The 72,089-nt window shown below is 40.6% G+C and overlaps 3 protein-coding genes across 3 annotated transcripts in view; 1 reads left to right on the top strand and 2 right to left on the bottom strand.

The window, feature by feature from the left end:
- Positions 1-12,399: 12,399 nt before the first annotated feature.
- LOC119738099 (spliceosome-associated protein CWC27 homolog) lies at positions 12,400-39,411 on the bottom strand. Its single transcript, XM_038212831.1, has 11 exons — positions 39,283-39,411; positions 36,345-36,554; positions 34,251-34,394; positions 32,906-33,004; positions 32,003-32,097; positions 31,204-31,359; positions 30,352-30,528; positions 29,502-29,644; positions 26,142-26,257; positions 14,048-14,184; positions 12,400-13,507 (listed from the first exon to the last, which is right to left on the bottom strand). The coding sequence occupies exons 1-11, from the start codon at positions 39,322-39,324 to the stop codon at positions 13,354-13,356; spliced, it is 1,473 nt and encodes a 490-aa protein (XP_038068759.1). The 5' UTR covers positions 39,325-39,411; the 3' UTR covers positions 12,400-13,353.
- Positions 39,412-56,970: 17,559 nt separating this feature from the next.
- Positions 56,971-60,941, bottom strand: LOC119736655 (G2/M phase-specific E3 ubiquitin-protein ligase-like). Its single transcript, XM_038210670.1, has 3 exons — positions 60,934-60,941; positions 57,698-57,921; positions 56,971-57,215 (listed from the first exon to the last, which is right to left on the bottom strand). The coding sequence occupies exons 1-3, from the start codon at positions 60,939-60,941 to the stop codon at positions 56,974-56,976; spliced, it is 474 nt and encodes a 157-aa protein (XP_038066598.1). The 3' UTR covers positions 56,971-56,973.
- A 5,501-nt stretch (positions 60,942-66,442) lies between these two features.
- Positions 66,443-72,089, top strand: part of LOC119736654 — a 9,929-nt gene continuing 4,282 nt past the window's right edge. Inside the window, exon 1 of the mRNA XM_038210669.1 lies at positions 66,443-66,939. Coding sequence (XP_038066597.1) covers positions 66,919-66,939 — 21 coding nt within the window. The 5' untranslated portion in view covers positions 66,443-66,918. The remainder of the gene's footprint in view (positions 66,940-72,089) is intronic.

Below are 72,089 nucleotides of genomic sequence, written 5' to 3'. Positions count from 1 at the left end.
CAGTGTCGATTTGGCTGGCACAGTGTCCTTTGGCTTGACACTGCCTGGTTGGCGGGCATGGGGTCGGTTTTGTCGGCAATTTGCCAGATTTGCCAGCAAAATGCCAATATTGTCGGCATAGTGCCATTTCGGCCGACTGGGTGTTGATTGAGAGTTGACAGTTCAGGGAGCAGTGTCAATCTGTAAGACTTTCCCGCACGGTGCCATTTTAGCCTCGAAGGACTACTTTTTAATAGATACGCAATACATGTAATGTGTTTGTTTGAAGAGTGTAAAAGCCCAGGTCAATACAGTCAGCAGCCTGCTTGGGGAGCTAAATTACTGTTCATATTCCCCTAAAGCTTGAAACTTTTATTCAGTTCTAATTGGATTTGCAAGGATTTTCCAATAAATGAGAATTATCAAAGCCCAATATAAAAGCCTAAGCATTCTATATTTACCATACCCTCCTAACGCAAAGTTCACGAAATGTGTGCACTCTCTGCGGGCCCAGGAGGGTCCGCATTATAACTAGCGGTGCCAGTAATTTAGAACGAGCTTAAACGGCTTACGGGGACGTCACGAGGCATTTCCGCGCGGGGGATCATCCACGTCTGCTGTATTTTGCGGGTGGACGTGAGAGCAAATGACACGTGTACGGAGGGGCGTTCCACGCGTACGTCGTCGGCCGAACGGGAAGCTCAGTGACTGCTTGTAACTTGTTATTCAATTAACTCAAATTTACGCCGGATTAAATCATTGGGGGGAAAACCCAGCATCTGCGGTGGTTTGTTTCAGCCAATTTGATTGCGAGGCGCCTCTCCTCGCTACAGAGGGGAAATTGGTTGGAAAATCTGCACCATGTTAGAAAATGTCGTCAGATGCTATATGTGCCATTGCGTTTGATTTACGAAGCTTATAATTAAGGGCAATTGGTACATAATCCTCATTCATTTACAGAATACATCGCACTAACCATCTGCAATGCTTTCAATTCATAATGGTTGCAAGGCTTCCCGAATCTCCTTAAACGTATCAAATAGGGGAAGTTCATTAACTGTTTCTTCTCAGAACGTAAAAAAAGGGAGGTGTGAAACAAACATGTTAATTATCCATAGAAGTATTTTGGGTTTTTTCTCCAAGAATCACATTCACGCCATATGCCTGAGGAGTGTAGACCAATCCGGGGACGCTTTCACTTCTATCACAGAGGCCCCCTTCAATGGCGAAAGCATTGTGCTAGCTATTGTTCAGATAATACGTCACTGGGAACTTGCTTTGTACAATAGCGTGCACAATGATGCGTCCATTGAAGGGGGCCTCGAGATCATGTGATCACGAGCCCCAGATTCGTCTTTAATACTGACAAGGCTGGGATATTTCTTTAATAATGTATGTTCAATACTTTGGTGTTCTCGGGATAATTTATGTGAAAACAAGTGAACGGAAATTGGTCCAAAACCACAAAGACAACTTCGTCCTTTTCGAGGTGCAGGTGGACACAGACTTGTTTACCAGTCGCTTATTATCCATACATTGTGGTTTTCCTCCCTCTTGTCTACTCGGGTGTCATTCGTTTCTTGTCTCATATTTTTTGTCTTCGTCGAGATGAAGTCTTTAAGGAGCGTGATATTCTCGCCCTAGGTCATGAGTCTCTAGCCTTACGGTGCGGGGCAGCACACCTAAGGCGTTACCCTTTCCTGTAGGCAGTCTGGCATGAAGGTAGAACCCGGCACAGGCGCCAGTCAGACTAGGGGTGCAACACCCCAATCCCCCCCCCCTTCTCCGGATTTTGTCCTGATCCCCAGAAACCTGGAGGAAGGGATTTGCTTGAGTCTCGTAGGAATTAGGAGACCAGCAGGTGCAGTTCAAGAGAACCATTTTGGAGGCGGGGCTTGAGGGTGGATGTGTTGGGTCAATAATACTTATATCGAGATGTCTGGGGCGCTATACGCATGTCTTAAGCACTATGTTTGGGCAGCTTACCTTTTGTAATATTTTAATCCTGAAAATGAATAAAATTGCTGTAAACTGCTTACTAACTGGAGTGACCTAAAAATTATACCAAAAAAAAAATAAAAATTAGACGGTCCAATGTTTCTTTCCAAGAAGAATCTTTGTCAAAATTATGCAAAATGACAAATTTGTATAGGCCCTACTCCAAAAAGTTCTTTACGAAGTGTGTGTGTGTGTGTACTGACAGCTTTAAATTTAATAAGGGTGATTTGTTCAATTACTGAAACAAATACCAGATGCAATATTTGTTCTCTTTCGGGGCAATTCGAAATACCAACTTTGATCAAACAGAACGATGCAACGGTTATCGGAGCGTGCGCCCTTGACCGATGTCTGCGGGGGCTTAAGCTCCGTTAAGCCCCGTGTCAAGCCATCCATCGCGCGCTGGGATCTCGCAATACGCAGAGCCGGCCTCTTGGGACGTAGACACTTATCCAAGTTTTAAGAGTCAAAATAAGTGATGAAACCTAGTAGTAATTACAGAGATTATGAATCATTGTTTGTTGCTGCTAAAAGAAGAGCAAGGTTGTTTTCCTCATTACATGTTCTCTTCCCTCCTTATTCTGAGAAAGGATGGAAGGTTTTCGTTCCTTTCGGTCTTAATATAACTAGAGTTTCTTTGAGTTGAAAAACAAGGAAAAAAGAACGTGAAGTTAGCAATGTTAATCGACATAGAAAAAAAAGAGCTACATTATGTTGTTAAGCTAGTCCGGATAACCGAGGGTCAAGAGGATTAAAATGACGGAATGTTACTGTTACCTGAAAACGAATAACCTTTTTTTTTTGGGGGGGGATGATGCTCTGAAAATTGAGCAGAATTCAACTTTAAGAACTCCCAATTCAGGTAGAGTTAGTTACTTCGGGAGATTCGGCCCGTCTTTGGTTTTGGAGAAGATAATATATAACAGTGTTATAGAGTGCATCGACATCAAACCAAACGGTCAAACGTTCAATAGTCTGTTCAATTTTGCAAATGTTTAGCCTACATTGAGCAGTTTTCCTCGAGAATTCATACAAATCTGCGAAAAAAATCCTTCTAATTCCAAGCGTTCTGATAAACACGCGAGGCAGCAACTTTTTGGGGGGGGGGGGTGGTTGGGGTTCAATTTGCATAGATTGCGGATAATACGGGGTCTCAAACAGGAGGGCCACATGGGTCATGTATGCCTTCCCCAAAATTATGAGTGGGGTGGGGGTGGGGGGGGGGGAAGGGGGGGGGGGCAGACCTCAAGCGGGGGCCCGTGTCCTCATGCTGGCCCCCTCTCCTAATTAGGCCACTGGTTTTGAGTCTCGTCATTCGCGAAGTCACCGTGCGGTGTGTTTTCGTCCATCAACATAAATTTGTTAAGTCAAATTTGTCAGTTGCGGTACTTGGTAAGCCCACACCTGCTAAATGCTTGATGGCTAGAGCCACCAGCCACGTCACAGAGAGATTGGTGCTCATTTATTTCCGAGCTGTGATATTAAGGTCCTTGTGTCTTGGATTTAAGCCAGCACAGACAACGCAGATGCTCCTCGTTCGACGGTAAATACAAGCTGTCGGCCGTCATAACTTATCCGCGCAAGTTGCTTGAAATAATGCAGGCCTACTTAAACTCTTGCACTCGCGAGAGGGAACAAGGTTTGGAAGTCTTGGTTCCAATACCTTCGTGATTTTATCTTTTATCAGTTTAAATCGATCTTAGCCCTCCATTGATTCGATTTTTAGTGCTTTGTTTTACTCAATTCCCAGCTCTGATAAAACTCGATTCTTTCAATCGATTTGATCAAGAAGTCGCCTAGTAAATACGCCCTCTGTCGATGGCAATACCAAACATTACAGCACTCAAAAATGAATTTGGTATAAGAAATAACAGAGATCGAGTAACGTCTTAGAAAAAGACCAATGCTCGAAAATACGTTCCAAACCCAGAACTACATAATAATATCTACGAATAAAAAGAATCTTGAAAAATTGGCCTGCCAAAAATTCCAGGAAATTCACAGTAGGACTACCCAATACCGAATTATCATTATTTTCTTCCACGGTCAACCTAAACTCTTAATCCGTGATCTTTATCACAAGCTTTGTAACAATCCGACATTAATTGTCCTGGCTCCAGCCACAGGGTCAACATATGAACTTCATTAAAAACCTGGAAATGGAGATGCTCCCCCAGTGTTGAATCATTGTCTGATCTCTCCTGAGACAGATTCAGAGCCCGTGGCAAAATAAATCAAAATGAATCCATATTCCGACTAAATTGGATGATCCTATTATCGTTTCTATCTTAACAAGAACCAGGATGTCAGTGAGTCCTCGACAGTGCTATGATAAGACACAAAAACATACTTGTTACTTATTATAGCCACTTGTTCGCGTGTTTTAATCAATCAAATTGTGATCTCATTCTTAGCAGGAACTGTCACGATCTTGAGCCTCGATAGCTGCAAGAAAAGTGGGAATGTTACATTGTTGGGAACATATCTTTGGAGGCCTGCCTCCCTTCGAACCAAACGCAAGGGGTATAGTGACATCAATTTTGAGCATAATAAAAGTTATATTCTGAAATTATTTCAGGGTCTATAAATATATTAGGAGCCATTGTGACATCAGAATGCATTGTGTACAGAAAGTTCCCCTTCGTATGAAGCCAGGTCATCAGTGCTTCCTTAATATTCGTACTGGTATAGATTCCAGTGGGATAAATTTCTGAAGTGTGGGATACCCGATGGGTTCCAGTCTTAAAGTTATTCGTCGTACACCAGTTTATTGTTCGCTTGCCCGAGTTCATATTTAATAAATGTGATTGTTGTACACTCCGTTGGTCGGTGGGGTCGTGCTCGTTTCTTGAAGATAAATGCACGCGTCAGCACGTTGCTCACGTTTGTCCACAATTTCCCCCGTTATCTTGTGCGATTGTCTGGCATGAAATTGGCTCAGAAATCAAATTCCGAGGGACAATACTCGACACCGGAGACGCCTCGGTGTACTCGCGGGACTTCCCCGGGTAGAATTGCCCGTGTCATGCGCTCTCCCAGCTCGCTGGTCGTTCATCCTAAATTACCGCCAGACTGGTCGCAAAAGGGCCATTCTTTTATCTCGTAATCGATGTGTAATTTCACGGTATGGAACACTAAATATGTGGCATTTTTTTTAAACTCAATTCTCGTTTTGCAGTTAGATTGTCCATAAATCAATATATAATGACATTTATCATTTCTGGATTTTTTTATTGAACCGGTATAGGTCAATTTCTCTTTCGACGATCTGCAGTACTTTCCAGTAATTCCCTAAAGAAAAAAACTTTCACCGGGGGAAATATGTGAGACTTTCTATGCCAAGAAAACTCGCAAAAAAATGTAACTATTGTATGATGGGAAACGGACGAAATTGTTGAATGACAGGCTTTCAGTTTTTCACTCAAACAATTAAAGGTTTTCTCAATATGTTTTAAAAGAACAAGTCCATTCCACCAATTGTACGTGCATAAAAACGATCAGATTCGGTATTTATGCTGAAACTTGTCCATGTCCAAAATTTAAATTCAACTTTGAGCTCAAAAGGAATAGTTACAGTGACTAACACGTGACATTACGCGCTTGCAACTGCAACAAACGGACTCCTATATCCATAGAGCTAAGTAATTTAATGTAGCTCTATACTCTTTACCAGTAGGCAAAATCACCAGTGTCCCCACGAAGGCAGCTTCCAAGCATTTCAACTGCATAGGTTTCAAATACTGAAAAGTAGTGCCCCTCTTTTTATTGATAGTTGCCCGAGACACCTTCTAATTCAGGAAAAAATCGAAGCTCATCACCACACAAATTACACGTTGGTGCTAAACCTTGTTGTCATTTTGCATCAGGCTGGTTCCGCTTTAAAAAAAAAGGGTAAAATTATCGCTGTAATTTTGTATTCAGGGGCGTGATTCAGACCTAGGCTACTCCTGCATATAATTTGCATACAGTAGGAGGAAAACCACCTAAGGTATTCGGGATTCATTGCTAGCTACCTGTCCCCAAGGGCGGATCCAGAACACAATTTTTTTGGGGGGCCAAAATAAAATTTGGTCCCCCCAAAAAGTGGGTAAAAAAAAATTACGGCGTGGGGTTCGGGGCCCGCTTAAGGGCCCCGAATTTTTTTTGGATTCTAGATGCTCTGTGGTGCGATCTGAGGCAATTTCTGACCACTTTAACCAATGTTTTTTTGAGGAAAAGATGGTGGTGAACTCATTGCCTGCCTTTATTGCGATGTCACATAAAAAAAAAAAATTTGGTTTCGTTTTTTTTGGGGGGGGGGGGGGCATGGCCCCCTTTGGCCCCCCCCCCCCCTGGATCCGCCCTTGCCTGTCCCTACATTCGAAGTCCGAATGACAATGGAGCGACCGGGAACCAGTCTATGACAATCAGTAGTTGAGACACGTGTTCAACTTACATATTCCATTGGTATCCTGGAGCTGAACACACCTTACCCAACCTCGGTCCCACGGTGTCGAGCAGCACGCTCCCACTACCTGCTCCTATTGGAAACGCGGTTGAAAATAAAGTAAGCCCTGGGGACGAGGTTGCACCTTGGCAACTCCTCATCTCCCCAACATTCAGGACTGTGTAAGGAAGGTGTCCTTGAAGTGCCACCGGCACTTTTACAATCTCTCATTTACATGTTCTCTCGGTGCAGCCAGAAGCAGGAAGAGCGAGCGCGATATCGGGGAGACGTTGAGAGTCTGAGCCCCCAGTCCCCTGACACCCCTGACGCACCTGACACCTGTTACAGTGTATAATGATTGGCACTCCGTAGGATCATACTCTCTAATCCCCCTAGCATTAATCAACCCTAAATAGTCACCGCGAGATGTTGGCTGGCATTTACAGCCAGACAAGAATACATTCCCATGGGACGCAGTGCGGCTTATACTTATAGGCCACTGCGAACTTCACGCGGATCCGAATAAACAGAATTATATACGCACATATTATGATTATTTGCATTTGTCACAAAAGTATAACCTACCGAATTATTTTCATAAAGCTTACTTGGATTAAATACCATACTGATGCTAAACACCCTGTAAAATTAGAAGAAGAAAAACAAGAAATGTGTAAAATGATTTCCAACGATCAAGTCAATTGACTGATTTGTGGAATAAACAGGTCTATTTGACGAATTCGTGTTTCTTGGTTGTGCATGGTTTTTCACTGTTTTCTCAAAAAATTACTGGAAATGCTGGAACACAACGCATTAAAAGCCAATTACCCTGTAGGTTTGTCATGTAACTCTGATAAGGACATGGGCCTAAAAGCATGTTACATCTGCCCATAAAGCTATATTAAATTACGTAATTTAATACAGCTCTAGGCATCTGCCCAAGTACCGAAGTGTGCCGCAAATTCTGGTTCACGCGCATAGCTCAAGTGTGTGAAGACATCAGCACGTGAACCAGCAACCAGAACAAAGACAGCTGACGTCAGACTTCGATACTGCTCCATTCATGGACCACAAGTGAAGCAAATTAATTCTCCGTAAGATTTTCGCTGGTCTCTGAGGGCCAGTCTTATGTCCACTGTCACACTGACGGACGGACTGACTGACTGACGGACTGACTGTCACTTGTGAGCAAATGAATGGCTACGGCTGGCAGTAAACACACGTGTTTACAGGAAGTGGCTGTCGCCGCTTTCATAGGCGCACGCGTAACCGCAAGCCGCAGCCAAGCGATCAACAAGGATTGCCTAGTTTTGCGTTTGTCACACCTGACAATATATATACAAGTAACACATTGAAGACCTTTGCCATGCTGCCACCATTCCAGTCATGTTCCCTGTATCCAATAACAGTACTGAATGATATGTTTTGTGCAAAAAGGAACCAGACTATTTTTCCTTCCAGCCTCGCTTTGGTTACGTTGATTTGAATGGGAAAAAATCAAGATGGCCGCAAAATGGTCTATTGAAGTGCAGAGCTGATTATGCCATGACGTCACTCTGAACGACATCGTACTCGTTTCCAACTCACGTCACCAAACCGCACATGTACAGTCTGTAAACAAGCCACGCGACGCGCCAAACTCCGTGACCCTGTCCCAATCCCTGCCCCTTCTCCAAACTGACAACGAAGGGAAAGACCGACAATCAGTGCCTTTCCTCCCATCTCAAGAGCGCCTGGGATTTGTTCCAAGTCGAGAAAAGCCCTCGTGATATGAACCAGAGGCTTTGCGTGGCGTCAGTCAGTATGGAGCGTGGAATATATTGGGCCTTAATGGTTTCCGCCAGACGTTCATTTCTTGACTGACAAGGTTTTTTATTTTAACAAAACGCAGGTAAAACTGAAATAATGTAATATAGTTACTCAATGCGACGTGCTGTTGGACATAGTCGATGTTTTTTTTTCTCCTAACGATCAAGTTTCAATTTGTATGCTTTATTTAAATGCATAGAGCTTTTCATTCCCATTTCCAATAATAACACCACTCGAAATCCAAAGAAGAATGTTCAAAACCTAACCTGTTGAAGTTTCAGCACATCACAATGGATATTTACACTTGTCGAGAAAACAGTGAAAATCCGTGCACAACCTTTTGATCACGAAACTCGAGTTCGAACTTCGTCTTTATATATGACTCCTTAACAAAAATCAGTCGAGTGATCGTTGAAAATCAACATTTCTTTATTTCTTCTAAATGACAGCAAGCCAGACGGAATAATTTCCCGGGGTGTTAAGATAGTACCAGTAAGATCTTTAATCCAAGTAAAGCTATTTGAAAAGTATTTGATATAGGCTACTTTTTGGATAAATACAAATTACCCAATATAATTTCCTCAACATAGTCTATATTTTTGTCCTTATCGAATTTCAATTGTATGCTTTAAACAAAAAAACCCTACTTTTTCCCGTTTTGAGCGTCGCAACGCTATGAACATACACGTTTATTGGGTTTCTTTTGCTCCGTAACGCAAAAAAGAGGCCTAGGTCTGAATTATTGCCGGGTCGCAAATAATTCAAAATTTGTGACGTAAGTATTATTCTATTACCAACGTGGGCAGATGTTTTTATTCGATGTCAAAGTTGAGCAACTTTTGTATCACTAGAAAAATAGGAGTTTATAGACGAATTGTAAGGTGTTTTTTATAGACGAATTGTAAGGTGTTTTTTTTTTTGTTACTCTGAAAAATAGTACAGGGAGAGCAACTGCATGTAAAGGCACGTAGGAACATTTGCAATTACCCGAAATTACCCAACGATTTGGCGAGAAATCCTTGCTCAAAGTGAAGACAGGACGGGTACCAAATACCTGTGAAATTATTCCGCCTGAAATGGTGTAAGTCGGAACATAAAGTCTATGGTTTAAGAAAATGTTCCCGCGGGCACAGTTTTTCTTTACCAGCGTTAGCAACGGAATTCAGTTACGAGAACCCAAAATCGTGCATGCTTTTTCCGTTTTTTCTAAATGCTTAGTATCCACTGAGCTGAAACTTCAACAAGTTGTTATGCGCCCTTTTTAAGATTTTGAGCAATATCGTTGCTTCAAATGAAAAACAAAATGCACAAAAAGCAAATGATCCTATATGTACATTCAAATCACGAGGAGAAATAGGCACAGATTATGATGCGTATACAGCTGACATGTGATTGACTAGGGACTTCGTGTGTCGGAAGGGAGTCGAAGTAGGCTGACTGAGCTAATTTCATTCAGCCATACAGATTATGTTCGTCTTAATCGAACATTTCTGAGCTTGATTCCCTTCGACCTTTCCAAACCATGTAAATGATTTGTTTGATATCAGCTTTCATTGTCTTGGGAACAATAGCTGGGGGCGTTACGGATGTCAAATGCCACGGATTTGTTGCCCCTGGTGGGAGATTGTCAAGTTTCGTTCCAAGGATGGCATCTATCAAGAGTCTTCCTGTTCTCAACCTACAAACCGCTTCCCTTGTGCTCCAAATGTCATCATCGGGTATCTTTAGAATGGGAGCTCCGCGCAGCAGTACGTGCCCCACGTAGGCTACGATGAAGGGAAATCAATCGAATTAGACTTTAGCCAAATTAGCTTGCCTTATCACATTGCGGTTGCATCGCAACTTGTTCTTACAGGTTTAGAGAAATAGAAACATGGGAACGTTTAAGATAGTGTTCAAAGAAAGATGACAACCTATTTTGTAATATTTTTGCGTTTCAGTAATTTATTGAGACTTGGCACATAAACATAAACAATCTTTCCCTTGTGCTCCGCCCATAAAAACACCCTTTCCTGTTGTGACGTCACCAGCAGAGTAACTTACAGAGTGCCCATCCTGATAATGTTCAGAGCCGTGTATGGAGAGAGAGTCGCTATAGACAAGGAAATAATTATAGTAGTCAGAGAGTGCACAAAATAATATTTAACTGATTTAGAGAGGCTATTCACTGGGAGGTTTGCTACACATCTGGTCTACACAATGGGACAGATTTAGTCGATTCATTGTCAATCATTGACATTATTTGGTAATCCTACAAGATAGCACTGCCAGACTCTCTTCATCTGATCTGATTTGGTTTGATTTGATTTAATTTGATTTGATGTGATTTATTTCAATTCATCATAATTATAACAATGAACATTTCAAATTAACGGACTTTACGACAAACATGACTGATTCACAGGCGACAGTAAGTGTGTCACTCACTCAACGAGACAAAATAGTCCCTTGAAAAATAATAAAATATTATTGTCACAACGATTGGGGGGGGGGGGGGGGGGTTCAGTGTCAGGCACGTAATGAACTCAGTAAAGAAACAACATTGCTTATATCATTCACTTGGTTTTACAAAGTCTGCCGAGAAACCTTCTTGAGTCTTGACGTTCCCACATTCTATCTCAATTTATTTATTTTAATTCAGCTGTTTCCTGGTGTCGGGCATTCTGACAGTTGCCTTTTGTCATTCGTCGCGTTACGAATCGGTCCAGTAGTCTGAGGCACTAGATCACAGTCAATGTGAATTTTCCGAGACGCGAGTTGGCCAAATACACCCATAATAGCCTGTCACTGGGAAGAAATCATGTTAAATTAATCCTGAAGTCCCATAATTGTTCAAAGTACCCTCTAGTGGTCCGTTGTTACTCTCTAGTCAGCGTCTGTTTCCCAGACCAACAGATTCCGACTATCCTGGCATCTTAAGTCAGGTTAGTCTAAGATTCAGACATTCATATGTGCAGAGCCCAGAGACTAATGTCGGGTAGCCGCCGCGGCTTAAAATATACATGACCAAAGCAAGGCCGAATCCAGAACACAATGGGGGGGGGGGGGGGGGGGCAAAAAAAATTCCCGAAAATGTGGGTACAAAGATTTTCCGCCCCAAATTTATATGAAAAGCAAGGGGAGGGGTGCAAATCTATTGCTTTTGCTGAGTTTTGTGGGTGGTGTACGCAATGGCTGCCTTTTTGCGACGTTACTAAAAAAAAAAACATACACCGAAAGAAAACAGATTTCCCATAGACTTTGCATAAAACCAAACTTGGAAGAAGATAGTCTTTCCCAAACACAGCTTAGGTACATACACCATACATCAGACTTGGATGAATTGTCAGAATATCATACCTCCTGAAAATACTAAAATTAAGGCAATAAACACCAAAATTTGCCAGTGAAGGCCTTCATATTCCACAACGTCACTTGACGTATATTTACAATACAGTGGTACAAATAAACATTGCTCTGTTTTCAGCTACAGCTCTTCGTATTTGTAAATCTTACTGAGTAATTCATATTACAAAAAATTTATTTCCAAAAAAAGCTAGATTTGAAACAGAAAGGTTTCCTTAAAATGGCAGTGTAGCCTGGAAGCTTGCATAAATCTGTGGAGAGATGATGAAGAAATGTTCAGAGATGGGAGATTATTATGCGGAAACCACATCAGTCTCAGAGGGGTGTGAACCAGGGGTCACCAAGTTGGAAGCAAGGAAATAAAAGTACATCAACCCAACTTACAGGCATGCAACTGGGAAGTAACCAAAACATGAGGATATTCCAAGCTTTATAAGATTTATACAGCGTTTTGTCAATTTCTAATGGCGTAAGTGTGAAGTCAAAAATGAGGAACTCAGTTAATCTGAGGGAAAAAATGCACGCTTTAACTTTGTGGCTACTCATTGAAGTCATTTATTTACATATAGTCATTGTCAGGCGACAAGAAATACAGTAAAATAGCAAAGACATTTTCAGATGTGTTCTGGAAAAGCCACAAATTTGAAGGGAAAAAATGGGATGTGAAGCAGAGACCTTTGGTATACCATGCCGAGTTAACTGAAGGGCTTTCACACTATGGACTCCCCTGCCCGTGTTCAAATCAACACTGGTCCACAGTAAGTGGAACCAGGGCCCATGGTAGGCAAGGCATGCCACTCACACTTACAACAATGTGTACACCGGTATCTTTTTTGTTGTTGATGCAAATCGCCCATCACAAGGCCAAAGGCCACTCGGCTACAGAGGAAAATGTGGAAGAACCAGCCCCTCACACTAAAACAAGACAAGATAATCTAATCTCTTCACAGTATGAATAGGGTTGGCCTCTATCCATATTAGGCATAAAGTGTCATTGCCCAGGCTGGGCTCAAACCAACAACCTGCAGAAATACCGCAGACCACGAATTCAATGCCCTATATCACTAGGCTTTGGCACTCCACATATTTAAGATTTTCTACCCAGGTGGAGCTTCTAGACCATCGTCCCAACCAGGGTTGGATTTTGTGTAGAGCGCTAGCTGGACCAGTGTAGAAGCTGCATTGGATTTTTGCTAGAATGAAAGGGGTTCCCGATATCTCCGTGTTGGACCAGTGTCCAGTGTGCATTATAGACAGTGTGCAAGGCCCTTCAGTTGCTCCACAGTCACTAAATACCATTTTTTTCTTTGTTGGGATACCAGGTAGATATAATAATGATTAAGCTCAGATTACATGCAACAAGCCATAACTGTTTTGTTGAAAATATTACTTAATAAATTGCTACTTTCAAGCTGCATTTAGATTTAATACATATTATAAATTCATTTTAGGTGAATACTTGAACTTATTGACACTTGTTCGGTGGAGCACTGTGATCCAATATTTATAGCGTTTGACCCATGTGATGAGAAACATGGTGCTTGTGTTCTTGGGCAAGACACTTTACCACAATTGCCTCTCTCCAGGGGTATAAACTGGTACCTGTGAAGGTAGAGACCAGATTGTGCTGATCTCGAGTTTCTGCAGAAAACTAGTCTCATGGCCCGATAAACAGGGTTAATAATTAACGCTTTGTATCTTCTAGCAAAGGCGCTTTATAAATACCAGTGATTATAATTATTAATATTATTTTGTAATTCACTTATTTCATTACAGGAAGGCTCAGTTACTGAATTTCATTTTCTCTCCTTGGCTTTCTTCTTGCTTTCTTCTCGTCTTCTCTTGTTGATGGGGTTCCTTGGGTCGAAGATGCTGTAAGTGTCGGCATCCTTGATGTTCGCATCTTTCACTTGACTTGCGCTTATCTCGCACTTCAGAACGTGTGACATCCTGCAAAAAGTCGGCCAAAGTAAGCGCGTAATTTAAAACAGAAGTTTTAAATGCCCATCCGCGAGCTAATGACTAATAAATAGTAGCGATTGTGATGCAACATTCCAAAAACCCTTAACATGGAAAACATTTTTCATATTTTAGTTTTTATGTCACATAAGGTTGCATACTGGAAAATATATGCCGATTTTCAAGGTGCATTGTAATGGTTTTAGAGCTTGTTTTCTTTTTTTTCATGTCAGAACTCTCTAACCATTAATGAAAATAGTTACTGACAAAATATCTTTAAAAAAAATCTGCCAGGGGGCAAGGTGTCCCATGCCTCCCTCTGGATATGTCACTGGCCCCGCCCACTTTTAGTTTGTGTACATTTCCCCCAAAGGGTTGTGACCGAGTTTGACCGATCAACAATGATCACCCGACTAAAAAGTCAAGATCTAATTGGTCAATGCACACTGCTTGAATGACGGGCAGTAACGGTTCATTGATAAGAAGCTGCAGAAGAGTGGAAGCCAAAAAAAACCCCAAAAATATAATCACCATCCTGTCCCCATGATCTCTTCCTCTTCTTCATCGTCTTGAATCTCCTCATCAGCTCTAGTTTCTTCTTTCTTTTCTTCTTCCTCTTCATTGACCTGATGGAGACGGTTTTGGAACTTGGCAAGAATCGCTAGAGTCTGAAAATTGTACCAGAATATAAATAAAGTCAATGAACAACTCGAAGAGTTATCTGAATCTCATTTAAATTTTTTTGTTTTTGTTTTTTTTTTGTTTAAGTGCCGGAGGCATTTTACATCTGGTTCTTTCGGTACAGGTTGAGTCATGTAAACTTTAACATCATGAAGTAATGAGATGTTCTATAAATTTGAGGTCCCTTTTTTTATCCTGTCCCTGTTACATCTGACATCTGTGACTATTTTCTGATACACTTATTCATGCAGTCAACTACCTACCCAACAAATAAAACAAATTTGAGATCATTCTTAATTAGATTTGAATAGGAAATTACAAAGTACCAAGGTAACAGGAACAGGGACAAATGCCACGCTTCGGATCCTGAATTTACAAAATGACCCTAAGGCCTGGCTTAGGCTGGTGAAGCATCAGCGCTGTCTGTGTCTAAATAAATCACAACGAGGCTGTCCTCGCCAGACATTTGGGTTCTTCAAGAGATGATGATGATCCGATCTGATCCGTCCAATCTGGATGGGGTCTATTTCTGGTTCTTCCTCTGATTAATTCCACGTGCACCCCTCGCTAAGTCTCCCGGCAATCACTGCCGGGACCTTACAGGGTTCACGAGGTCCCTCAGGGAGACAAGCAGATACTAATCCACTCTGGCATTAAAGGAAGGACCTGGGACCCGTTTAATAGCTTCCTTTTTTTTTTCTTCTGGGGTTCAACCTTTTGTTTCGAGAGAAACGACAAGGATTACATTTCAATTCGAAATGAAATTTGAAGCTTAGCAGGGGTGGGAAACTAATACTGAAATTGGAGTACTCTGAGCAAAAAAAAAATTGCGGCAATTTCTTTTTGCAATTAAGGAATTATTAGAGAGGTGGAGTCTGGGGTGTCCATTTTCTGTTGTTACTCATAATCATTTCCACTCCTTTGCAAAAGCCTCCAGCGAACAGGTTGCTGAGGTTGCATGCTGTACATACACAAAACTTTGCAAAGGCACTGTTACACCAAAGGTAACACAACAGACGTAACAGCTGGGTCATTTTGTGAATTAAGGGTCCAAACTGTGACAATTTTCTTGTTGTGCAAGATACCTCCCTCGGAACTTTGTAATTTACCATTCAAGTTTCATTAAGAATGACTTCAAGTTATTATTTGAGTATTTGTTGGGTAGGTAATTTGCTTCAAATAATCGCTCTTGGAGGATGACTGCATTTAAGGAGTGCATCCAAAATTATAAAACATATCTGTCATAGATTTAACAGGGATTGGAAAAAAGTGGACCCCAAATTTACAGAAAGACCGCCTCTCAGATTTTACTTCATTTTCCTTCAGAGTGTAATTTCCTTTAGAGAGTAATAGTTTCACATTGTAAATTTGAGTCGAATTTTGAAGTTTTCTTTGTTGGAAAAACAAGTGTGCCTTATCTGAAATCTGAAAAAAATGCCATGCCCTAACAATTTTTTCTTGCTTTGTTAATTGCATGCTTGTACATGTATTGGGATATTCATTGTTAGATCCCTATAGACACCTTGCACAACTACCCCCTCAATGATGACAGAGTCTGGCAGACCACTGGCAGACCACATTAACCCTAGGCATTTTTGCTAGGATGCAACCTGAATCCTTCAAAATCCTCCAACTGCCTCCATGTAGAATTGCATACAGCCTCAATCCTCCAAAATCATGTTATTTCTTGAATGTGGTCCTTGGAGGGGTGACCACTGCCTCAATCCTGCAAAATTCTCCAGCAATCACTGTCAATAATGTTGAGGCACAGACAGTGACATCCTGGAGCAGTGCGGAGGATTTCGAGTATATTCTAGGCCAAAATTTATGCACCTCTGAGCGGCTGAGTAATACAAACTTTGACAAAGTTTGATGATCCAAAAAAAAAAAAATATTTATTGAACATAAAAATTAAAAGCAGATATGGCGCTCTTTAATATCGGTGAAATTTTTTTTGTAAATGGAAAGTTTGCTCTTCTTGTTTGGGAACTGACCCTGAGGTGATTGTGTAGGCTTAGGCAAAAAACTGGTACCCAGTGGGAATAGCTGGTGCCCAGAATAGGAACTGCTCATTAAGACGGCTTAGTCGTCTTTTTTTTTTGGCCATGACAAAGATTGGTGATCCCCAGTCTGGTCACGATCAGGCTGAGTCAATGCCAAGTTTGAAGGTCTCGGGGTATCTGAAAAAAAAGGGGGGGGGGGGGAGATAGAGGAGGTTTTTTAGGATGATGGGTCCAGGATGACATCATTCTGGAGTCAGTGTGACGAAGCCGAGGAGATAGGGTCTTCCCAAGAGGGTAGTGTTATCACTCACCAGCCAGCTGCAAAGTTGCTGCTATCAGTTAAAATTGTCCCTTGTTTCAGGGGTGGCCGTGATGGGCCAACGCTTCACCCCCGTGGGAATACCGAGGGGTAATCCCTAAAACTCCTAATTGGCTTTTTGGAGGCAAGCCAGCTCTCTAAAAGGGGTTGTGTACTTTCTGCCCTCTCCTCAATAAGTTAAACACAATATATACGCGTGACCACATGCGGTGACCCCAATTTATACAATCACAAATAAATTGCTAGGTCAGTGGCATCTTGCTGGGGAGAAATTTTTCATGGGAGAAGGAAATGAGGAAATGTTTGGGTCAGTGACTGGGCATTTGTATGAAATGTGTGTGAACTGTATACATGGATAGCTATGCCGTTTGTATGGGCCTTATTCACGAGTCGGCCATATTGAATTGAAAGTTAGGTAAAATCTTAATATTTTGAACTTGCGAAGAGAAATGAAAGCAACTTACTTTATAATCAATTCCAGTCTGCCTCAATTACTAAATTAGAATTTGTAATTATAAAACATTCCCTAATGTTTAAAGCTATATTTAAAATAAGGCTGCATTGTGCCTGCATAAATAGTCTGGCACCATCCCACTCAACAGTTAACAATTTATGAAATACATTCAGGGAACTCGACAAAAATGGCCAACTCGTGAATAAGGCCTCTTTGTTAAATTTAATTGACACATTAAAGAGCCAAAAATGCCATCAGGCCTCTCCTCTTTTGTTTTCTTTCTCATGTTTTTGTCGGTAGTAATTGGAGAAGGGTTTCAACCAATCTTTTGCTAAGCAGCTGCAAAAAAGGCCTAACGGTCATTCTTATCATGTGATTATGCAGCCCTCGTTGGGTAATGCATGGAGTCTGTTACTGACATTGCCTGATGAGCTGTAAGTTTAATGGTTAACACTTGTGTTAGTGTAACACTGTAACTTATGTTACCAATTTAACCGTTAACACTTGTGTTACAGTGTAACTTGTGTTACACAAATGTAACCATTAACACTTGTGTTACATTGTAACTTGTGGTACAAATTTAACCATTAAACTTGTTACACTGTAACTTGTTTCACAAATTTAACCGTTAAAGGGAATATACATCATTTGCTTTTGCTGTAATTTTCAGAAATGGGTGGAATTGGGGGGTCGGAAATATAAAGCAAATATAGTTACACTAACTTTTTGGAGGTTTTGGGTTCGAAAATGCTATAAAAACCAAGAAAAACGATCATTTTCCTGTAGTCTGGTTCCCTGACTCCATATAAGAAGAAACAGAGCAGTTTACATACATTGGGGGAATTGTAAGGTCAGGGAACCAGTCTAGCTGGCTCGTACCCGTTTATAGGTTTGTAATCGATTGCAAACAAGTGCAATGGTCAATTGGGGCCAGTATTTGATAAAAAGCCAGTTGTTTCCAACGCTGATCGGCCGATCAGCGTTGGAAATTGATACAAAAATACCACTTTTCTTGAAAATGACAGTATACCAGGTGCCATAATTTTACAGGATGCTTTAGACTGTCATTTACCAACATCCTGTTAAGGTATTTCGCAAAAACTTGATAGTTTTATTTTTCGTTGTTTGCAAATGTTGTATATTCCCTTTAACACTTGTGTTACACTGTAACTTGTTTCACAAATTTAACCATTAACACTAGTGTTACACTGTAACTTGTGTTCCAAATTTAACCATTAACACTTGTGTTACACTGTAACTTGTGTTCCAAATTTAACCATTAATGTTACACTGTAACTTGTGTTCCAAATTTAACCATTTACACTTGTGTTACACTGTAACTTGTGTTACAAATTTAACCATTAACACTTTTGTTATCGCACTGTATTTACCCCTTGATGATTAACCATTTAACAGGTGTAAGTAGGGAGGCTTTGGTTAACCATTAACACTTTTGTTACACTGTAACTTGTGTTCCAAATTTAACCATTAACACTTGTGTTACACTGTAACTTGTGTTACAATTTTAACCATTAACACTTTTTTTATCACACTGTATTAACTCCTTCATTATGAACCATTTAACAGGTGTAAGTAGGGAGGTTTTGGGCAGCGCAGGAACTCATCAATTATATTGGGTATTAAAAACAACAACTTGGTTTTCACTATGCTAGACCAAGAAATCCACTAAAGCCAGGTACTGCTCCACAACAAACATGGGTCATTTTATCTATAAGCCTCCAAATGACATAACGAGGCGGCGTAATGAAGGGTTTCCCCAACTCCGACACTCAGAGCCACCTACAGCTTCCTCTTGGATGAGCCAATACTGGCCAGGGGAGTTTGTAAGCACACGGAAATGGAATGATGACGAATGTAAGTCCCTATTACGTGTAGCATCGTCCTGGCAGGTTGATTCTAAAAGCGGAATTGGGGATAGCCATTAATTTAGTACGTCTGGGGCTATCAGTCAGAGACGGAAATGAAATGCTGACAAATGGTCGTTGGGTGTTAATAAGGCAGGGAGGTGTGTGTGGCTGTGTGGTTAGGTTTTGAGTCTTGTAGGTAGTGAAAGTTTAGAATTTCCGTCTTTCCTAACTTATGCTCTGATTCAGTAAAAGAACAATGTACGGTCTACATGACTTGTATGGTATATGTTTGTATTCATAAGATGGAATTTGCGTTGGGGTGATGTAAATCAATATTAGGTTTTTGCCCTTCACCGACGTATAAACACTGTATACTCAGTGTGTTACCTCCCGAGTGAAAGTTGGAAAAAATTACTTTGGTGGGACTCGAACCCAAGACTTCCTGCTTTCTAGTGCAGACATCTTACCACTCGAACTTGCGGGATCGGTTGGCTTGTGGAATCTGATGTGTGTAGCAGTGGGTACCGCAATTAAACTATTCATAAAATGGAATTTGCGTCGGGGTGATGTAAATCAATGTTTGTATATTTGCCTAAATTAAGGTACTATTTACATGTACAATACTCATTTCTTATCTTTTAAATAAACCTTCATAGGTGAAAGCACCTTTACGGTTACACTTCTGGGATTTCAGCTTTCAAAAAGGATTCTTTAAAAATCCTGAAATCGGGAAAAATCATGACAAAATCTCACCCTTTTATTAACCTTTACACACTAAATGATTTGTTTTATACAGTGGCTAGCCTGGCAAACATAGTAATAAATTCAGAATAACAGAAATATAAAGAATAATGAATGATTAAACTAAAAATTAGGGAAGTTATTTCTCAATGGCTGGGAAAAGCATTCCAAAACCCAATCTTGAACTCTTGGTAAATAATGAATGCCTCGACTCAAATTTGACTCGGAAAACTTAAAGAACAGACCACACAATCTGGGACGAAATTTTAGGCTGAAAACAGATGCAGTATTGAAGCCATTGCCTCATGTGATATCAACGCAGTGATTGAAATGTATGAAAATAAATAAATAAATTTTGGTGGTTTTTTTTAGTACAAGTGTAATGATTAATGAAGCATCCTCCTATAATGGTAAAGAAAGGCATATAGGATTATTTGCATTTCGGATCCCAAAAGTAACCTACCAAATTATTATCAAAACCTTAGTTGGATTAAGGATCGTACTTGGTACTGAACATCCCGTAAAATTATTCCATCTGGCTTGCTGTCGCTTAGCTGAAATTAAGAAATGTAAGTGATTCCCAACGATCAGTCAATTGACTAATTTATTTTTTAAATACAGAGTGCTATGGAAGAAATCATGTTTTGTGGTCAAAAGGTTGTGCATAGTTTTTCACGGCCTTCTCAAAAAGTGTAATATTCAGTATGGATTCAAGCCCGACAATCCAACAACATGGGTGAATAAAAACCTTTAACTTCTTTTGACAGTTTAGTTTTCGCTGCTTGTGATGACTCCAACTTCACAAGAATCCATCCTGGCAAGCACCCCAGATCTCAGCCTATTTCAGGAACAGAAATAAACCCAGCTAAACCGAACTAGGACTAGCTAGGCTGACAGACCAAAGCATGGAGGTTTCTCCCCTGAGAGTTCTCTCTGCCTGCTGTGCCTTAACCATAGCCCGGGGATAGACAGGGTGGCTGGCACATGGGTACGCCAATCGGTTCCAATCATTCATGTCATTCATTTGGGGCTATCACTGGGGGAGACGATCGCCGAGTGACGTGCTGGAAGCAGGAGAACGTGACTGAGGAGTCTTAGCTGTGATTGACCCGGAGTGGCTGTGTGAGGGCGCCGTTTACGTTGAGTGGTGCATACTTCGAACATGAGGGTCAATGTTCAATTTTGATGCCTGGCTTATGTGTACTTTCCAATTCTATAAACAAATCACTACTACAGCAGGGGAAAAAACAAGTTAACATCATCAGTTTTTATTTTACATAGGACCTAAATTTGCACTGTTTTTACATTTTGTTGAAACAAAACAGTTCAGCATCCTGTCTTTGGGCATGATCCCTGGCCGCGTCCCCGCGTCAATTCCGGAACTTTGGTCTGACCAGAGACCGAATATTTTTTTTTTTTTGGCCTAATGGCACTAAACTCTCTAAGAAATTATTCCGTCTGGCAGGCTATCATTTTGAAGAAAACAATAAAAGAAGGTAATTTCCAAAGAGGCGTCTAAAGATGCATTTTTGGAAATTTCCGTCATTCGTTTTTAATTCAGCGAAGCTGTGAATGGGTGCGTGCAAGCATTGACACAACGCACACGTGCGCGCAGTTGCTATAATTCATCGGATCGTTGCGTGACATTGCATATATATGCAATCGGCTGAATGAGAACGTGTCCCGGATGCTGATTTTGGGCGCAATTCAAAACATGACTCAGGGCACAATTCAAAACATGACTCAGCAACTTTTGAATTGATATCGAGATCCTAGAATATTGTTTCCTCGAAATTTACAGCATTCACACAGTTGAAATTTAATTAGGTTAGTTGTTAAGCACCTGTCTTTAGATTTTGAGCGTTGTTATTGCTTCAAACGAAGATAATGCACAAATTACAAATGATGTACTCTACGTTTAACAGTCGCTTGCTTGATTTTGCCTGAAAGGACAACTTTGCACAAATGCATGTTTGCATAAGAGGGCTTTAATCAACAACAAAAAGTGCAAAATCATGATTTGTTGTCATTTATCAGATGTATTTGTACCATGGCAGTTACTTGCTCTGTATTTTACAACAAATCAAGTACATTGTGTAATGTTCAGTTTGTTTACAACACCAGAGCATATGAATTGTGTACAGAACACCACCTATCAATTAATCATCACAATTGGTGCTATGGTTTGAGTAAAACCGGTGCCCTGCAGGCGGCGGTTCTCAGCCTAATTCCATCTGTCACTACAAGGAAAGTGTCATTAATTATGGGCTCTCGTGTGTGAATTTGACGCAATTAGGGTTCATTTCCCCGGCAGCGCCGTGCCGTCATGCAACGAGAGGCTCCAGTGCCAAAGCAGTCCTCATGGAAAAAGGAGGGATTTCTCCCTGGAAAATATGTGCAAAATTGCCCGAAGGTAGCTTTCCTTAAACACTCTTGATCTGGCTTCCGTGCCTTTAGGTGCATTTAAGGGGTGGGAAGGAGTAGAGTATGGGAGTTTCCTCACAGACGTAGTAGGAGTTTCAAGACTGTCTTAAGGTTGGACGGATAAAATGTCAATAACCTCCCTTTCCTAACTCGGTTATCATCATCGTTAGTTATAGAAGAAATCAAACATCATGAGTTATAGTGCAGTTAAGGAATGTTATGATTGGTAGCGTAACTGTTTCTTTGTAAGATACAAAGTGTACACCACTGAATTGACACAACAGTTAACTACCATATTATATCCAGATGATCCAAACTAAGGTTTAAAACTATATTCAGTTTAAAATTTACATTTGTGGTCACAATGATCAGTTTAGGCATACTACATGGCTCCGGTGTCCTTGCTTGACTGTAACCAGTAAACTGTACAATACCCTCCTTAGTTTAGCTTAGGTTCCATTTTTCGAGAAAAACACTCTAGGATCTTGATTTTCAAATCAAAAGTTGCTGAATCAAGTTTTGAATTGGACCTGAATCCAGCGTCCAAGACACGTTCTCACTAGCCGATTGCACCTACGCGATGTCGCGCACTGATCCGACGAATTATAGCAACCACGTACGCGTGTGCATCGTGCCAATGCTTGTGCGCACTTCGGGGAATTACAAAACGAACTACTAATTTGAATTTCCTACGATGCTTCTAAGAAGCACCATTGGAAAGGCCTTCTTTCATTGATTTCTTCAAAATGACAGCTTGCCAGAAAGAAAAATTTCACAGGGGGTTTTAGTCCCCTTACTATCTTTCAACCAAGTATGTTTTTCAAAATAATTACGCCAGTTACTTTTTGGATAGCTGCAAATGATGGACTCTGGCTTTAACACATGAATACCAATGACTGATCCAAGCTACATTCCAACCATCAATGCCGGCAAGAAAATATTCCCGCCGAAGAAACTCAACAGCCGAGGCCTGCCAAGAAAGCTAAGATCTGTGAACAAAAACGTAGAGCAGCTGATGTTGTTGACGAAGACACAATTGCTACAAACCATGTCCCCATCCTTCAGCGACCATTCCTGTGAGACTACTGGCCCATGACATCACAGCACAAACATAGGAAATAGCCGGTTTACTCCCCCCGGCGTATTTCACCGCAGCTGGTAAGAACCGAGAGTCCGTTATCTCGTTAATTACGGTGCTACGCTTCCAAGACCCGTGCTCTCACATGCTTCCTGACTACGGTCTGAAGACTTCAAGCTCCCCGGGCTCCCCATTCTATTTTGACGGGCAGACTTGCTGGAGCCGAGACACAAACCCAAGATCGCTTCAATTTGTCGGTTCTCCACCTGTCTTTCTTCACATTCACGGTGATAATAGGCCGCGTCTAACTAACTCGGCTACGGCTCGCGATTATAAATGCACCAATGGAAGCTGATGAAGCCACTTCCATTAGACAGGTGTGTTACTGTCAGGCAGTTAGCCAATTAAATTCGGACATGGCAAGTCATTAGCCATGATCATAGCTTGCCTCAATGGCTTGTAAAGCTGGAAATGAATGAGTTCAACTTGAGATACAATGATTTGAGTCCATAAAAAAATTGCTTGGAACGTATTGTACTAAAAACCTTAAAACTTTGCATGCATCATTGTTGACCTTTATTTTGGCAAAAATAGTAATCTGCAAATTACAAAGTGTACTGATCAATGCATGAGCTACCTTTCCATCTCTATATAGCAATTTCAAACGGACATAAAAAATTTGGAGAGCAGTACGTTTGTGGCTGCATCATGTAACGTGAAATCTCTTTAGTGAGTTTGTGTGGTTCTGAAAAGAGCCGATGGAAATCTCAATGTTTCGGGCAGCATGCTCTGCCCGTCGTCAGGAGACATACGAACTCACAAAAGAGATTTCTTGTGCAACTGCAAACACACTCATATTGCCGATGTCACAATGCAAACCTTAACATCTTCACTGCGCAAAAAATTGGCTGACTCCAGCAAAAGTTTGCAGAAGCTTGTACCTGAAACTGGAAGTATGTAATTGATATGTCAATGCCCCTTAATTATCCTCCTGTAACCCTTCACTGTAATTAGCGTATCCTCTGGCAACCTGGCGTACATCAAATGCATAATTAGGCTCTTCTTATTACATCCCTATAACCACGGATCCTACACAGAAGGATAAATGACTCTTCTCAGCTCCAGTACAAAATGCACTGAGCGAACTTCCCTTAATTTAGTTAGACGCGTGATAACATCCATTAATACCCGTTGGCTTGCAATCGCGAATTTTCCAGGTGTGCCACTGTGTCGGGTTTTTGCATGACATCTAAAACAAAAATATTCATAAAACTGTACGCAAAACTACTCCTAGGACATAATTCTTCCAAAATTGTTGAAAAATAAATACTTCAGGATATAACAGATGGTATTGTGCACTTTTTGTCGTCATATATGAAGTATTTACCCAGATTCCGTTTTTAATTAGGCTTTCATTAAAAAGTTTTAGACAGATGTGATCCCGAACCGATGAAACAAAAGCGACATTTCATTGGTCATTTTAAACTAAAGCTTAAGATATTGTGCTTGGTATTAACATGATTATGCAGTTATCACTTATCAGAATTCAATAATAAAGACCAAAAAAGTAGACTGATGAATATTCAAAAATACAATTAACTGGCTTGACAGACTTCGACACCAAATCTGAAAGCAATCACGCCCAGGGGTCTTTGTTGACAAGTATTCATGGTATTTGCCACCAGTACGGGCCGTTATCACGCGTCTAACCAGGAGTTTGGCCAAGTCGTTGATCCTTCTGTGTAGGATCCGTGCTTTCAGCTTCCACCATTTCCATTTTTTAAAATTCCCTGACGTTGGCAATCTGTCAACGACAGGTGTATGTTTCAAATTTCAGTAGGAGTGTAGTGGGCCGGAATGAATGTGATGGGGGTAATTAGACCAAGAATCCCTCTCAGCATTTTTCCTCTCATTTCGAAACTGGAATGTCCTTCCTAGTCATTTATCAACATAATTTGAAACCTAAGGAGAACTGGTCCTCATTATATGAGGACAAAAAGTAATCGGTAAATCTTGTTTCATTGCTTACATTTCTAGTTTAGAATTAGAGTGAATGATTGAAGCAACATTCACCACTTTGTTTCCTAATTTTAAAGTTGTAAAAGAAAATTTGACTGGTGCGGGGTTTGAACCTGCGACCTCCACATTGCCGTTCTGGTGCTCTTCCAACTGAGCTATCCAGCCCTTTGTTAGCCGTTCCCCAGTTTATTTTCTGTGTAGATTTTTAAAAAGTACTGTAGTTAGTGGAACTGTGGTTCACATCTAACCTTGTCGAAAAACCCTCCATGGGTAAATTAACCCAAGCTTTTCTGTTAACTATTGGTGCAAGGTTCAAATCCACCTTTGGCCATGGTCCCTGCCTTTGCAATACTAACCTGATCATCTTTTTTTTCTGATTAATGGTTAAAGGTTCACATCCATTTTTGCCTTAACGCTATCCTGATCACGTTCTTCAATGAACCCTAACCTTCCCAAATACTCCAAAATCCTTTTTGTAAAATGGAGGATTTTTGCAGGATTGAGGCTATATATATGGCAAAAATGTGCGGCTGATTTTGGGGGATGCACTACTTTCAAGGTCTTGGGCCGGACCTTGTGTTGTTTATGCTCAACCGTGCATAAATTGAGGCCTAGATTATACTTGAAATCCTTGGTACTGCTCCAGGATGTCACTGGCTCTGCCAGGATTGAGGCAGTGGTCACCCCTCCAAGGAACACATTCAAGAAATAACGGGGCATTTTGGAGGATTGAGGCTGTATGCAATTTTGACATGGAGGCAGTTGGAGGATCTTGCAGGATTGAAGTTGCATCCTAGCAAAAATGCCTAGGGAGTTAGGTTAATGGTGCAAGGTTCACATCAAAGTTTTGCTGTGCAACTCTTATTGACAAACTGACTTGATCATCTATCTCTCCAATTAATGGTAAAAGATTCACACCCACTTGCCTTGATACCTGAATTTGACACCTGATCATTTTGTCAATGAACACAAATTGTGTCGAATTAATAGTGCAAGGTTCACCTCCACCCCTAGACACCCCTTTTCCAACGATCTTACCTGATCTTCTCTATTGCCACCCATTGCCTGGTCCTTCTTCATCCTTCTGAATCTCTTCTTCTGTTGACGAAACTCGGATATCATGTCGTTGGTTGGTGGACTTGCACTAGCTGCTTCTGAAAAGTGGATGACAAACCAGTGATAGGTCTGGAAATGAAGTATAATAATATAATTTTGTTTTGTGAAATCAAAAAGTTTTCAAATTCTGAGTCTAAGTATCAACGTTTTCTGGTGAGAAGCAGGAAGAGACAGTGTTGTAGTCGAGTCAATCACAAGTCCTCACAAGTCCAGTCACAAGTCCTCACAAGTCCTCACAAGTCCATCACAAGTACTCAAAAGTCCGGTCACAAGTCCAGTCACAAGTCCATCACAAGTCTTCACAAGCCCCTCACAAGTCCTCACAAGTCCTCACAAGTCCATCATAGTCCATCACAAGTCCTCCAGTCTCAATTGAAGTGACAAGTTATGAATAACAAAGGGATTCCTTTGCTACTGTACACCCCTGTTACTTGTGGTTGGACTTGCGATTTACTAATGAAAGGACTGTTATGGTGGAGTTGTGGTGGACTCGATTACAAAACAGGGAAGTGAAAAAGAGAAGTTAACACCTTAAGAAACGTTCTGTAGATAGAAAAGAAATAGAAGTTATGTTTCTACCAGATCTACCAGTCAGCTACACTGGGATTCAGAATCGACTCTCTCCAGTAAAAGGTGAGGGAAACAGTAAACATCTAGTAATAGCCAAGTTATAGGCAACTCTTGGGTATTCTGTATCCACATTGGGTCATTAAATCCTTTTTCCTTAAATTAAATGTTTTTTGTTAAGCATTAGGTAGTGATCCCCCCCCTCATAAAAAAGTGCCAATTATTTCAAGTGTGATCTGGGTACACCGGAGGTTCACACAACCTGCATCACCCATACTGAACTTTGTATCCTTGTGGAGACATTTCTTTGTTCTCGTGAACTAAAGTTTTGGAGTTTGAAAGTACAGTTTAAAAATGCTCTTAGTTTAACCAGAATCAATTTCCTTGGCTGAAATTCGGACTAAATATCCCTTTTCTAAAACTCTTCCATTTGCGACGAATCAACACACCTTGGAAATTCCTAGCTTTTGAGTAAAATCCATATGTCTATTTCGTGAAAACCTTGTGGAGACATATTAGTTTATTCTGAGAAATTGCCCTGTGTAGACGTATACAATCTTTTGTTCCCTATTGTGTGCATGTCTCCAGAGGGCACGGTGTATCAGATCACGCGGACCTGTTTGGTTTTCAGGTCCACACAAAGATGGCAAGGTTGGCACACCACCATGATTATTAAGGGTGTAAATCGAGGATTTCCCACCTTTCCTCATTATCAATCTTTTGTTAATAACATTTTTTGCAAAAGCTCTCGTTCGTTTTGTACATGTTTTCTAATCAAGGACGTCCTCGATTTGACTCCTGTCCTCGATTAAACATTGATGTTTTATATGTGTGTCATAGATTTGCACCAAAAACAAACCCACATCTTTGTAAACACCTTCAATCATGGACCCCTATGTCCCTCTTTTGTTTACACTCAATTTTTTTAGGAAGACCTCCAATATGTTTTGTACACACACCTCAAAAGTGGGCCTTTGGTCAATCGTGGACCCTATTGTCCTCTATTGTTCAAGGTCCACGATTTGAATGTGTGTACACGTACACACACACACACACAGTCGTTTTTTGCTATGCTTCCGAGGATTGGCTTTGTGTTTTCCTTTGTCCCTTGAATATAACACTCTCCCATAGACTAAGCACACAAACCTGCGTTCGAGGACAATAGGCACCTTCCTTCGAGGATCAATGGCCCCTTTGTGCTCCTTTTGTTGTCTGTCCTCAGGCGTAATGCCATGCAGGAACACACACACATTCAATGCAAAATGAGTCAATATGCACGATGTCAAATCAATAGTGACTCGAAAAGGTGTAACACCATAAATCTCATGAGAACCCTCCATGTATGTAGGTCATGAAACATGAGTGTGTTGCTGACATGATGAAGGAATAGCTCGTCAAAAAACACGGGTGATAATTAACGGTCTTTTCCTTGTCACAATGCCATAGTTAAAACGTTTTTCAACAGGTCAATTAGAACAAAATGTGTGAGAAGTGAAGTATGTAGTCATGTGAACCCTTAGGCAATGAAAGGGCCATATTACAGCTATGGCACACGCAAAATAAAAAGAAGTAATGTATCTTTGATGAATGAGATTTCCTTCGGAGAGCAAACTCAGGATTTTTTTCTCACTCTTCTCGCCTCATAAATTATATACCGATTCTGTCTGTCACTTACAACGAAGGCCCAAGAGGTGAACTAATGAGTATCCATTTCGAAGATGCTGGAATGCAAGGGATCTTTATATTTATTTTGTCTAGAATAAATGGTGGGATAGGACCGGACAATGTTTTTAGGCTACACACTGATGCTGACGGGCTCCGTGCACAAGTACCCCCTCAACGGTAAGACAGAGTTGGGGGAGACCACTGGGAGAGGCAATCAAACAAATTGCTGACAACGCTTGACGCTCATGTGAAGACGCTATGGCTTTGTCCACACTTAAATTAGTCAAGTGTACTCTTCGCTATACATGGCACAAATAATTAACGACATTTTCAAACCTATTTAATTTGCAAAATCTTAGAAGCACCGCTGTGCTTGATTACATTCGAGGTACAGTAGATAAGTTTTTACTTTTCCAATGTATGCCCACTATTTATTATGTCAACCGATTTATTACGTCAATCATGCCGATCTGCAGACATAATGGCCAGGCGTCGGCCTTTGTGAAATGGCTAAACGTTTAAACGGTTCTTAAAATATTTGCTAAGCGTTTTACAAAAATTATATGCAAAGTCACATTCTTAACCCTAACAGAACACAACCCATCAAACCCCAACGGCATGTTTTGTTGGAATCTGTCAGGATGGGTACAGTACCCCAAAACTGACAGACTTTTACATTTGGTTGGCACACCTCCAAAATCAAAGTCAGAAATATGTGTGTGCAGTTTCCCATATGGTGTTGAGATTTGCCAGGATGGGTATGGTTCCTAGTAAATCATGCTAGGGAGTAAGGGTTAACCAGTATAGTCTGCTTGTGAGCTACAGACATGCAGCAGCAATGTATTCAAGTCCCCCTGACTCTTTTGGTACAGAGTGGGGGGGGGGAGTGAGCAATGCACCAGAGAGCCTTTAAAGTTCAAAATTTTTCGGGGCCCTTAAGCAGGCCCGAACCCCATGTCATGGCTTCGCAGGTTGGTGAATCACAACAAAATCCCCCCACAGGTTTGAAAAATCCCGGGGAGAACCCTGTGCATGGGGTCATTTTCTAACCTTTGGGCGTAATATCGTCTTCTTCTTCATCACTCTGTTCTTGTTTCCTCTTGTCTTCATCTCTACTCCTGGTATCATTCTCTTTCCTCCTCGATTCCCTCAGCTCTCTCTTCAGTTGCTCCGATTCCTTGCGCAGCTCGCTCCTGTGTATTCACACACACACACACAAAAGGATCACATAAAAAGGACCGTTAGACTTAAAGCAGAGATAAAACTGGCCTTAACACACAAAAAATCGCTTAGCTATCTATGACAAAAATAATCCAAATTGGCAGTCTCCAATGCTGCTCCCTATCTGTAGCTAAATTTGCACAGAAATTAGGCACATACTTGTTCAGCAATTTATCCTCTTTTCAATCAAAGCATAGATGGTTACACAAACTAATAGAAAAGAAAAAATTGACATTTTACCATTTATTCTATTTCTTATTTTAACTGGGTAACCCATTCAGAGGAATCCACTGGTCTCCCATGGGTTCCATTAAAGAGAAGACAATGTGAAGAAATTACAGTTTTAGATGTGGGAGGAAAACCCCAGAAGAATATTCTGGGTAAAACCCACAGCATCAAGCAGGGACTGAAAACCCAGTCCATATATTGGCCCAGGCAGGAATCGAACCTGGGTCACTGCATTGGAAGGCGAGGAAAGTACCGCTACGCCAACCTGACTCTCTGTGACTTTTCTCCATGTATTTCACCCCTAGCAAAGGATACCATCCGCTACATGTACATGCATAGCAGATTGCAAGTCACATATGACATCACAAGGCCTCACAAACTGAAAGATCTATCTAGTGCGCTAACTGTCTAACGTGAATCCTCTCCATCAACCCAAATAATACTGACTCACCTCCTTGACTCCCTGCTGTCCATTTCTTCTTCCACTTTCTGAATCGGCTTATCTGGCGTCCTTTTAAGTTTCTTGCGTATGGACTCCTTCATCTCCTCATCGTATATTCGCTTCTTTTCTTCTTCTTCTTCATCTTCATCTCCGACGATGTCTTCTGATAATGCATGCTTGGGTTTCCTGTCAGTAAAGGGGTAATGAAACAAGGCTATTGAGTGGCATGAAAAGTGGATTATATTATTAGTCTGTTTTTAGTCCATGACAGATTCAGCAAGCTTTACTTTGACGGTTTAAAATGAACAGCATTTTTTCCGTGTTTTCCAGCACCAATGGACACTATTAGTTATCCCGCGAGCGCGAGTAGAACACGGAATAATGTAGTGCATCTGTGTCCCACATACCACGAGGCCCAAGTATGTGGGACACAGACGCACTACATTTTCCGTGTTCCACGAGCGCGAGCGTGATAACGAATTTATCTTCAAGCAAACTCGACACGCAGTACAGTTGGAAAGAGCACACTTTACACGAACATTTCAGCAGTTTAGTGCATGCAGCTGGAATGTCGCTCACTTCTTGGAATAGCGCAATACGCAGGGTGTGATATGGACCGTGCAATACAGCCTCATATCACACTGTTGTTGCCATGGATCGACCAATCAGGGTGGAGGATTCAGGTTTGCTTGAGGATAAAAAGCATTGAACAGCTCAGTGGAACAATGTCTGCCATAAATTAATAGCCCTTTATAAATCGGTCCATTTCATGAAATTACGACAACTGCAAATGATTCTATATGCCAAGGATACTTTTGAGGAATCCTTGTATTCATTAATAATAATAATTTCAGTACTTACTCTACGTCGACAGCAGCAACTGAGCTAAGATTGGGATCGTTGCCAAGATCATGAGCACTCTTGCTCTTGTGTTTCTGTTTCATCTTCAAGCTCGCTTCGTTCACTTCTTCCTCATCTTCTTCTGCCTCTTCACCAAATGACAACAAGCTGAAATTCCTGAAAACACAAAAAGATATAAAAGTTACTCTAACCATAAAGTGCTTTAGGCCAAAAAAAAATAGTTCTGCTTCTGGTTACCCTACCTACCCTATTTTGACAGCCCCTACCCTAATTTTTTTTTGGGGGGGGGGGGGGGAATGAGAAAAAAACCTGAAAACCATCAATTACTATCTTTTACCCTTTACTACACGCAGACACCTCCATATGATCACACACAAAAAATTTGCCAAAAAAATTCCTTACCTACCTACCCTATTTTCAAATGCCATGTAATTGGCAGCAGAAGTTTTTTGGGGGCCTTACACCAATACCTCAAAGTGCTTCAAAATCGTTACCCCTGTTCATCAGGCCATGAGACCACTACTCTGCAGCAGATCAAGGTCAGTGCAATCTACCACCTCACAGGCACCCACTTAGACTCCTGTGTGCAGAGGCAATTGAGGTAAAGTTTCTTGCCCAAGGACACAAATACCATGTGCCCGCCCCCCCCATAGGGATTTGAACCCACAAACTACCCCAAAAGAGTTTAACACCATTACCACTGGACCAAGTTTGCAACACTGAGTGCACATGTACATTGCTTACAAAATTACATCTCTGAAGGGCAAAATCCAACATTGGAATAAACTCTGCAACTTACTTTGTGGCCTTGGATTTACTTTTCTTCTTCCCTTCCTTGTCTTTCTCCTTCTTCAGCTGCCGGGGGACGATGTCATCAAAGGGATTGGCTAAAACCTTCAGAATGAATGATTTGAACAAAACAACAGATTTCAAGGGGTACATATTTGAATATTCTGGTTCACGGAAAATCTGTTGCACGGCACTTTGCAATGTGTACAATCATCTCTGCTTCACTGTGCGAGTAGGTTTATGGTGTAAATCTATGAAACACACGTGCAACATCATCGATGAGTTGAGGACAAGAACCAAATCGAGGACGACCTCGATTAGAAAACGTGTACAAAACCAAGAGAGCTGTTGAACAAACAAAGGAAAAAGGGAAGAGGAACAATAGAAAATCCTTGATTTACACCATAAACAAACCTGAGTTTGTTTCTGCATTCAAAAGGGGACGTTGAACAACAGAGACAATAGGGTCCCTAATTTCCGAGGTCCCCAATTTGGATTTGTGTACAAAACATATGGGAGGTCTTCCTAAAAAGTTAGAGTACAAACAAAAGAGGGACAATAGGGGGCCCCCCGATATGCAGGCAAATACACACTTACATGTTTGCATCAGTTACTAATTTTCTTCTTAACAGAACATCAGATAAACTTGAAACTTGGAACAAATATCGAACCTGATTCCAAGTCTATGTGCATATTACAGTGAAATCTTAATAAATAATTGAATTGCAACCAATTTTGATCAAAGCAGTCGCCCCCCCCCCCCCAACTTCACAATCAAAAATATTGGAAATGTCATGGTGTACAAACATAAAATGGTATGAGGATGGAACTTAGTAAAATCAATAAAAGGAGACTTTAGACAAATTTGGAATGGTAATTCGAAGATTGAACTGGAAGAAGCTGATGGACTTACCTCCGTTGACTTGATTTTGGGTGGATACACCGGCCTGTCATCATCATCTACCTCTACCTCCGCCAGCTTGACCATGTTATACATTGTGTTGCCAACAACCTAGGCAATTAACAAAATCAATTTTACAACAGACATGAGACATAATGACACCACACTTATTATTATTAATCATAATTTCTGGTAATGAAACCAAGGATTCCTAAGATAGTGCCCTAGGCACTGTGGCTCGCAAGCCTAAAGAAACCTGTAGAGAGGAGACAATGAAAAGAAACTACAGTTTTAGAGGTGGGAGGAAAAAGCCCCGAAGAATGTTCTTGGGAAAAACCCACGGCATCAGGTGCCATCGCCCTGGGTGCAATCGTGCATGGGTAGGCAAGGCATACCGTTCAAACATCGGTGTGCAGATTCTTGATTTTCTACCTGGGTAGAGCCTCTCATTAACCCTGGTCCTGACCAGGGTAGGACTTTACCCATGTAGAGCGCTGTACCCGTGTAGAAGCCGTGTTGGAATCTTGCTAGTGTGAAAGCAGTTCCCAAAATCTCCGTGTTGCAGAGTTGTAATGACTGGAGTCAATGACTCGACTCGAGTCCGACTCGAGTCACAAGTTTTGGTGACTCGACTCGACTCGACTCGAGTCCCTAAGGGCAAATGACTCGACTCGACTCGAGTTACTGCGAGCAAATGACTCGACTCGACTCCCTCATCAGAATGACTCGACTCGACTCGACTCGAGAAAGGCTAATGAGACTCGAGTCCCAAAAATAAAAGCAAAACTTTCCGAAAAAAATATTTTTTTAAAAAGTTTTTGTTCACGTCACGTTAGAATGTTCGTGAATAATGTATACATATATATACGTGGTTTGATCAGTGTCCCCATTAGTTGAATGACGATCAGCTGGCACCCCCTTTATTTATTAAGAGGCAAATGTGGTGTCGCCACATGTACTAGGCTACTAGCCCGAATGTAAAATTTAAATAGCAAAAAAATGACTTTCTCTCATGTGTTTATTTATTGTATAGTGCTCAAATATTTGTGACTTGAATTGACTCAAGCTAAATATTTGACTCGACTCGACTCGACTCGACTACACACTGTGACTCGACTCAACTTGACCGTCTTGACCTAATGACTCGACTCGACTCAAGTCACTTCTTTAAAAAGACTCGACTCGACTCGAGTCACAAAAGTCAGTAACTCGTTACAACTCTGCCGTGTTGGACTCGGACATTTCAGATAGTGTGAGAGGCCTTAAAAAGAGAGAGCTTTTGTGGTATTGGACTGACCGCAAGTTGTTTTCCCTACCCCATTTTAGGGCAAGTACAAGCGAGCAAAAAGCTGATTACCTTGCCGAATATGGTGTGCTTGTTGTTGAGATGCTCACAGCGGTCGAAGGTGAAGAAAAACTGGCTTCCGTTGTCGTTGGGTCCAGCGTTGGCCATGGCAACCAGGCCACGCCGGGAAAACTTAAGCCGAGAGTGAAATTCATCCTGCAAAACAAAAAATAGCGCAGGTCACATTTAAACTAAAAAGTAGCCAGAAGTGGTGGGACAGCTTGGAAGTTGAAAAGCCAGGCCAGGCCCGGCCCGGGCCTTCAGGCCTGAACTACCTTTTGTCAGCCCTGAACTACCTAACAATATAGCTGGAGTTACCCAGCCCTAAATTTTATCATTGGGTTGTCATTTAGGGCTGGAGGACACTTTTCACGTAAACCAGCAGCGTTGGCAGGTCCCAAAAAAAACTGTTTAATGCACTAATATGAGGTTTACCACTTGCATCACAGCTGCGGTACTGGAACGGCAACCGAGTGCATGAAACAGTCATCAGGTGTTACGCTTCCGCGTGACGTCATGCGCCAACAGCCAGCGCAGCCGGCAAAAACGACTAGTACCAGCGCGCTGTGCATGGTAATCGACCGCCATTCATTGTACACAATTTTTTTTGTGCACAAACCAATTGCAGTCCTGGCCATGCCTGCAAGGTTGTCAGGTTAGCGGTTATTCCTCCTTTTTTCACTGCAACTGTAGGCTGAATCTTCATCGTGGATCGTTTTTTACTTTAAGGACCTGTGTAATGGTTATTCCAGGCAAGTTTACGGTGAGTTGCAGTTGCAATCTTTTTTGGGACCTGCCAACGCTGCTGGTTTACGTGAAAAGTGTCCTCCAGCCCTAAATGACAACCCAATGATCAAATTTAGGGCTGGGTAACTCCAGCTACTAACAATAGAGCTTCTACCAATCAATAAAGCCCGGCCTCTAGAGGGCCAGGCCAGACTGAAGTACTGCCCACCTCAGACTGGGTGTGTGGCTAATGTTTGCATTCAATGCCAGATACACAAATGTCAAGACCTGTGGTGGGATTAAAATCCGGATTAAAAAAAAAAGTGTTGCTTAAATTCCACTTCAGTTTAGATTTTGATATTTGAAACCAGCCTTACAAAAAAATGAGCCTTCTGTTTTTTTGTGACACAAGCTAAAGAAACAACTGGAACATTCCCGAATTTGCTCCATGGTCTGCGACTGTGACCGCATTCACTTGCTAGTGGTTGTCTTGGTTCGTTAACAGCCGGGCCATTCGTCTGATCGCCGAGTTTCCACCCATATTTCCAACATTACAGCTCTAGAGTGTTTTCTTAAAGGCACAGCGGTCATTCAATGCCGCACACTTTACCAAATCATCGTGGACGGCATTCGACACGGCACCTCACTTGTCACTTTTTGTCATGACTGTGTGCTGAAAGGAACTTTCAGTGAAATTGGATAATTGTTCAAATTTGGGATTACTGCATTGCTGAAATTTTTTTTAGGATTGCTGGACCTTGAAATCTCTGATTTCTCCTAGTCTGAGTAACTAGGACTCTACGAATCACCTTTTTTAACATTTGGACATGGTCGGGCGATAGTAGAGTCGGAGATCGATAGCAGTATTGCGTTTACTACTAATTTTTTTTTTACCATTTTCACTCGTACCCCCAATCAAAATCTTCAGATTTCACCCCCAAAACAGTCTTCAAACTGCCTTATGCGCCCTTGTAGGCTTCAGTGGGAATTGAAAATACAAATGGTGGTGGTTAGGTTCACATACCTTTGGGAAGGAAAAAGAAGTTTCACCTTCAATTCGGGAAACATCCTTGTCACACACGCCTTGTTTGAGGCTGCCATTTTGAATTCAGGAAATATAGACTTGTGCATGGCTCTGGCTAGACTGTTTCCTGACAAGCGTCAGACAGACAAATCACAGGGCACTTTGATTGGTCACCTGGATTGGTGACCAATCAAAGTGCCCTGTGATTGGTCAGGTGACCGCAATACTGTTATCGATCTCGGACTCTACTATCGCCCGACCATGTCCAAATGTTAAAAAAGGCGATTCGTAGAGTCCTAGTTACTCGGACTAGATTTCTCCCACAATTACTATACTTCAGGACCCAGTTAATGTACCTTAAAGGGGTGACCATACACCGACTCCCCGCCCTCACCAGTCCCTGTTGGGTCACCCCCTTGGCCCATGAAGTCCTTGATGATCCTGTGGAAGATGGTGCCATCGTAGTACCCCTCCAGACAAAGCTGGACGAAATTACGACAGGCTTTGGGGGCTTCTTTGGACCATAACTCGATATCGATGTCACCGCATGTTGTCCTGAGTAACACCTGTATGTGTGAATGGACGACAATGACAAATTAATGGCGAATGTTACATGAAGCATTGTGTTTTCTTAGGAAAGGGGTCCCAAATGGTTCTCAGACTTTATTTCCCTTTAAAAAAATCAGACCAAGCCTCGGATTAGGAAGAAGAAAAAATGAAATCTACTTCAATAAAAAGTAGGATTTGATAACAAACAACAGTAAATTAAACTTGTATTAAAAGTATTATGAAGAACAAAAAAGACAAAAAATTATTACCATTATTTGAGTTTTTGAGGGAAATTTGGGGTAAAGGTTACGATGACAGCGCAACGACAACACACAACCAGAAAATAAAGATGGCGATCACCGCACTATGTATCGTGAGCACGCACGGCGCGCTGAATCGCAAGGCACAAACCGCGCAGGAAAATCATGATTTTTACCCCCAAAAAAACTGTTTAAAAATGTAAAACGGGTGTCATTAGACATGAGAAATTTCTGCTTTTGATTGAAAGGTGATTTTTGAGCAATAAAAAAACATTTTTGATTCTAATTTGATCAAACCAATACAGGGGCCCTACACTACACGATTGCCCATATATAGCATGCATAGTCTAGCGCTAGCAAGTAGCAAAGGATGCAGGGTGACCGTTTTAGCTGAATTTCAGCTAAATTTGACAGAATTTTTTTGTAAAAAAAACAAGTTTTACAGAAAATTTGACAGAATGGATTTTTTTGGCAGATTTCTGGCAGAATTCCCCAAAAATTGTTATTTTAACAGAAAAACAGAGAAAATTTGAAAAAAAATGGTAGCTACATTTGTTTTAGCTGGAGTTACCCAGCCCTAAATTTTATTTAGTTTTTTCGGCAAAAATGATGAAAAATATGCCCTTTCCGCACTGAGCCAACCTGATACTTGAAACGTGCACACGCGCAGAATGATCGCAGTCATTTTCGGTTCGAACGCTCGGAGCGCGCCGCGGGGGTATGGTGTAGGAGCGGAACGATAGTATGCGCATGCATACAAGTGCAAGTACGTCACCCCCACGGCGCGCTCCGAGCGATCAAACCCGAAAAAGACTGCGATCATTCTGCGCGCATGCACGTTTCAAGTGTCAGGTTGGCTCAGTGCAGAAAGGGCATATTTTTCATCATTTTTGCCGAAAAACCGACAGAATCCACCGATGTTTGTTGGGTGCACATAACGTGAGTATGTCATGAGGTATTGTACGGAGTTTAGGGGCAAACTGTGCAGCGGTTCTGTGGGAAAAAGCTTGGTTGGGATGGACATATTTGTACTTAATTAGTGTTTTGTGCTGACAGCAATTTTGCGGGGTTCTGAACCTATGAGGCTCCACTACGTGGAGCCTCATAGTTCTAGGAGTAGGTGCTTACTAAGCAAATCACGCATGCGCACTGCATATTCATGCTGCATAGTCTGGCCCCCGGACCAGACGTGATATGAGCGTCGAGAATAATTGTCAGGTCTAGGGAACCAGACTACACGCTGCACAGACGTACGACTAGAATAGACTCGGCGGTGAGAAACTGATGAAAAGAGTCTACAAACACGTACAAGTTTAACGTTGCTTTCGAGTTTATTTTCCAGATTAAGGTCGGTCAGCATCGCATATGGAATTTCTGAACCCAGCGGCCCAATAGATAAGGCTACATAGAATACTACGACGTAAAAGTTAGCTTCTCCACCAAGGAAAAATATTGAAAATACTGGTCATAAATTTTTTCGCCCGGTTTTGAGCACTTTATACCCTGGACTCCCTCCGTTACGTAGGGCATGTAGGGAGGAAAGTAGCCCGACTGCGTCTGGCCGTACAGTACTATCGCAAGCTCTGTAGTACGGCCAGACGCCCGATGCTTCCACACAGACTGAATTTTGTTGGCCGCCGATGTAGCGATTTTGCTACATCTTTCGATCGTAATTATCTTTTCATCCAGGACACAAATTTCCAAAGTTAAGGTTCGTAGTCGTAGAGCAACTCATATCTTTTCGAAAAAACGTTCTTTGGTCTCAATATTTTCATCCATCTGGCCACAAGATGAATTTCAGTCATCAGATTCCACAAATATCGTCCCCCATGCGATCCCCCATGCGATTTCAAAATGGCGGCCGTGCTGTAATGTATGCAATATGCAGGCGCGCCCGCGCAAACTCATGAATATGCATAAACAGTCTGTGACGTATGACCTCGTGACGTATGGCTCTGCACGGGGCCGCACGCACGTCCAAAACACGAGGTCATACGTCACAGACTCTTTATGCATATTCACGAGTTCGCGCGGGCGCGCCTGCATATTGCATACATTACAGCACGGCCGCCATTTTGAAATCGCATGGGGGATCGCATGGGACGATATTTGTGGAATCTGATGACTGAAATTCGTCTTGTGGCAATATGGATGAAAATATTGAGACCAAAGAACGTTTTTTTCGAAAAGGTATGAGTTGCTCTACGACTACGAACCTTAACTTTGGAAATTTGTGTCCTGGATGAAAAGATAATCGCGATCGAAAGATGTAGCAAAATCGCTACATCGGCGGCCAACAAAATTCAGTCTCTGTGGAAGCATCGGGCGTCTGGCCGTACTACAGAGCTTGCGATAGTACTGTACGGCCAGACGCAGTCGGGCTAGGAGGAAAGGGAGTCCACCTGGGCTACATGGCCCCCAATTGCCCATGGCCCATGCGCAATACAGTCGTTTTTAAATATTGACGTCTTTCCCACAAAAATACCTTTCCATTAGTCGGTGGTTCAAGGATGTAAGTAGTACTCATTCTGCTCAACTGTTAAAAACAATTTCCTATCGTCTGCTCGTTTAACTCCATGAACTCTGCAACAAATTGAGCGCCGCCATATTCCACATAGTGCCCAGACGTGACGCAGCCTTATTACACTTACAAACATATCACACAAGGGAACTGACTAATTAAAAATTGAGGGCGCCATTCGACATTTACGGTACGTACGTCCTTGACGTTGTGCGGCCCGTAAAATGTGGCTCACTTTGATTTTTCGCCTCTTGCGGCCTTGCTAGCTAGACTAAAGCAAATGTTTTTCCTCAAATATCACAGTGAGAGAAATTTCAGCAAAATAAAACACTCCCATTCATAAATATTGAGTTTACCACCCGTTACAAAGTTAAAAGAGACATTTATTTTGGCGTGATTTTCTGATTTTATTTCACTCCATGGTGTAATGAACCCTAAAAAATGCGCCCAAAAAAAATGATTTTCGGACAAACTTCTAGTTGGGTAGAGTACGAGTGGAGATAACAATGGTTTATCAAAATTTGGAGTCACCTTTGTTAACTTGGGATTTTCCGAGATCTGTTCAAGTACGTGCGCCACCGTCAACACTCGGGCCGATTTTGTGCCCCAATTTCCAGACGCCACGGTTTTTTTAATTTTGAATACCAATTCCTGACACTGAAACTGAAAGTGTTCACAAAGGTTTAACAGCAAGCATTATCTATGGTACTAGTACTAGTAATTAACTGAATGAATTTGAAGTTTGTCAACAAAGAGGTTTGGCAACACTGCGTGTTCAAAACCGACGATTATGCCTGCTAATGGACAACATGGTGATACACTCCATGCGCCAAATAAAAAAAGGCACTCGTACAGTACAGGCCGCTTGCACAAAAAGAGCAAGACCGTTGTGTTTTTTAACGGGCATGCGCTTCTTCAGAAAAAAGCCACTTGTTAACAAAAGAAGTGTACTGGCAAAAAAGGGCATTTGAATGGAAAATCGCAGTCTTTACAAAATACTGGGGGGGGGGGGGGGGGGGGGGGGGGGGTGGGGTAAATACCCCCCTTAGCCCCCGCTCTCTACGCATTATGCCCCCCCCCCCCAAGTTTACCCCTAGTTAAGCCGCTGTGAGGGATGCCATGACTGAGGACTGCATGATCCAACGCGACAGCATATTGAAGCACCAATACATGCAATTCGACAACGGTGTTTTTTTTTATTATGACATCGTCCTGGATTTGGATTTTATTCCCTGCAGCCGGTCACGTCTCCGTAATTAACTGCGCGGTGGTCGCTATCTACAAGATGAATCAACTCCACAGACATAATATCTGCATCTCTCAGTCTCACAACGATCAAATCCATCTTGTTGATATAGCGCCCTCTGTCGATGCGGTGGCTTTACTTGCGCTCAGGGACCTACCGGGAATGAAAATCCAGATGTAGTCTTGGAACAAACAAACAACCTGCATTATGCTCCTTACGCTTAATGGGGGGGGGGGGGGGGGGGTTCCAATCGTCCCCCCCCCCCTCCGCTCAGTGATGGATTCCGCTCGTTGCATTTTTTGTTGTTGTAATAACATGCTCATAACGGTGGCCAAGAAATGGAACCACTTTTTTTCTGAAAAGTTTCACATTTCCCCCCCCCCACTCTTTGATGACCTGCTGCTGCTGTTGTGTATATAGGCCTACATGGAGGTAGATGGTATAAATATCTTCTACTAAAAAGGAGGGGGGGGGTTCCAATCGTCCCCGCCCCCTTCCGCTCGGTGATGGATTCCGTTCGTTGCATTTTTGTTGTTGTAACATAACATGCTCATAACGGTGGCCAAGAAATGGAACCACTTTTTTTCTGAAAAGTTTCACATTTCCCCCCCCCCCCCCCCCCCCCCACTCTTTGATGACCTGCTGCTGCTGTTGTGTATATAGGCCTACATGGAGGTAGATGGTATAAATATCTTCTACTAAAAAGTTGTTACGACAAGCTTACTTTTAAAACCCATAAATTGTGCGCCTTGCACTACCCCCCCCTCCCCCCCCCCCCCCCCCGGCATCCCCTACCTCAACGAACGTACACACACATTTTATGGCAATTTTGGAGGTCGATATGTTAATGGTCAAATGTCAACTTGTTAAGCACTCCCTCTCGTATGGAACGCCAAAGAGGCATTTAATGTGATCATCGAATCGGTGATGGACTTTTGCAATCGGTGATGCATATTCACGATCGGTGATGGACTTTCACGATCGGTGATGGACTTTTACTGGTGATGCATATTCACGATCGGTGATGGACTTTCGCAATCGGTGATGGACTTTCACTGGTGATGCATATTCACGATCGGTGATGGACTTTCGCGATCGGTGATGGACTTTAACTGGTGATGCATATTCACGATCGGTGATGGACTTTAGCGATCGGTGATGGACTTTTACTGGTGATGCATATTCACGTTCGGTGATGGACTTTCGCAATCGGTGATGGACTTTTACTCAACGACTGGACATGGCAGCTTTGATCACCGATCGTGAAAGTCCATCACCGATTAAATGCCGCTTTTTGGCGAAACAGGAACGCCAAAGAGGCATTTAATGTGATCACCGAAACGGTGGGGGACTTTCGCGACTGTCGCATCTGTGTGTTGCGTCGTAATCATTTGCACGATATACTTATCTATGTTCCTTGCTCTGGAGCAATTTAATTGCAAATGCGCAGAGCCTTTATTTTGCTCTTCTGTTTTCTTTTTATACCTTTCGCGAAAATCTGATAAATTTTACTTCCACGTAACCGATGTAATTTTCGAACCATGGTGTGTTTTTTTATAAGAGTTAAATTGAGATTAATCATTTTTAAGATTAGAAAATATTATTATTGTATTTCCAAAGAGCAATGATTCGATGTGTACATTTTTGTAATGCAGCATGGTACTCAATCTATTTCTAAGACCACTGTGGGAAATAGAGCTAGCTCTATGGTTTGTGTCAGCCATGTCTTCTTTGGCAATCAATCACTTGTCCTTTAGCCCTCGCAACAACACGTGCTCCAGGTCTCCACTTACCAGCTACCATTTTTTTTGGAATTGGGGCACGATCGAGGTCAATCATTTTCACAAGGGGGCTCACAAATTGGGTGTTCCACATGCAAACACGTTCCATGCACCAAATGACGTTCAGCAAAATAATGGGATCCTTTCCAATTTTAAGAACATACCTTTACATCATGTACATGATGTATAGGCAACGGTCTACTATCGAGCCTCAACTTCCGAGATCTTTTCGAGCTTGTCTTAAGTGGCCTTGTCGATTATGTATAGTGCACAATTGGTTAAATGATTCACAGGTGTGCACAGTCTTTTCAAACTCATTTTGGGTACTTAAACATCGGAGTTATCAAAGGAAAATATTGAATAATGTATAAATAAAAACACACTAACATTTTCCGATAGGAGTACAACCGCAACAGTTACCTATGTACCGACAACCTTAACAAAGCTTAGTCTGCCCATGACGCCGGCAGCCTCCGTCGCCCAGAAATCACAGCATATTTAAGTCTGAAGAAAGTGGGGGGGGGGGGGGGGGGGGGGGGGGAGGGGGGGGGTTGGCTGGGATATTGTCACCCACTTACTTTGATAATATAAAAAAAAAAACATTTCAACCAGCATAGTCACAGTTCACTGCCACTGAGATGTTTGCATATTTAATGTCAGTGGAATGGTGGACGGCTGCAGGGTGATCATTTGAATATTCATATTTATCATCACACCGTGTATGAGTGGACTATATATAGGGCGTCAACTTGAAGTCGGGATCGTATTCACAGAGTCGTGGCTGTCACATTAGTCTCACGCACGTTTTGATTGTGTTAACGAAGTCTTCACGCCCATCCACTTTGCGACTTTGTGAAGGTGAGTCAAATCTCGATATATTATTCAATATGTTGTGCATTAGGCCAACAAAAAGTCTCCGGTTTCTGGTATGCGCGCACGTCGCCGTAGCCATGCGCGTCGGCAAAATGAAAAAGTTGGGTTTTTTTGTCAATGAAAGATGATGTCTCAAAACCGCCAAACTCAGTGGTCTGACTGGAATCCTGCTGCTGCACAATATTAACGTGTTTTTAGATGGGGTTATGAACGAGAATAAGCTTTATGTTGCCTCTCTGGACTCACATATATTTGCACGAAGTTTAGTCGGGCTCTATTTTGCAGTCATCAGCCGAAATTTTCAGCAAAAAAAAAAAACCCAAAAAACGTGTTTAAAAAAAGCCGCGTCGCCGCACCAAGTTTTGGGCAAGCTCCATACCACAAACCGGAGATTTATTTTTTTGGCCTTATGAAGATTTTTCCATACGTATCCAGTCGATGTTGTTTCAGCACAGTTTAACGGAACATGTACCCGTTAAATGGTAATTACCTCACCGATCAACCGAGTCAAAGATTGACCGAACGAACAGATTAGGCCTAACTATATTATACTCCACATAGAATGAATTAACTACTGATCGATCATTTTGAAGACAATTAGGCCTACCTGTACGTGTGAACTTTACTCACCAACATTTACATTATATAATTGTGTACCGTTACAGGGGCCGATCCAGGAATTTTCGCGGGGGGGGGGGTTCATCGGCAAAAACATCTGAAAATGTACACAGGGTTTTTTTTTCTCCGGACCGTGACTTGCCCTCCGTAAAATCAAAAAAGAATGGGGGGGGGGACCATATTTAAATAGGGGCGCTGTTCATATTCGACGATTTTTAACACTAGATTACAGATTGGTGCACTGTATTTTAAACAGGCAGACATACCAGTATATTTTTTTGTGTGTGTCACAGCGGGAGGGGGGGGGGGAGTTTCAACTTATTTGTTATGAATTAGTATGAAGAAAAAACAACAATTTGGACAGAGCTGGGAGGGGGGGTCCCCCCCCCCCCCCTCTGGATCCGCGCCTGCGATAGTTAGTTTGAACCGCTAATTGTAAAGACTGTATTCCATTCAGATCTAAGTTTTTTTTGTAATCGATTCATTTTTAAACAGAAACAATATGGCTACCGCTCGTGGGAAAGGTCGTCCACCTGCTTGTATTCCCCGCGAAAAACTGGAATACTTCTCAGATATGGGATTCACTAGAGCAGAGATGGCAGATATATTTGGAGTATGCGTCAGGACCATCGGCAAGTTTCTGCAAATGTATTCTCTAAAGAGGGACGACAAATGGCATGATCTAAATGGTGGGTACAAGTTTTGAGCACTTGACTTTTTGAGGACATGTTTCTTTAGCATTGTTAAGAATTGTTATGATAAAAGTTTGTTTGTTTATTTATTTTTGTTGCTGGACAATTCTTCTCCGCTGGTTTTCTACAAAGCACGACGTTATGAACATATCGACCTAAGACTTTCATCCCATGGTGCATATTACGATGCATTAGAACTTGAATTACCGTGATCCGAAAGTGGAACCATTTTACCAAAGACAAATAAATAATGAAAGTGATCAGACACATTGACATCGTCATCCGAAAGGGTGCTTATCAAATAAAGTTAGCATATTGTTGAATTTGAAAAGTTTTCATCCCAAGTTTAACAAATCGTCCCTTTGCTGTTCTTTCATTAACCACTTTTTTTTTTTCACTATTTCCAAATCATCACGTCATCAGACCGTAAGTAACAATAGGAAGAGTTTGAAAATGTGTTGAAAGCAGTTATTCATATTCAATTCTACTATTTCTAGCAGTTAATTTTACGGAGTCCTAGTGTCAGAAATCGAATATTGAAAGGACCTACCGCCCCTGAAAAAAAATCCGGCACTAGGCGCCGTGAAAACTGAATTTCCCCATATAAGTAGTGTATACACAAACAGGATTACCATTCGTGTCTTATGAATAATTAATGAGCCCTAATTCCAAAACCCTTTTTAGTCATGACATTTCTTGGGTATGTTCATGAATAGTTGTTTCATAATTTTTGTCACTCGATGGGCGAGATCTTGGGGGCGGAATCTGACCTAGAGATGGTCAAAATAACCCGGCCCTTTTATGGTTAAACGAAAAAAGCAATTGTACTTGGACAGGTTCAATTTCGGGATCCTTTGCTGTGGCAATTGTGTTTCATTATATTAACAGGACAATGTTTTTTAGTTGTATGCCTGACCACCCTACGTTTGTAACCTATGTGTTTTGTTTTTCTTTTGCCTATTCAGAAAATGTTACGTTGAAATGCTAAACATGCAAAACCTATCCCTGTCGAAGCCTCCATTATATCAATAATTTTCTTTATAACCTTCATAGTTACAAATGTTAATAACAATCACCCAGACATGCCTCTTACAAAAACATTACCTTGACGAAGCACTGTGGTCTGTACAATTTTATTGACGGATTTGTTTAGACTTTTTCCTGATAGATTCGAATCATTCGATGGCCAGAGAGTGGTGTTACTGTTGACATTATATATAATATATAAAGTTATACTTTCTGTCTGGAACCATATATATCCCAACGCTCATCCACCATGCGCATCCCTCATGAAATAATTTCATTTTTTTATTCCATTTTTTTAATTTGCATCAGAAGTGGACCTGGACGAACTGTTGACTGACATCATATCTGAGCATCCTGCATGGGGTGAGAAAATGATTCATGGCAGGTTAGAGTCCATGGGTCTTAAAGTCCGGAGAGAAAGCGTCCGACAGAGTATGAGACGTGTTGATCCAGCAGGCATCGAAGAGAGAAGGCAGCGGGCACTGCATCGACGGGAATATCATGTTGCCGGGCCAAACGCACTTTGGCATATCGATGGACATCACAAACTCATCCGGTAACTGAAATACACCTTTTATTATTGTTTTTACACCCATGTCCTCCTTGTAACTTTGGACCGCTTCTTAATTGCCACTTCATGTACTTGCTTATGATAACCGTCCTCACATTCCTGAGTTTTCTGAAATATTTTCTAAAACTATGATACGGATAAAAGAAAACAGCATAGGCTGAAGGGTTGCTCAGGCTACTGCTTATTTGAACGTGATGTTGAAAACTCACTTTTGTTGTGCATATTTTTAGGGTGTTTTTTTATCCAAAAGGTTCATTGTGGATTTTTACGTAAAAATATATATTGCATACACTTGTATTTTAAAAGGATAAACAAATAATTATAAAATGTCATTTTTCTAGCGGCCATTATGCTAAACAAGTTTTGCCATTTTTTTTTTTTTACAAATATGCGTCTCCCACTTCCTAAATAAAATGTTATATAGCTCTACGTTTATAAATGTTGTGAAAAGGCTTTATTTGGAACAAGGTACAGATATTCTGTAAACAAACTTAGTTTTAATCAAAATCTTGGAATAAATTACCTCCTTGGAATATTTTTTCGGTTTGAAAAGAAAAACCCTTTCATGCCAATTAGTTCCACGTAAATCAATACTGTTAAATTACATGGAGAACTTGCATACAACTTGGTTAAAATTATTGTAACAGTTGCAAAACCAGCCCCACCCCCCCCCCCCCCAAAAATAATCAGCTTATTATTTGCCAAGATTCATACAGGTCACATTAAAGACAAATTCATTCCAAAAGGCACCTGCTTTGTTGAAACATTCGTGCATATTAAAATAGTTAATGTGCATTTTTTGGTATTATATTGATTTTTTCCAGTTGGCGATTTGTCGTTCACGGTGGCATCGACGGCTTCAGCCGTATACCTGTATTTTTAAAATGCAGTACCAACAACAAAAGTGCCACCGTCCTCGAAGCGTTCAAGCAAGCGGTCAATGCGTTTGGATTGCCACAGCGGGTACGGTCAGACCACGGTGGAGAGAATGTGCAGGTATGCACATTCATGCTGCAGGAGAGAGGAGTTGGACGAGGCTCGTTTATAACTGGCCGTAGCGTCCACAATCAGAGGATTGAGAGGCTATGGCGTGATGTTTATCAGGCAAGTGTTGTTATTGTAAATATAAAAAAAAATTATATTGCATCATGTATAATTAAGCTGTTTTTGCCTTTTTTTTTTACATATGGTTTGGAAACTACCGTTAAAAACTAATGCCCAATTTGTTATGAGCTTCAACATGTCACATGGTGGTTGGTCAGCTGCCAATAGGCTTCTGAGTTTCCTAAAATTACCAAATTGTAAATTTCAAAATTAAAGCAAAGAGAACTAGAACTGTGTCTGTTCGTTGCAAGAACAATGTCTTTTCCACATTGTGTATTTTGATAAACTATGTTTCGTTCCGTCCATGACTAAGACGAAGATCTGTTTACTTTACACAAACAGGGCTGTCTTCGAAAGTTTTACGAGTTGTTTTACAGCTTGGAAGACCAGGGCTTGCTGAATGTGCTTGATGATCTGGACATGTTCTCCCTTCACCGTGTGTTTTTACCGGTGATAAACGTACACCTGAGCTACTTCCAGAATGCCTACATGCATCACAAGCTCAGAACTGCCCACAACAGAACCCCCATGCAATTGTGGGTGGCAGGTGCAATGGATGGCTTCCCGATAGACGAACTAAATACGCAGGTATAGGTCGTGATATAATTGCTTAAGTCACCCTTCCTAAAAACCCTAAACTGTCAAAAACTATAATTTTACATACAGTTGGGCCTACACTGCAAAATTTGTGTTTGCTAATGAAACACCTTCCTTTTAAGGATTGAAACTGTTTGGTAATTGCAAAATGATGTTTAGGAAATGAACACGTAATGTTTAACTTCTAAACATGTTTACAAAGTGATTGCAAGATTATTGGTAATTCCTAAACACAGCTTTGAGAGTGTAGCATTGCCAAAGACAACGGCATCGAAAACAGATATGTTACAGATAATTAATTAAACATGTCCATTCGCAAGCGGCGTAGCAAAATCGTAGTTTTTTCGTGGGTGTAAACGTAATCAAATGGCAAGTTATTTTTGCAGAGATTTTGCATTGTGGGGCAAAAGTACGACTCACTACACTTGCGGCAAGTACGAATGAAAAGTATAAAACAAGATAGGTCCACGATATTTTGCAATCGATATAATTGGGTTTTTTTCTTTCCCACCCCCTTTGTTTTTCTCTAATAAAGGCCGAGATTGATGAATACGGCGTTGATGCAGGCCAACATCACGCAGGTGATAATGCTGCGGTAACCGTCCCAGAAACCCGCATAGCACTACCAGAGGAAGAAATGGAACTGTTTCGCTTTAATTTTCCTCTAGATGCAGAAACAAATGGCAACGTGGAAGAGCAGGTAGTCATGTATAGGGCTGTGAGGGATTACCTGCTCGAACGTGTTCAACAAAACCGATAGAGTTACAGCCAATATTGAAAAATGAATATGCTCTAAAGGAATGCAGGTTTTCCCGGTCAATTTCTGAATTTTTCCAATCAGTTTCATTGTCAGGCAATGTCAGCCATTCAATTTCGCGTGAGTTTTGCGCATGTGATCAAATTGGGTTTTTTTTTCATTTGGGGGCATTCAATTTAATTTGCATCCTATTTCGTTTTGGTGCATTACAGATTTAATTTGTAACAGTCTTAAATTAAGTCTTAGTAACCTTTTGACAATAGACGCATTCAATTCAGTAGCAAACGCGTGTGCGCTTATAACCTATTATATTGATTTTCCTTTTTTATTCTTTAATTGGCAATCACTTCCATCGTTTGGTCATTAAATTTAGTAAGCATTTTTTTTCGATATATATATATATATACTTTCCCTATTTTTTCTGATGTTCATTTCCCCAAAAATCTCGATGAATGTAAAATTTACAATGTTACAAATTAACTGATACGAAGAATACAAGATGTAACGAAATAATGAATTGAAAGAGGCTATGTTTCTACCATCGGGAACACCTCTCTTAATTTAATTTTTTAAATGTTTTCTTGCATATGTCTGAACGAACACTTATTTAAAGGGCCCATGCAAAGTAAGTTTGCAAAACTAACCTTGAAATACATCTTTGTGTCACCTTGAACCTTATTTTTAGGTTTTAACTTTCCATTTTGAAGGGTATTTTTTGGTGCCTTCTTCTTCTTTTAATGCAAAGTTCCATATTCATTAGAAAACCTGTGATGGCATTCCGGGCATGATTAATGTTACATGGCTATTTCATCACAAAAAATTGCTAGAAATTTGAATATTTTGCTGTCATAAATTTCTATTATATATTTGTTGATTCTTTGATGTGACAGTACATGGCAGTAAAACCAATGAGCAACCCTTTTCCACAAATGTTTTCAATGAGCAAATTTTGGATGAAAAATTTCAAAGAAAAAAACCTAAACTGAACAATGTCTTCCAGAAATGGCATCACATTAACAGCGCGCTTATACGTAGTCCGGAAAAGCGTGGAAGTTTTTAAATGTTTATAGAAGTGTTTTTTTTTGCAAAACGATCAACCAAAAACGTTGTCAAATGTGTAGTTTTGTACGATTCACAGTATTAAAATTAGCACAAAAATATTTCCTGAGAAGTGTTTTTTTTGCAAAAAGATCAACCAAAAACGTTGTCAAATGTGTAGTTTTGTACGATTCACAGTAGTAAAATTAGCACAAAAAGAATTCCTGAAAAGTGCTTTTTTTTGCAAAACGATCAACCAAAAACGTTGTCAAATGTGTAGCTTTTTTACGATTCACAGTACATGTAGTAAAATTAGCACAAAAAGAATTCCTTAGAAAAATTCACTGCGCATACCCTTTAATTAAGTAAGAAATGCATCTACGGATTGAAGTCATCAAATATGATTTATGCTAAGGAATACGGACACGTATGAAGTCTTAATTTTAAGATGTTTGACAAAATGTGAAATATGTTTGCCTATTAATGAAAACGAATGCCCGATCAACCCCTTACAAATGGTTCAGACGAAATTGATTGAACAATGCGATACTTTTAATTTGAATGCATCTTTTACAGGGACGATTGAAGATAAAAGGCAATAGACTGCTCAGATAGTGAAATTGAATGATTCTTTTTGATTGCCGAATGCCGATCTGCGTGGTCTTTCAATCTCAATCTAAATCGAATCAGCCAGGCGCTAAATTGAATAAAACTTGGTGAAATTGGCCGGGAAAACCTCTTTGTGTCACATTTAACCCTATTTGCAAGATTTATGTTTCCTTTTCGAGGGGGGTCTTGGTGCCTTCTCCGTTTTTATGCTGCTGCAAAGTTTAATATTAATGAGAAAATCGGTGATGTCATTCCGGGCATGATTAATGTTACATTTTAGCACAAAAAGTTGCTAGAATTTTGGTTATTTTGCTGTCATGATTTTATTTATTTGGTGATTGTTTGATGTGTCAGTACATGGCAATAAGCTAATGGGCAAGCCTTTCCCACAAATGTTTTCATTTAGCAAATTTTGGATGAATAACTTGAAAAAAACCTGAAATGACATCACAGTAACAGCGCGCTCACAGTATATAGTCCGGAAAAAACATGAAAACTTGATGTTTATAGAAGTGCACTTTTGCAATGAGATTAACCAAAAATGTGTAGTTTTCATACACTTCACAAGTTCACAGTAGTAGAGAGTTGCACAAAGACATTCCTGAGAAAAATTCATGGCACATAGCCTTTAATTAAGAAAGAAAGGCATACGGATTGAAGACATCAAGTATGATTTACGCTAAGGATCACGGACACGCATAGTCCTTAAAAGATGCTTGACAAAATGTGAAATATGTTTGCCCATTAAGGAAAAAGAATGCCCGATCAACCCTTACTGCTGGTTCAGACGAAATGGAATGAACAGAACAACGAGATACTTTTAATGGACGAGTGATGCTAATTTAGAGACGATAGAATGCTTGGATAGTGAAATTGAATTGATTGTCGAATGCCGATCTGCGTGATCTTTCAATTTCAATCTAAAGTGAATGAGCCACGCCTTAAATTGATTAATAACTTGGTGAAATTGGAAAACCTATACTGATGAAACATCCTTTCTCTACCAATTTAATTCATTAAGTATACAACTTTGCAAAATTATGCTAACATTGTCATAATGTCTTCTTTAGTTATCGAGTCAATTTTACAAGAAGCTAATTTCGGTTCAACCGAAGCCAAATGCATTTCTCTGCATCTTCATTGCATCATAGCTCCATGATTGCACCACGGACCATTTATTGCAAGGTCAGCAGCTGTGCAAGGATATTTTAATAGAGGCTACTGATCTTTGAATGTGATCTATAGTTTGTAGCTCTGTGTCACAATCACACATGGTGTCCTTTGGTGGAAGTATGTTCCCATCTGTTGAGTGTCATAAAGCGATAACTTCAAATCTCTTTTCCGTTTACAGACTGATTTTGTTTGTCAAGCTTTCAAACGGTGTGTGTTGTGTGGTACAGTTCTTCCATTGTTTACACATGTTTCGCCTCAACATACTTGGTCAATTGAGCATTCTTCTTAAACTCTTGCTAATCCCTTTTGGTAAGAACATGGCCACTTACAATCGTTTAGGCCCACATCATGTAATTTTCTGAACAATAAAAGCAACGTGCCAATCAACCTTTGGTTTACTCTGACCATGCCTTGCCCTAGCCCATGCCTCTGCCCTGACAGATTGTATGTCCATTTTCTGCAGCACCCAGATCTATATTTCTGTAGTTTATTTTCTACATTTTTTTAATATTTTGTCATATAATAGAGAAGTAGGTGGATTAAACATATAATTTAACAGTAATGAACCCTGTATACCAGCTTTTAAATAAAAACAATATATTTACGAACACTTGGTTTTAAATCACACATTTTTATTTGTTGAAATAAAAAGCGTTTTGTAATTGTTCTTAACGGTTTACAACAATAAAAGAAATTGTGCTCTCTAAATTCCAAAGGGAGAAATTAGGGACTGGACGTTTTCGAGTGAAAATCTACCACTCATTTTAGATTGAAAAAGTCTGAAAAAAAACCCATTAAGTTCAGTCAGAGCTCGAGTAAAATCTGGATCGTTTCGATTGAAGGAATTTCACTCCAAAACGTCTAGTGGGGGTTTCCGACTGTGGGAGTGAATGAATCTTCACTCGAATGGAGTGAATTTTCACTCTTTGGAATTTAGAGAGTACTGTAATAAACATAAGAAAAAATAGAAAAACAAAAAAACACCCCAACAAACACCCCGACTAACTAACATGTAACCCAACACTAATTTAATGCTACTGATTTATTTCATAGTTATTGTATTGTGGTACAATTTTACGCAGCTATTTTTTTGACAATACCATTGTCTTAAACCGATTGACGAAATGTCCGTACACGTTAAACAATGAAACTGAAATACGTTAAAGCGATTAATGTTTAATGATAACGGTTTAACCCTAAAAGGGCTAGGGCGGAATCCACCCCCCCCCCTCCAAACTCCGCCTTTTTTCACGATAGGCATGATTTTTTTTTCTTCGCAGTTTAGACTTTGTAATCTTGAGCCTTTTGCATCTTTTGATACCAAAAGCATAAAAATCGTACCACGAGTTGCCATGCCTTGAAAATTTAATTTCCCCGCTAAACTCTGTATTGCGGCCACCTGTCTGATGTGGCCAACATTTCATTGCATACAAGCTCATTAAAAAGAATATGCAACCTTTGCCTTTTCTTTAATTTTCAGAAAAGGATGTATTTGGGGTTTCAGTATTTCATTGTAAATATATACGGACTTGTGTGAACGTTGTAATCGTTAACACTGGAAAACCCAAGAAACATCATTTTCATGAAGTCTAGTTCCCTGACCCCTCTTTAAATGAAACAAAGCAATTTGTAGATGCCGGTGATTTGTAATTTAAAGTCAGGAAAACAGTCTACCTGGCTTGTACCAGAAGGTGTGCAATCGATTGAAACAAAATGTGAACTAAGTATGGTAAATTTGGGGCAGTATTTAAAAAAAAGTCAGTTTTTTCCAATCTGGTCGGCCAACCAGCGTTGGAATTTGATGCAAAAATAACCACTTTTCTTTAAAATGACAGCACATCAGTTGCGATGATTTTACAGGATATGCTTTTGACTGGCCTTTATTCACAGTCAACAAACGGTATTTCATAACAATTTAGTATAGTTTTATTTTTGGATGTTTGCAAATGTTGTACATTCCCTTTAAATGTTCACTTTGCTTTCTGAAACTGCACTGGAAGACTACTGCATATGACCCATAATACATTTATGCGAGTTATTTCAATGAAGTGCATTGCAGGCAGGGGCAGACATGTTACTGGAGAAGGTTCATTTTATCTTAGCTTTTAGGTTTTTCAAAGTGGTTATTTATTTGCCTTTATGTCACTTTTGAATCAGATGAAACTCACTAACAATATACTCTAATTCAGAGTCAGAGTCTGTATTTGAGTTGTCATCTAGACAGTCTTGATCATCAGAATCCTGATCACCTTTGGTGAATGCTGCTTTTGTCACAAAATGCACACCTGACAATAAACTCGTGATTGGTTGTAAGTCGTTCCCTTGTTGACCCCCTCTGCGCTCTACAACCTGCCAAACCATCATTATTCCAACATTGTGACGGAACATGCAGTGCAAAGACTTTTTCACTGTAAATGCTTTTCTACAATTTCTCTGATAATATACAGTGTATGTCAGGGACATATGTATCTGATGATAAAACATGCAGAATGGGCTCAAAGGCACGGGTTTTGCAGTGTAAAGCAGTTTGACCCAAGAAGACAAACTTTGGGGGCGTACGAGTTCTGCATTGTTCATGTTGTCTCCTTTAGCTGTGTTTTGGTCACACATTTGCATGGGAAACATGTCATGCGAGGTTTCTTTGATGGTGGATGGAATTCAGGTTTATATTATGTTCTTCCTCATCTCTTTCAGTTTGTTTTGTTTGTGGTGCAAAATAAATGCTAGCTAGCAGAAGAGTAACCCCTAAAATGTATTGGGAAAAGCGAAATATTCCTATATGCAACAGCAGTCACATCACACTTCTTACATGAAATAGATAGACAGGTACATAGGCCAACTAAATATATGTAAGTGCATTAGGTAACACCTTGAACACAACCAGAGTTGCCACTGCTGGCAAAAAAATTCAAGATCTTGAAAAATTGAAACCCATCTTGAAAACTTGAAAAATAAATCTGAACAAGCCAATCAGCTTGAAAAAAATTCCCAAATTGCAAAAACTCTATTTATGTACAATATTTTTTTTACGGTTGTGTGATTTGTATTGTTAATTTATTACATGTATTTTCATTTAGCAGCTCGCTACAGTCAGTATCCAGTAAGAGAACAAAGACTTTTGGTTTTTAACAAAATACTAAAAAAAACTTTAAAAAGCATCAATCTTCGGCATAACTTTTACACAAAAGTCTTGCTTTGAAATATATGTCAATGCATTTTATTAAGTTTAGGCCTATATACACAAGTTAATGATTTGCATAGGCTTGAAAAATCCGGGACAATTGTTATAGACCAATCTTGAAAAAAATATGGAGTGGTAATACTGAACACAACTATACTACTTATCTACGAACTACAACTGTCATATGCCTCAAACATGGCACCACTACTAGGCAAATAGGGGGTACCGTCACATTTGGTTCTGGACTAAAAAAATATAAGAAGTGCAAGAGACATGTAGGATTCTTTAAAAATTTATTTAAAATGACTTTAATTTACAATAAAACAATGGGACTATGGATTTATGGAGAAAGCAATTGATTGTTGCTGACCACAAGTAAGCAATTCACCAGCAGTCCAGACCATTCACACAGCACGATACAGATCGGGCCATTGACTCGGTAGAAATACATGTACATGTACATGAACCTCCATAGATGGGGCCAACAATCCTGGCCAAATCTTCGCTTGGCCCCCAACTCCCCAGCCCTGCCGTTCAATGTTTAAAGAATTCGGACATTTGTATTTTTAATTTCCATTTTTGTATTACTGTCAATCATTATTATCTGGCCTAAATATTTGTTCTTTCATTCAACCTTCGGCCGCCATTTCATATTTTGGAAACAAAACTCAAGAAAACAGCTCCCAAAACGGTATGTCATGCATATTTTGAAAAATAAAAAAATTCAGACAATCCTGGCCAAATTTCGCTGGGCCCCCAACCCCCCAGCCCCCGTTCAATGTTGTCTCTCACTGCGCGGTGTGTGCTCCATCCGCTGAAGAGAACAACATTGACCGGGGGAGCGGAGGAGTAGGTGACCATTGCAGGCTAGGGGTATTTCCAAGCAAGTACTGTCCCAACCATTTTGGCCGGGATTGTAGCAAGGCCGAATCTGGACTATACAGGCACAGACAATTCCTTCCTCCATGGGCAGATAAAACAAATTCCTGAGCGAGAATAATCAGTCTCAGAAGAGTCACAACTAGTACAAGGTCGCCCCTATCCATGTAGATGTAAATAAAATGTAAGTTATTTCGTTTTCCACGGGGAAAATAAATGACACATAGTCCATCGTACAAACAGCAACCGTCGAACACGTAAAGTCACATTGATCAGCACTTACGACCGCCACGGTGACCGTGATACATTCAAGAACACCTATTAACGCACACTTCCTAAATCACTAAATACTTCTCAATCCATCAATGACCTGTCAACCACTTTCAACCTTTAAATCTTTCATGGTAAACTTTCTCATCGGCTCAACGTAAACATTTAACGGACACAGCACTTGCTGAACTGTACGGCTGTTTACTGTTGGCCGAAGCCAGTTTGATTTCTTCATCTATCACATAACAATATACTGTGTAACATTTGACAGGTTCCTCAAACAGCCGTCCGTTGTGTGAAAGTAAGAGGCTGTCAGAACTTAAACATTTACGGCAAAAATTCTTTCGAAAAATAAAGTCATAAGCTACCGTTTTAGAAGATCTATCATATTTTTCTGTACATGTACTTTTCATATTATTTTTTTTCTGCACTGAAAAAAAAAATTGGAATTATTCCCTAAAAATGGTAATGATAAATTTGATGGCTAATGAACTGTAATACCAGTCTTACAAGTAGCAAGGGTCTCAGTTTTGGGTTCGTTTGACTTTGATCACGCGTGGCAAATGCTCATTGCCAAATGCACATTCCCAATGATCAATGCATACTTAGCAAAATAAACGGAACATGTTGCGTGCTGATTGGTCAAGTTTTTACACGGGAATTTTGTTGAAACACAACTTCATAATGTCTCGTTAATTGTGTGAACGTGGTGTTTTGGACAACGGTAGACAGCACGATACATGTCAACCACAGAGCACGTGTGCGAACACTTCACTACTATTTATCAGCTTGCAATTGGATGATGGATGAACTACATGATATGTACCTAAGTCGAAAGCCCTTCTTACACTCGAACTTCTCAAACTTGGTTGTACTTAACCCTGTTTTTTCGGCGCCGGACTTTCGTCCCTGGCTAGTAATATCTGGCCGACAAAAACCGTGACCGTATTTGATCACGTGACTGTGTGCCCGTTTGTCTGAAGAAACAAAAAAATGCAACGATCACAGTATACTTATTCACTATGTTCGTATGGCACATTGCAAACATGTAAAAATTGTACACAACCTGAATAATCTTCTCGGTGTGTGCAAATGAAAAGGCATATTCCCCTACATTTTAGTGCGATGGGTTTTCGGAAAAGTCGAAAAAATAAACACAAAAGCAAAGTGATTTCTCAAGACTTTTTTGGAAATTTGAATTTATAATATAATACACAACGGTAATCTAACCCTTATATACTTATGCCATGCCAAAACCTGTGCTGTTGAGGATGCCAAATTCCATTTCCTCTTTGAACTTGTGGTATGTGTCATGGACGATTGGAAGCTCCAGAACGTTTGCGCAGGTTTTGCCCCTTGGGAACCGTGTGCCGTCCGTTGCGAAGGCTAGTGTAGGTTCTGGCACAAAACCGATGGCTGGCACAGCATCACCTCCCGTTGAAAATACGAGGATGTCCTCGAATTTCAGCGTGGACAGTTCCTCTAAAATATGGATATGAATGGATTAAACTTTTTTAACTGTTAGTATCAATAAATGTATAGACATTTTTTTAAACAAAACCTCAAATCATTATATTGAGTGGCAGTATTTAGGACGCCGAAGGTGCGACACTAGAATTATTGATTTAGCATTGAATATATATCACAAAAACGCCAACCTATATAAACACTCATTTTAATGAGTATTATTTTAGTAAGCCTACAGTCAATTTTCATGGAGTGAAATTTTATTGAAATACTGATGGGAAATACTAAAACTGTGACTGTAACAAAGGCGTCCCCGGGAAAGCGATTTCTTTCGATTTCCAACAGTACAAAAAAATATTAAGTTGGACACTGAACTTAAAAAGGTATAAATACATACGCACTGAAATGGCTTTCCAGTTGTTATTATTTTTTGTGCTACACAATATAAAATATAATATTTGGGGTTGCGTTCCACTTTTTTTTTCTCGGATATTTACCCTCTATGTCTTGTAGTAAATCTCGCCAGTGTCCAATGACCTGCAGTTCTTTCACTCGAGCGTTACTCCCTTCTTCGCTAAGCTGTCCTATCTTGAATGTTTGTTCCACTGTGTCTGTGCTCAGTGGTGTCGGTTCCCCAGGGGCCACAAAAATAGGTCGGAAGACCTCCGCATGTTTTTTTACGGCCTCATGAACACCGAGGGTGTTCAACCCAGCACACAACCTACCACACAGAGTATAATGTTTGCAACATGAAATGAATGAGCAAAGAGCCTATTTTCGTACGTGACCAAGTTGATTTTCTTATTAGAAATTACGGACTCAATTTTGTTAGAATATAATAGTGTGTTTAATACACTGCAAAAACTGTGATTAGCAATTAAACACTTTTCTAAACACTTTCTTGCTATCAGTTTGTAAACAAGTTTAAATACTAAACATGTTTAGAGTAAGGATGGATTGTGTTTAGCTATTGAACATTGATGTTTAGGTATTAGACACATAATGTTTAGCATCTAAACATGTTTACAAAGTGATAGCAAGATTGTGTTTAATTGCTAAACACAGTTTTTAAAGTGTAGGAAGGGGCGTAATCATACATGTCGCCACTACATTTTAAGTTAAGTGGAATGGAGTTTGGCCGCCACCATGCATTTAAGTTTTTATCAGACTTGTGTTTTCTTAAAAGGAAGTGGTTTTCTGGCTAGAAAAATAGCAAGGAAGAACCGGTTTTGTGCAGGCAAAATTCAGGAAATAATCTGTTGATATTAATAACTTGTTGGAAAGTTCCAAGGTCATTCCAAGAAGGTTGCCGCCGTGAATTAGGGTTAAAGCATGGGAGGGGATGGGATTTGCTATCAGCATCAGCAGGGCCGTTCCTCATTCTTTTCTTTTTATGGGATGTATGATAACATTGGAGTACGAGGGGCTCTGCGAGCTGATGAATCTTTTTTTGAAAACATTGTGTTTGCAACCAGCTAGGGAAGATTTTCGTTTATTTAAAACTTACAAGCACTGGTATGGATACCTGTGTAGTTATATGACTAAACTGCCTAGAGCGTATTTGTTAAGGTTTTTTTTTCCTTTTTTGGAAATTCAATACGCATATAGGGAGTAAGATCAGTTCCACTGCTGGGTTGCGGTAATGGGTGGGTTATAACTTGTCAACACATACCTCGCCAGCGGGCCCATTAGATTGGTGATAACCGGAGAGCGGGAGTTTCAAAAAAACTCATCCGGTGTATAGGCGACGCAGGGACTGGTTTGTGTACATGTGGTTTTTGTTTCTAGTTCACTTAATGTTTTGATTTATACCGGTGATAATATGCCGTCCCACCTGTTTTTCTTTTTTGTGTGTCGGGGGAAACAGTGCATATTTTCTGTGCCCTTTTTACGCACTTCATCAGTCACCCTTTGTTTAATTCTTTTGTACGTATTTACTTTATTGCTAATGATGGTAAAGAATATTTTACGCGTTAGCATTTCTTGTAATGATCAGACTAGGTGGATTCCTTATTTTTTTATTTTTTATTTCGAAATCCATGCCTAAATGACCATTATGTTAGTTCTGTTCTTCAAGAAGTTCCAAAAGGATTTGAACGTTCTCCTCATCCAAGTTTTTTTCTTGGTTGGATGGTGGAGATGGGTTAATCCTTGAACGGACCAGGCCATCTTTTATGTTTTTTTGTCGTTTGTATGCCAGGATGGGTTGGGTTGCAAAGAGTGCACTGAGAAAATCATTATCCATAAGGGCTCTCACAAGCTTCATTTTGGAATACACGTATGCCCACTTTTATGGGAACCAAAGAATTTATGAGTTGACATGTAAACATGTTTTCCACACCAAATTATAAGGGAGTGTAACAAATACAAAAACAAAACAAAAAAGCTCAAGATTGCCTGTTACAGGTCGATTTTCTGTTAGCAACGTGTGCACCCACTTTTTTAAAAGGTTGTCCCACCCCAAAAGAGGCACAATTGTGTTATTTTTTTCCTGTGATGTAGCACTTCATTTAAATGTCCAAATGAAAAAAAAAAAAAAAATTTGAAATATTATTTTACGCGCGAAGCCCCCACTTTTTAAAATCATGGCCACGCCCACAAAAGGGTTAGAAAAAATGGCATCAAGTGATTTTGAACTTCTTGAGGTATCCTCTAGTGATCCCGAGAGTTTCAAAGAATGTACCCGAAATTGAATATGGGGGGTCATTTTCGACCGTAAGCCCACTGAATATCAGTGCAGTGCGCAACATCGCGTAGCTGGAGTGTCTTGGACGCTGAATTCGGGCACAATTCAAAACATGATTCAGCAACTTTTGATTCAGAATCGAGATCCTAGAATGATGTTTTTCTCGGAATATACACATGGTCGTCGCGATGGGGGGGGGGGCAAGGGTGGCACCCCCCCCCCTGAAAAAAGGGGTGGATGAAAAAAAGAAGAAAACGAGGTGCGAAGCCATATAATAATTACAATGCCAAACACCTACTTTTTTCCAAACTCAAAACCAGAAACGGTTGCAAATTGAGCTGTTTAAAAAAGTGCGTAGTCCTATAGTGGATTATGTTGAGTGTGAGGAGAGAGACAACCATCGTTAGAGTGTTTCAGCATAAAATGGAGTATCGTGATTCAGGATCGATTAAAACAATAATATCCAATGTTTCATTCGCTCAAAAAAAAACCCACCCAAAACACCTTAAATACGTTCAAACAAATTAATTTGAACGCTTGACATATGGGCCAAGTGAACTTCGATTACCTTTTTTTTGTACACAGCCTGTATAATGCAGTGATATAACGCTTAAAACTATAACTGATGCCAAATAAAATCCGGTCCACTCAATACATATATATTCATGTTCTCACTGCCCTCAGTTTTCTTAGTTTTTCATAAAATAATGAGCTAATGTAATGATATTACTGAAATGCATGGGCGTCGCGAGGGGGGGGCAAGGGGGGGCACTTGCCCCCCCCCCCCCCCTGGAAAAGCAAAAAAAAAAAAAAAAAAAAAAAAGGGAAGAAAAAAAAAAAAAAAAAAAAAAAGAAGAGGCGCGAAGACAAAGTGGTGTAAATTTAATGAGTGGGGGGGGGGGGGCAAAATGTCCCTGCCCCCCTCTAAAACTGATAAATCGAGAATGTGTTGAGAAATACAAGCATTTTTGGCAAAAAAAAAATTTGCCCCCCTCTAGAAAAAATCCTGGCGACGCCCATGCTGAAATGTACAACAGTTTTACTTACATTCTCATTGTTGAAGTTAGTACAAACAGCTTCGAAGTCCGGCAGGTTCAAAGTACGCAGTATGTTAATGACGGGCTCCATAATGTAGGCTGAGGAAAGAATTATGTGACGATATTCAGTGATCTGTATGACAAAATAGGTGTGAGCATTTGTGGCTGTCAAGTTGTATTTATTTTTAAAATTCTTTTCATCTTTTTAAGTAGGCCTATGAACTATGCATGTTATAATGTGAAATCTTGAAAGAAAGAAATATCGCACCTAGTGCATGGTTCCACAGATCCTCTCGCAATCAACGGTTACATTTTACTTTCAAGAACGACATTAATACCAACTTAAGGAAAATGTGACAAAAAGTGAAAAGAGATATGTCTGGGCCTGATATCTGCTAGCATCAATCAGTTTCAAAACAGCACACCCTGCGTACATGGTATACACCGTGGTTTTGTTGCTGTTTAAAGAATGGTTACAGTGGTCAGAAATTGCCTCAGATCGCACCATCATTGAGTACCTACGATTCACAAAAAAGTAAGACGGTCACAACGCCCCACACCCAACGCCGTAAAGTTTTGACCCACTGTTTGGGTTAACAAATATGTTTTGGGGTCCTAACAATTTTGGTATTTACTTATTTTATTTTATTACACTTCTCTACTGGCTGATATAAAAAAAAAATAACAAGATTTACAGAATCACTGATTAAGAAATTAGAGAGTTTACAATATCAATAAATTGTTGAAATGAAAATGATGAAAATGAGGAATCGGATCTGGCTGCAAACGAGAGCTGGTTTTAAGTACTAAGATGTTTTAAGATGACACTCTGTCTTTCACTGTATATAATTTAAGCTTTATATAAGCCTACGCAATCATGGTAATTTCAGAACACACAAAAAAGGAAATATATACTTACATGTAGTATTCTATGGTGCCTTACAAGTCATACGTTGACAGCATGTACAGAGAGAACTTCAATAACTTATATTTCAACAAGTAGTCACCGACAGAACTAACGAACAATTGCGAAGCGCACCGATAGCAAAAGTCATGCAAGGTTGATCACCGATCGTGAAAGACCATCACCCATGGGCGTCACAGGGCGGGGGGGGGGGGGGGGGGGGGAGCACGGGGGCGCCCCCCCCCGGAAACCCCCCCTCCCCCCCCAAAAAAAAAAAGATGGGAGAAGAAGACAAAATAAGATGAAGTAATATTGTTTGAAAAATGCCCACCCTCGAAAAATCTAAAATCGTGAATATGCTGGAAAAATCCAGGTATTTCAGGGAGAAAATATGTTTTGCCCCTCTGCAAAAAAAATCTGGCCACGCACAAATCGTTGTGTTTTATAGCCACATTACCAATGATAGGGAAAACCGGTCGAATTATCAGTTGTTATGGTTATATCAATAACGGCAACACCAAACCCTAGTGGGCAACACCGGAGACTCAAAGCCACGACATACACAATATGCTTGACAATAAATGAAATACATGAACATGAGATATGTGGCAATAATAACAACAAATGAAAATTTTACTTGAATTACCAAAAAAATTACTTTCCACATCATAGCCTCATGACACTTGAGAGCGCTACGGCAAGTATCAAATTAGCCAAAACAAAATAGAAAAACAAGGGATTGAATGGTTTGCCCCATAAATATGAGGAGCAGGCTGTCTGTATCCTAAAAATTGCGAACATTTTAATCCTTGTAATTTGTGTGGTCTCTTGAAACCTTGGAGCACTATAACTGGCGGATGTAAGGGGGGGTGGTGGTGGAAAAACATTTGCAAGGAAAGTTGCTCTGTGTACTGTCCATCATGTGCTCGCTTAAGTGTGCTTAAGTGACCAGAGGGCCCCACATATCTATACCAAGATTGGCTATTAGATGGATTTATGATGATGATGATGATGATGTGATTGCATTCCTGTGCCCCCTGGACGCCTGGTCAGGCCCCCCAATAACCCCGCCATATGCTGTCTCCAATGACCCACACATCAATCATCATATTACGCAAAAAACTTTTATCACGTATTAAAAAAAATACTCGGACTCAAATTTAAGGACATGAGAAACACATTGCTGAGATGATTGGTAAAGCTAATAGAAAATTATTCATGTTCAGAAACTGAAAGAAACTGGTTTTACTCACAGAACTTGTTACCCTATGTTAGACCAGTCCTAGAAAACGCATCGCCGGTTTGGCACTCAAGCATTACACTCAAACAGACCAATCTAATTTAGTCGATCCAAAAGAGTTTGCAGTATTACTCTATCTCTGGATCACCTTTATGATAGAAGAACCACTATGTGTACAAACTTTGCTCTAGGTGCTTTTAAATCCGGCAGATTTAATAAGTGGTTCCCTCAATCAAAAAGTTGTCACACTATGAATCTGAGATCGAGTAGAACACTCAAGGAGTATCCCAGTTCATCCGAGAGATTTCAAAATAGCGCGGACTCATGAATAGTTCAACATAGGATTTTCAAATGTATACAATTTTAATAGCTATTATCCGAGTGTATATGTTTTTGAGAATAATGGATTGTTGTTGTGCATTTTGTATGTGTTTCGATTTCTCGTGAAATGTGTTTATTTTTAATTCATTTCAATTTTTAATGCAAATCACTGTGCAATTCAGCTTCTGAGCTGCTTGATGGTGATAATCAACCCAAATAATAACAATGTTAATAATAATGATACAAAATACTAACTTATAATAACCCATAATTGGCTATTTGGGGAACACTTCCATAAACTAGGGCACACAATATTTTCCACCAACTTTAATGACCCTAACTCCAATTTTACCTTATTTCGCCGGGTAATTTTTACTAATTCGACCACGAGCAATCGAGTGTATTTGCGACGAAAATATTTTGCCTCTAAGTGTATGACGCTAAAGTGTCTTCCAAAGGGTATATGCCTATTGTAAATCATTCTGTTCATGCCACATCCACAGAGGAGTGTTTTATTCCGGATACCTGTGATATGGCATATACCGTTTGAATTGTTAATTGTTATGGTTATGTTAATATGGGCAACACCAAAGGCCAAATCCACAGCGGCATACACTAACTACAAACATTTCACGGACATTACAAAAAATGGAGTTCGCAAGTGAGAACGGCCATATTATAAAACATATAACCGTATTAACACAATTTAGGGGCAACACCAGGCCCGACCAACACAAGAAACTCAAAGCCACGGCATACACAATATGCTTGACAATAAATGAAATACATGTAGGCCTATATGAAAATGAGATATATGTGCCAATAAATGACAACAAATGCAAATTAAACTTGAATAACCAAAAATAGCTTCCCACAGATGTACATTCAGTCAGGAAATCATCATAGATTCGTGACACAGTGAGATCGCTACGGCAAGTATCAAATAAGCCTAACAAAATAGAAAAACAAGGGATTGAATGATTGCATTTGCCCCATAAATATGAGGAGCAGGCTGTCTGTATCCTAAAAATTGCGAACATTTTAATCCTTGTAATTGATATAGTCTCTTGAAACCTTGAAGCACTATAACTGGCGGATGTAAGGGGGGGGGTGGAAAAACATTTGCAAGGAGAGTTGCTCTGTGTACTGTCCATCATGTGCTCGCTTAAGTGTGCTTAAGTGACCAGAGGCCCCACATATCTATACCAAGATTGGCTATTAGATGGATTTATGATGATGATGATGATGATGTGATTGCATTCCTGTGCCTCCTGGACGCCTGGTCAGGCCCCCCAATAACCCCGCCATATGCTGTCTCCAATGACCCACACATCAATCATCAGATGCAAAAAACGTTTTACCATCTATTGGATCAAACAAATCATTGTGTTTATGCCACATCCACAGAGGAGTGTTTTTATTCCGGATACCATCGATTGGGCATTTACCGGTTGCACTAGGGCACCAAAGCCCAAAGCCACAGCGGCACACACTAACAACAAACATTGTACGCACATTAATTTTAAAAAAAAATGCACTTCACATATGAGAAAGACACTTTCAAACACAAAAATACCGTAAACAAATATCACCGTCAGGGGCATCACGAGAAACCCTAAGCCACAGCGGTATGCACGTTCAATAACTGGTGGATTTTGCAATCGGTGATGGGTCGTTGATCATCGGTCGCTAAAGTCCATCACCGATCGCAAAAGTCCATCACCGATTGCAAAGTTGATCATCGGTCGCGAAAGTCCATCACCGATCGCAAAAGTCCATCACCGATTGCAAAGTTGATCATCGGTCGCGAAAGTCCACCACCGATCGTTAATATGCATCACCAGTAAAAGTCCATCACCGATCTCGAAAGTCCATCACCGATCGTGCATATGCATCACCAGTGAAAGTCCATCACCGATCGCGAAAGTCTATCACCGATCGTGAATATGCATCACCAGTAAAAGTCCATCACCGATCGCGAAAGTCCATCACCGATCGTGAATATGCATCACCAGTGAAAGTCCATCACCGATTGCGAAAGTCCATCACCGCTCGTGAATATGCATCACCAGTAAAAGTCCATCACCGATCGCGAAAGTCCATCACCGATCGTGAATATGCATCACCAGTAAAAGTCCATCACCGATCGCTAAAGTCCATCACCGATCGTGAATATGCATCACCAGTAAAAGTCCATCACCGATCGCGAAAGTTCATCACCGATCGTAAATATGCATCACCAGTAAAAGTCCATCACCGATCGCGAAAGTCCATCACCGATCGTGAATATGCATCACCAGTAAAAGTCCATCACCGATCGCGAAAGTCCATCACCGATCGTGAATATGCATCACCGATTGCAAAAGTCCATCACCGATTCGATGATCACATTAAATGCCTCTTTGGCGTTCCATACTCTCGGCACTCTCTCGGCACTCTCTCGGGTGGTGCAGTGACTTATGAACGCAGGCCCAGGCAACCTCCATCATTTTCGGGTTCGTAGGCCAGCCGAGGTCACAATTATAGCAGCAGCAGGCACCGCGGCTGTTTCCCACACCTCCTACGGCGGGGCGAGGTTGCTCAATGTTCTCCTAGTCGAAACCTTCAGAATTGGCGCAAAAAAAATCAAGAATTTGGAATGGTAAGAAAAGAATTAAGTAATTTTTGTATTAATGACCACTAGGCACTACGTCAGTATAGTGTAACTATTGACGTTCCCTAACATGGCACACTTTGAGTTTTTGCCTCAATAGTGTCCCCATGCTTGCATGCTACTGCTTTAACTTCTTTGTATACCCGGTGGTTTTTCCTTACTTTTTTGAACGTTATCTCAACAGTGAAACTGTTTTATACGACAGCGGGTAAATTGACGACAATCGAAGCGAAAAAGATCATGATTATGATATGATATGATAATTTATTGTACACAATAAGCATGCGGAAATTTGTTTTCCACCCATGCAGCACTACAAATTTATCTGAATAAGATAAGATCACGAGCTGCGCTGGCTGCGCGGTTTGGACTTGAATCAGCAGTCTGGATATTTAAAGTTGATTAAAACCTCTCCAGTTTGCAAACCCGTATGCCTAGTGGTACAAGCTTCGTTTTTCACCATCCCAACTAGAAGTTTCTTGTCAAGCAAATGATAATCTTGTTGCGGCACTGCACGACATCAAACACTAGTAACTTAGCCTACATGCATGTACACGTACGGTGACGTACCGGTTATAGCATGGAGCAAGAAAATACTTCGCATAATTCTGGCCTTGGTTGTAGTACCGGTACGATGTAGCTATATGGCTATATGTAGCGTGTACAATCACAAACACAATGTACAATGTGTACCGTGTCAGCCAGCTGCAGAATGATGCATATATCTCCGAGCTCAAGCTATGCCCTCTGAATTCTGCTGACTCAAACTTTTAACTTTTAAGTTCAAAGTTCATCGGGCTGTGATTGCGATAACACATTGTCAACGTGACAACTGCAACTTCAAGTGATTCTCAAGTTCACAATCAACAACTTAGCAATGACCGAATCGGAACACACAGTAAGTATATAGGCCTAGGCTCACACATAACGATAAAAAATGTTCAGCCTGAACTTTCCAAATCTACTTTTCGATGGAAATCACTTTACTTTCCTGTGATCACAGTGACTTTTCTGCTTGTGGTTGGTTGAACATAGTCTTACCAAAATTATCTACGCATGGGTTGTTGGCTTTTGCAGCATGCAGAGGCCTACCGCACGTGTGAATGAGCGTTCGTGCAACATTACTATTATACATGTACATGTAATTGTAAATGTACACGTATAATCATGGAGGAAGAAAATAGATCCCAAAAGTAACCCAGCGAATTATCAATGGAAAGCTACGTAGTCAGGTAGGGGTACAGTAAAACACCCTTGAGACTCTATCTGGATTGATTTCATTTACAAGAAATCAATCATCAGTCAGTTGGCAGATTTTTAAGCTCTGGCAACAGAGCGACTACAAAATACAAATCATTTTCATTTTAGTTGTCGGTTGGTCGGTCGGTCGGTCGGGTCCCCCTTCCCCCCCCCCTCAAAAAAAATTTCAAATGCCCGAAAACGAATCCCCTAACTCATCCATAAAATTGTAAGTACCAAATTGTAACTGTCCAAAAAAAAAAATCATTAAATGCTTGTCAAAAAGTTGTTTGTAACAAGAAATGTTTTGAATATGTGTGGTAATGTGTTTTGTGCGCTACGAACTCAGGAAGTTAGGGGCTTCTACACACCTGTGACTATGCATCACCCCTGCGTCTGGCCCTGTGTCAGTTTCATGAGTCTCCCGGCCAGGAATGAGGATACATTATGAAGGTCACTATTATTTTGTACAAGAAAAAGCTTTTCAGGAATTGAAATCCATGATAACTCAAGCACCAACTCTACAATACTTTGATGTAAACAAAGAAGTAACACTTAGTGTTGACAGTTCAAGTTCAGGAACAGGTGCAGTATTACTGCAAAGTGAACTCCCAGTGGCATATGCGTCCAAAGCATTTACAGAGACCCCAAAACGATGGGCTCAAATTGAGAAAGAAGTGGCAGCAATAGTGTTTGGCTGCACAAAATTTCACAACTACATTTTTGGCCGCACTGTCAATGTGCAAACTGACCATCGTCCACTGGAGGCAATATTCAAAAAACCGCTGTATACAGCACCGATGCGGTTACAAAAGATGCTGTTAACACTACAGAAATATGACCTGAGAGTGAAATATGTCAAAGGAAAAGACTTGCATGTAGCGGATGCTTTGAGCAGAAACTACCTTCAAGATTCTGAACCTGCGACAGATGAAGATGTTCCTGTGTGTATGGTAGATTGCATACCTATGTCAGAGACAAAACTGAATGAGCTAAAACAAAAAACAGAGAAAGATGTTGAATTGCAAGACTTGAAACAAATCATTCTAGAAGGCTGGCCAGAAACAATCAACAAAACGAACAAATCCTTGCGGCAATACTGGACCATGAGAGAAGAACTAACTGTAGAAGATGGTATAGTGTTCAAGTCAAAAGAGTAGTGATACCGAAGACAATGAGAGAATATGTTTTGAGCACAGTTCACCGATCGCATCAAGGAATAGAGAAAACCAAACAGTTGGCAAAAGACACTGTTTACTGGCCAGGCATGCTTAAACAAATAACAACATTGGAAGAAAGTTGTTATTTTGTATTGTTGGACAATCCTTATTTCAATTGACAATCACGAGTGCAGTTTGAAAATACACACGGAGTGCTATGGACTAAGTCGCGTTATACGTGTCAAAAGGTTGTGCATTGACTTTCGCTGTTTCCTCGAAATAATATTCATATACGCTGAGCTGAAACTTCAGCAGGTTTGGGTTTGGAACATTCTTCTTCAACTTTTATCATTCGAAACGAACAAAATGCATGAAGACAAAATGATCATGCATGCGCCTTTAAACCAAGGGCGGATCCAGGGGGGGGGGCCAAAGGGGGCCATGGCCCCCCAAAACGAAACCATTTTTTTTGTTTTTTTTATGTGACATTGCAATAAAGGCAGGCAATGAGTACACCACCATCTTTTCCTCAAAAAACACTGGTTAAAGTGGTCAGAAATTGCCTCAGATCGCACCACAGAGCATCTAGAATCCAAAAAAAATTCGGGCCCTTAAGCGGGCCCGAACCCCACGCCGTAATTTTTTTGACCCACTTTTTGGGGTCACAAAAAAATTTTTTGGCCCCCCCCAAAAAATTGTGTTCTGGATCCGCCCTTGCTTTAAGCCATGTTGGTGCAAGCTTAATACTGCTGAAGGATCCGTGTTATTTCCTTCCTTGTTTCATTTCCTTCTTTACAGCATAAAATAGTGATTACATTTTGAAATGAGGAATTAAAACTGTATGTGTGAAAGTTCCCTTCGGGCGCTAGATGTAAAGTTAAAATGAAACACAAAACTGATGGAGTTTTGCTTTGGATGATGTAAACAATAATATAGGTTTTAGTTTCGAAAACTTGTGTGAGAAAAATATTTTGCATGTGTTCTCAGTAGGGCACCTGAAATGTTAATTGGAAGAATAATCAATGTGTCCATTTTGTGCCCCGTTCATCAAACCAGGCGAGTTTTGCCACTAGGATAGGGGGATATGAAGGGAGAAACACGGCTCCCAGTCTCGCCAGTCGAAGGCAACATCTCTAACCCTGAGAAAAAGATTGTTTGTGATAAGGCCCTAAACAATAAACAATGATTTTATTGTGAAACTGTTTTTAGAGCTGTCACAACATTCAAGTTACATACATCACAAAACGAAATGATCAAATTATCACGAAATACCTTACTGGATTGTTAGGGAATTACAGTCTAAAGCATCCGGTAAAATCGTGGCTGCTGGTGTGCTGACATTTTCAAGACCAATTGTAGTTTTCCAACGCTGGTCGGCCGACCAGCGTTGGAGAAAAATGGCTATATTTAGAAAACCCCTCCTTATTTTTCATAATTAGTTATTCCGCATTTTCTTTGCAGTTGATTACACATCTGTGAAGGGGAACAAGCCTGCTAGACTGATTCTCTGACCTTACAACCCCCCAAAGTCTATAAATTGCTCCGTTTCATCTTAAGTGGGGTCAGGGAACCAGACTGCAAGAACATGGTTGGTTTTCGTGGTTTTTCCAGCATCTTCAAGCCCAAAACGTGAAACAAATCATTTTAACAATATTCGCTATAACATACTAATCCACCAAATCCATTTATTTCTGAAAATTGCAGCAAAAGCAAATGTTGTACATTCCCTTTAATTGATTTGTTTACCTTGTGATTCCTTTATCAGTAATCTGTTCCATCAACCTGTTTAATTTTTTACCAATAACACGCACAAAACTGCACAGGGAACATTTTTTGTTGTTATTTTCAAAATACTTTAGCCTATTTTGTTTATTTATTGTTTGCCAAATGTGGCAATAAAATGTTTGAGGTCTGTAACTTGGCCCTAAAAAATCTAGGTAGGTATTTTGGTCTCATACCCTCGTCTGTTGGTCATGATTGCATGTGCCTTGTTGTTATTGTCACCAGCTGTTTGGACAGGTTATTTGGGGGGGGGGGGTGGTAAGAGGTAACGTGGGAGAACAACTCCACCCCCCCCCAACCCCATCGTAAAGTCCCCTCCCCCACACAAAGTAAACCTTAGTCACGCCCAATGTGTCGGGGAGAAGCATTACCGCACAGTTCTCGTTACATAACGTAAATTATCCATCCAAAATAATGGCGTGATATATTGTTGATATTCCTTCCTCCATGCTCCAAGCTGCAGTGACGGAAGGAATAGTGTACATGTAGCTGCAAAGCGTGTAGAACGGGTTCAGTAGGTTCCGAAGAAATATGAATGAGACGCTGGCCTTTTTATTTTGCTGCATTTGTAAACGAGGACATCGGCCTAAGGACCCCCTGTGCGGATTTAACCTTTATTCACGTCATTTTTCACCAATGCCAAAAACAATTCCTTGTACATGTAGTTCTACAATGGAGCTATAGCTATAGCTCCGTGGTTCTACCATGTACGGATTGAAGGCCCATCAGGTCTGCATGACCTTTGACCAAATTCGGAAAGACCTGTAGTTTATTATAGCTCGTAAAATAGGAGACAGGTCGACCATGGAGGAAAAAAATGAATCGACTGAACAGGTATTTTTGTAACGGTTTAGATTTTTAAAGTGGAGCTGAGGCATATTTGGGCTTGAAACAACTCAATGTAAAAAATGCCAGCCTCGTCCCCTGTGCTTACTTTAATTCCAACGTTGTTTCCAATAGTAAACCCTGGATAGGAAACTTCCTTCCTGCATCCTGATTCGATACCGCAATTGGCTAGAAATGGATTTATATCGTGTACTTGGTGTTGTTATTCACAACGTCAATACGTGTTTTCGCGATCATTCGTCCACGCCTTCTCGAAAATATTCATTTCCTTTCCAGTTTGTTAATATTAATATGAAATGTGATACTGCATGTTGTCTCGTTATTGTAACAGTTCAATTAAAATAAAATCATGTTTTCGTAACTCACGCCATGCTCGTGCTGCGTCGAATTGATTCTGTTTTTACCCCAGACACCGCATACAAAAACAAACGCAAATGTAACGCACAGGCAGGCACCAGACTACTCTTAATTTGCATACGTGTTCAAAAATCTTGCACATGCAAATGATCCAATACCAGGGTGAGAGAGCAGGTAGTGGTGGGCGCGTACTGCTCGACACCCTGGGGACGAGGTTGAAAAAATGCATGCATCTGTGCTATCGTTTTGTAGCAAAGTTATTTCCTTCGCCAAGGAGGTTGTTTTCATCGGCGTTGGTTTTTCTGTGACCATGATAACTCAAAAAGTTATTGACGGATTTTTTTGAGGGGGGGGGGGGGACTGTTCCTTGGTAAAAGTACTAATCGATAAGATTTTGGAAGTGATCCGGATCTGCCTCTGGGATTCAGGATTTTTCACCCATAGAAAACTTTCACCCTCTGCAGTGACCAGCTTCGTGTGCGTGGCACTGACTAGTTGACCCTTTATACAGGGTGAGTAAAAAAAAACCCACCGAAACCCAAATGTCGGGACCATTGTTCTGGTGAAGTTCTGCATGTAGTACTTTCAAAACCTAGGATTTTTTTTTTACTCATCCTGTCTGCCTTATCACTATTGATCTCACCATTGATAAAACAAAATCAGA

The sequence above is a fragment of the Patiria miniata genome, unplaced genomic scaffold, assembly GCF_015706575.1.
Source record: "Patiria miniata isolate m_02_andy unplaced genomic scaffold, ASM1570657v1 HiC_scaffold_3, whole genome shotgun sequence".
Lineage (NCBI taxonomy): Eukaryota > Metazoa > Echinodermata > Asteroidea > Valvatida > Asterinidae > Patiria > Patiria miniata.
This window is presented reverse-complemented; position numbering and strand designations above follow the sequence as displayed.

Coding starts and splice junctions, on each gene's coding strand:
- LOC119738099 (XM_038212831.1), bottom strand. CDS start 39,324: ATGAGTACTACTTACATCCTTGAACCACCGACTAATGGAAAG. Junction 31,360..32,002: donor AGTAAATCCAAGGCCACAAA/GTAAGTTGCAGA, acceptor TTGTGTTTTCAG/GAATTTCAGCTTGTTGTCAT. Junction 14,185..26,141: donor GTGGCAATAGAGAAGATCAG/GTAAGATCGTTG, acceptor TACAATTTTCAG/ACTCTAGCGATTCTTGCCAA.
- LOC119736655 (XM_038210670.1), bottom strand. Junction 57,216..57,697: donor TTTACTACAAGACATAGAGG/GTAAATATCCGA, acceptor TCCATATTTTAG/AGGAACTGTCCACGCTGAAA.